This window comes from Vicia villosa, linkage group LG1, assembly GCF_029867415.1.
Source record: "Vicia villosa cultivar HV-30 ecotype Madison, WI linkage group LG1, Vvil1.0, whole genome shotgun sequence".
NCBI classification, from domain to species: Eukaryota; Viridiplantae; Streptophyta; class Magnoliopsida; order Fabales; family Fabaceae; genus Vicia; species Vicia villosa.
Window position 1 is genome coordinate 211,873,535 of NC_081180.1, and position 72,089 is coordinate 211,945,623.

Consider the following 72,089-nt stretch of genomic DNA (forward strand, 5'->3'; position numbering starts at 1 on the left):
GAAATCGATTTCCTACAGAGGTAAATCGATTTCCAGTGAGGCAGAATGCTTTTTTTGCCTTTTTTATGCTTGTTTTGGCTTCCTTCTTCCTCCACTTCATTAATATCATTGGATCTAGGATGTTGATAGGTTTGAAATGACCTAATCCATAATATTAGATGAATGATATTAATGATAGCGTGAGTTGATTATCTTTTGTGCATTTTATTCTTCTTCCTCTACTTCATTAATATCATTGGATCTAGGATGTTAATAGGTTTGAAATGACCAAATCCATAATATTAGATGAATGATATTAATGATAGTGTGAGTTGATTATCTTTTATGACTTTATTCTTCTTCCTCTACTTCATTAATATCATTGGATCTAGGATGTTGATAGGTTTGAAATGACCAAATCCATAATATTAGATGAATGATATTAATGATAGTGTGAGTTGATTTTACTTTATGCATTTTCATTCTTCTTCTTCTCTTTTTCCTTTTGATCGATGAAAGTCTTAACACCTTGAGAATTCTTATAGATTCTTGGTAAAGACTAGATCGCTCCTTATTTTCTTTTCGTGCGGTATTGCTTTCGGAGAATGATCTATATATTGCTTCTCTCGCATGCATTAGCACATAAAGTTTTGACCGGCCTCGTTGTAGGGTGATTTCTACATAAATCACTTGGCGATCTGCTTAACATAGCGCAATATTTCGTGTCCCGAATCAAAAAAGATCAAATATGGAAGAGAATTGTATGCAGTTGATTTAAGACTTATGGAGGTTTATCGTGTAGTCGCTATGATTTTATCAAGCTTCTGATAAATGTCCATTGAATTTAAATCCGAGAACATCCTTCACTCACCATCGATCTTTATTACTAACTTTGATAACATACTTGACAAGTTTCAAGATGGTTATCTTTAACATCTAACAATTGACTTTAATTTCCGCAATTTATCATACCGCTCTTTACTTCTCGCTTTATTGCTTTATTTTATCATTTCATCATGTTTATGTTTCCGCTATTTTCTCTTTGTCCATTTGGACGTTTATATTCCGCTATTTTTTCTTTGTCCATTTGGACGTATTGTTTATGTTTCCGCTATTTTCTTTTTGTCCGCTTGGACCATACTTTACTTTTATGCTAAAACACTAATAAATAACTAAAATCTAAAAAAACACTTAAAGCTCTCTTTCGGACTATTGGTTATTATCCCTAGCATTTTGGAGATTCGCACTTATGGACTTAGTACCTCTGGACCCTTATGATATTGTTACTCTGTTGTTATTCTGTCTGTCTGGCATTGGATTGTTGTCTATTTGTATGTGCAGGTATTTCCTTGAAAGCCCTTGATAGTTAATTCCAAGGCATTGACATAAGGATTTTACCCAAAAACAGCCGTTACTCTGCCCGATTTTCGTCAGAATTTTAATGTGCTTAATGCAAAATGGTGCTAAGATAATAAATTCATCTGGATCCCCGAGTGGTAATGTTGGCTTAGTATTGATATTCCAAAGGATGGGAAATCTACCTTGACTCACAATGTCAAGTGTTGGCTTCTTATTTCGGTTAGACCGTTCTTTCCTTAGCTTTTATTTTACGCAATAGGATAGCCTCTTCATATCCTCCCACTTCTTTAATTTTCAAAATCTTCTCCCTTTTTCAAAAACCTTCTTATGTTTGCAATCTTTTCAAAACCTTTCTTTAAAAAATATCTTTTGCCCTTAGTGGCCTTTTTCTTCAAAAGTTTAGACACGACTAATTGTAGAACCGAGTAGCGATACCCCTACGATTTTGAAATTGATTGATATAATGAGATCTTTTCCGCGTGAGAGAGCTAGTGGCATACTCGTTGATTTTATCCGAGTTGGAGCCCTTCTTTCATTTGCGATGCAAAGAACTCATTTATTCTCATGCTCAAAATCCACGGCTGAGTATTTCTCTCTGATGACGATAAAGTGTTTATTCGTTTTTTAAAACGTTTTCCCTTTAAGCGGAACTACATTAGCTCTGACTTCTCCATTGCACCGAGGAGGTATGTAGGCACAAGGCTTAATGCTTTGCCGAGCTTATTTTAAAAATAAAACAAACCTTTTTTTAGCACACACACAACACAAATTTTCAAAAAGGTTCCTGTGGAGTACCACAGATATGAGGGGTGCGTAAAACCTTCCCCTTGTATAATCAACACCCGTACCTTAGATCTCTTCTTTTTGTTTTAAAAACAAACTTTGGGTTTTTTCGTTCTTTTCCCTTTTCCCTTGGAAACAATAAAGCGCGGTGGCGACTTTCACTAAAATATTGAGTCGAGTCAATCCCATGGCTTTGATCTCAGATTTTCCCCGCTACAGTGATCGTCTCAACTGAAATGGAAAATACTCAGGGAAGTCCTTTATTTATAAATTTCTTCCAGTATTTATTTCAGGGGGAGATTATTTATCTCAGGGGGAGACATATTCACACACTATGTTTATATGCTTATGCTATAGCTGTGTAATTGTCTTTAGCCGTCTGATATTCTGATTGCAAATTCATATCATTTATATATGTTTTTGTCATCATCAAAAGGGGGAGATTGTTAGAACAAGATTTGTTCTGATCAATATTCTTAGTTTTGATGATAACAATGTATATGAATTTTGTATGAGATAATGTGGTACTCTAATACTATGCAATTTCCATTTCAGGAATTATATAAAGAGTATGCACAAAATCAGCGCAAGAAGCACTGACTCAGAAGGTTCATCATGCAACATCAGAACATGGTCTGGCAAGACATCAGAAGATGGTCAAGCAGAATCAGAACATGGTCTATGGAAGCATCAGAAGAACTTGAGATCAGAAGCAGAAGCACTGAAGTTCTCATCACGCTCAGAAGCACTTCAAGGTCAGAAGACAAGAAGATGCTCTGCACCAAGCTGTTTGACTCTGATGATATTCAAACGTTGTTTACACAAACGTCAGATCAGAAGCAAGTACTAGTTGGCAGGCTACGCTGACTGACAAAAGGAACGTTGAAAGCTATTAAAGGCAACGTCAGTAGACACGGCGAAAGCAAGGCTCGAGGTAGTTGATAAAAGAGTGAAACATTAAATGCAATGATGTACGGAATACGCAAAGCATTAAATGCTCCTAACGGTCATCTCCTCAAACGCCTATAAATATGAAGTTCTGATGAGAAGCAAGGTTACGAACTTTGAACATAACACTTGATCCAAAAACGCTGAAACGCTGTTCAAATCAAAAGCTCTCAAACTTCATCAAACTCACTACATTGCTGTTGTAATACATTAGTGAGATTAAGCTTAAACTTAAGAGAAAATCACAGTTGTGATAATAGCTTTATTAGAAGCATTGTAACTCTTAGAATCTGTTTACATTAAGTTGTAAGAACTAGAGTGATCAGGTTGTGGATCAGTATACTCTAGAAAGTCTTAGAGGGTATCTAAGCAGATTGTTCCTAGAGTGATCAGGTTGTGATCAGTATACTCTAGAAGACTTAGAAGTTGTCTAAGTGGAAAACCATTCTAATCTCGTGTGATTAGTGGATTAAATCCTCAGGTGAGGTAAATCACTCCAAGGGGGTGGACTGGAGTAGTTTAGTTAACAACGAACCAGGATAAAAATCATTGTGCAAATTGTTTTTATCTTACAAGTTTTAAAGCTACACTTATTCAACCCCCCCCCCCCTTTCTAAGTGTTTTTCTATCCTTCAATAATTTATTCTTAAGTTCTCACTGTTTGCTAAATCCCCTGCTTCAGTCAAATATCTGGCTATGTGTTCGACAGTGGACTCACTAGTGTCTCCTGAGAACTTTGTGAACTTAGGGACCTTGTGACCCCTTGGCAGCTCAGTTTGCAGAATATATTCTGCCAGAGGAGATGTATAATTTGGCCTTTTAAGCCTTGTATTTAGACCACTTTGGGCCATGATTCTTTCGATCATGGTAGTCAAGTTATTTTCTACCATCATATTATCTTGTTGTTAATGCGTGTACAGGGCAAGCAACAAAAGATTTGTAAATATTTATCCGAAATTTATCGTGTCCACAGAGATGGTGAGAATGCCATTCTACGGTTTCTATGGTTTCGAGCTCGGGTTTGAATGAACAAAAGTGTAAAAATGGACAAGTAAATATTAACACAAAACAATTCACTCTTCGGAAAGATAAGATTTATCAAGCATTGCATATAATCTACTTCTCACAAACTTAAACTTATCGACCACTTATACTCAACCTACGATACTCGTCTATGTCATCACGTATCTCTCACATCAGTGTCCATCTCTGGAGCACCTACGAGATCAACTCACAACCAAGGTTATATCTAACGCAAAGTCACGAGAACATCCATATTCTCGCGTCGGCGATCTCTCGCGCCACTCAAACACGAAAGCATTAAGAACGGATACACAAGTGATTGTTAGCTCTAAATCTATCACTAGAGTTCAGAAATTAACAGATAATCATCCTAGATAAGGATTCAAGAAGTTTATCTCTAAAGCAACCCAAATCCCGAGCATAGAGCAAAAATCAAAGATAACAATCAACACAGATTTATAAAGCAAGTTTTATATAATGCCATGGGCGATAAATATACATAAGATTCGAATAAATATACAAATAAAACCCAATACAAAAGACATACACATAGAAGAGAAGAGATAAACCAAACATCTCACGGATTGTCAGCTCCGATTAATGAGAAATCCACCTTTGATCATCCAAGTGCATGACCCAGTGTTGTTTTCTAAGATAATTCTCCCTAAGAATGAAGGTGATGAAGTTTGGGAGCAAAATCCCCAAAACCCCATAACCTAAAATGTCTCAAATGAAGAGAATATAAACAAAATTCTACGCAGGCTCGCTCACCAAGCTGCACTTATTACACAAAATATCTAGTATAGTAAAAGCATCTCGCTTAGCGAGCTAGCCTCGCTCAGCGGGCTCAGCTCGCTCAGCGAGCTCAAAAAATCTGCATCTTTCTATTTTTAGTTCATGGAAGCGCACTTGGAGTCCGCTTAGCGAGCTTTATGCATAATTTCCATTTTATTTCTCCAAAATTGCGAAATTGAAGCCGTAACTTCGACACTTTATTCCTCGAGGCTCTGATATGCATAAATACCTATAAAACAAAGGAAAAATTATCAAACGGTACATAAAATGAATCAAAACTCAATTATGTGAATATTTACATAAAAGTTTGGATTTTATTACAAATTCTTAATGAATAGAATCGATAAGTGCCACAATAATATACTCAAAATAACGATATTTTGGCACTTATCACTTATCTAATCCTATCAACTACTTCGTCTGCATCTTGATCTCTATCAACCATTATCACTCTCCTAGGTTGTTATTCATAGACATCACGTCGAATCCCCTTTTGTTGTACCCTTGCCCTTATGACTCTTTCATAAGCACCATGTCTAGGTGGTCGAACCTGGTTAATGGTTGGTTCTTCCTCTTGAATCACTAACTGGTTTTGCCTACATCAAATAAGTGCTTCAGGGGCACCAAAGAAATCTGCTATGCGTGCCATCTGCGCTGACATTTGCTAATAGGTTTGGGTATTTTCTTGATTGGTCCTATTAACATTTTGAATTAGGGGAGAGAAAATGATACTCATTTCTCAGGCTAGTACTCATACCATGTCATGATTACTAGCATCCATTTGCTTCCTAAATGCTACTTGATTGTTCGTTGTCAGTGTAGGCATTTGGGTTGACAATCCTTAATTTTGGGTATTTAGACCCACATTATTCATACCAGAACCAAATGTTTGAATAGGTGAAAAGGTTGTCATTGCAGGCTGCGTATATGTGGATGTATTATTATGCAACCCTGCCTAAAAGTGGTTGGTATTCCATATTGAGGCTGGTCCCTCCATGGCCTAAATGTTTCATACCCTGGAGGCCTAGAGGTCGAAGGCTGGGCTTGGGTTCCAACATATGACAAAATAGGCTCAGTGTGTGTATTCGACGGTATACTTGCTGCGCTCGAAAGAGGCATGGTTGTCGAATTATTTGTGGTCATGGAGCCTGTGGATGCAGGTGCCTGTGAACTACAGATTTCAGTTGATAAATTAGTCGAACTTGCAACGATTGTGCTTGATCCCTGTGAAGGATTTTGTTCCCTGCCATGGCTAGTTGTGTTAACCATCTTTCTTGTGTACTTTGTTTTGGGTATTGGTTGATTACTGCTGGCTATTCTACCACTTCTAAGGTTCATACAACAATAACAAAAGGTACATTACACTGGTTTTATAATGAAATATAGATATTCACAATCGAAGAAAATGTAAATTTACAAACCCTAACACTGTCCCACTGGGCATGCCAATTTATTTATAATGATTTCTGGCAAACAACTGCTAGTCTTCCAAATTAAATGTTTTGGTAACTTACAGGATCGACTAGATTGATCCTAGGACATGTATCTAGAATTTTACTCTTATAATGGGATTCATATTCCAACAAGAATACTTCGTTGATGAAGAGATTACAGCTTTATTAAATGTTATAACTAAGAAGAATGTAAACTAAAGCAGTTTCGACTAAAGGATTTAAATGACTAGAATAAAGGTTTCGATTGGAAATTAAAGAGACATAAAAATATGTAAATGATTTGAAAAGTAAAGACTTCAATTGCAAAGTAAAGGAATTCTAAAGGAATGTAAAGAGCTTTGTATTTGTAAAGTAAATGATGTTAAAAAGAAAACAATGATGTTTCTTATACGTACATTCTCTGCAACTCTTTTCTCTATGTTGGTACTTTGAGTATAGAGTGACTTGTACAAAATGAGCAAACAGAATCCTAACATTAAGACTCCTATTTATACTAATTTCGACCCTAATGGTCTTCCTCTAAAAATGTTCCACGTTCGACGTTTGCATGGCTTTTTTTAAATAAGCAGCTTCCACGCGTCTTCGACGAATAAATCATTTCGATTTAAATTCAAACTCTTTCCTCTTGTAAGCACCAAATATTCAACGTGTTGGACTCGAAAGACTTCAAATTTAAATCTGCCAACGAATACAACTCTATTTGACCCTGATAAATTGGGCTTTTGCCTAATCTTATCAAATTGAAAGCCCAGAGTACAAAAAATACTCTATTTTCTTTCGACCCAGCTACTGTCGAAATTATCAGCTAACAAACCCCTAATATGGCTTTTTCCTTTTTGCCCTCACTTAACCTCTTACAATTGACTACTTTACCCTTATCATCTCTAACACTAACGTTAATCTATTTTACTAATTAGAATAATTCTAACTAATTATCTAAATATTATTTAAATAATCATCTTAATTTGCTCTACCCCACAACACATCATCTTAACACATCATATTCACTAATACATCACATAATCACCAATACATCACAAATAATCACCAATACATCACAAATAATCACATGACTCATATATTCACACTAAATCCGTTAATTAATTAACTAATTAATTAATCAAGATTTTTGGGGGTGTTACACCACATGGACACTCAATTCTTGTATAGCAATTGGGTTGGGAATAGGCTGGGCAGAGCTAGGCTTTGCCAAGCCTGAGCCTGTCCTGTCAAAAATTTCAAATCCTAAGCTTGGCCTGTGGCCTATTAAAGGCTTATTTTTAGGCCTAAGCCTGGCCTTTTCGAAAGCCTGTTTGGGTTAAGAGCCTACATAAAAGCCTATTTTATTTGAGCATTATAAGAAATTTAACTAATGTTTAAATAGACTAACAAATTAAAAGATCAACAAGACTAAATGCTTATTTGCGTTTACTTATTCAAGTTTACCAATTAACATTATTTTTTATACTATTTGTTTGAGAGAACTTGAGAGAATAACTTACGGCATTGTTCATAAAGTTTTTGCAGTTAATTTTCATCCGTTCATCGAAATGACTAAGCTTGATTTTTGTATTTTAATTTAAAGTATGAATACAATATTATAATAATATTTAAATTATTCATATATATTTAAATAGGCTAGCCTACTAGGCTTAAAAGGCTTTTTGTATGGCCTAGCCTTTTTAGCTAAATAGGCTTTTAAAAAAGCCTAGGCCTTTTCTATTTGAAAAAAAGTCTGGCCTGGGCCTGTGTAGGCTAGGTTGTAGGTCCATGTTAGTCGGTCTGGCCTATTCCCACCCCTAATAGCAGGAACTAAGACCTAGCACATGTAATGTAAAATATCATTAATAATATAGAATGAATTACATTAACAAAATACAAAAGCCATTATGCATAAAGTCATATACCTTCTGTTGATCAGAAATGAAACCTTAAGCTCTTTGGTTGAATGCACTTAAATCTTATAGAAGTAGATGCAAGAACCACTCCATGAATCATTGGTCTCAACTTCAACCACTGCATATGCTATTAGATAGATTTGGTTGTTAGCATCTCTACCAACAACTGACATCAATTGACCACCACTTCCCCCTTTAAAAAGCAAGCATCTAAGCCAATCAGTGGCCTGCAACTGTTGGCAAATCCTAAATTACAAGCATCCAAACATATGTATATTCTCTCAAACACATGAAATCCATTATTTTCTACACGTTTTATAACCACAGTACTCTTGGGATTTGACTTCAATAATTTCTCTGCATAACTCTTCAAGTGATTAAATTGGTCAAGTCATGCACCTTGAATAAGATTCAATGCCTTCCTTTTTTCCCTGTATGCTTGATCAAATGATATATTTACTCCCCACCTCACAAGTGCTTCAACTACTAGACCAGATGGCTTGATATAAGGACTGTGCCTTAGCACATGTGCAAACCTTTTAGCAAGCCATCTTGTCATTGCATTTTTTTATCTGTAGTTCTGTAACATGTATGCTCATCTTCATAACTAACAATTTGCCAATATTGTTTCCCATTCCTCTTATTGATCCTTAGGTGAAACTTACAACCACCTATACACCTAACTACAACCCTCTTAGCATCATTCTTCTTAACCCATACATTTTTTTGATTTTCCATTCCATATTCTTTTATTGCATATATTAATGTTTCTTTGTTTGTAAACATCATTCCTAATTTGAAAGCATATCCCTCAACACTCTTATATGTTGGGTATTTTTCCACATCTTCTTCATCATCACTTCCAGGGGGTGTGTACAAATGATCCTCATATTCATCACCTACATCTTTATGTTGCAATTTGGTTCCACTAGATTCCTTACCTAATTTCTCAGGAGGTAGAACTTTGGTCCAATCCATATCCTCACATTCTTCACTATCCTCACAAAGGTCACTATCTTCACTGAGCTCATCATCACAGTTTTTGTCACTCACATCAGGTTGGACATTATCATCTTCGCAGTTTTTCTTAGTCACATCAGGTTGAACATTAAACATCTTCACAGGTAGGTTGGACATTAACATCTTCAAAGTTTCCATCACTCACATCAGGTTAGACATTAACATCTTCAAAGTTGTGTTCACTCAAATCATGAAGGTCATTAGGCAAATTCACACCAATAATCTCTACACCATCATCATCATCAATGACTTTATCTACTTCACTTGGATCCACAATCTCAAGGGGTACAAACACTTTGTACTCAACATAAACATCAATCAGCTCGTGTCTACAACATCTTGGGAAAACTGAAGCACATCATTATCATTGTTTAATGCCCTAAGACCATGATAAAATCTTAATACAAGGTTCCTATACCACATATTATTAATGTCTACATAACCTTGGCTTTTAATCAATGTCTCCATATCCATGTAAGACATGTAATCGACATCCCACTTCCAGTCCATTTCAGTTACCTCTCCACCAACATACAACTTTACAGGTTCAGTTACAAATCTACCCCTATGTTGGAGTTTTAACCTAACTTTGGTCTCTTGACTTGGCCTGAGAATGAATAAAAAATTTGCAAATACGATTTTAATAAGTTAACCTACATGGTGGACCTCATACATACAAAAAGAAACATGTTGGACCACAGACAACACATATAAATATGGTGGACCACACAGTTCAAGATATAACTCGCATTAAATAATACGTTCCAAAGGAGACAATAATGCATACCTTAAGCAAAATTTGACTTGCCCATTCGTCATCTTCAAATTCGTGTTGAGCGCTTTCCATGGAAAAGTTTCACTTTTTTCCCAGAACTGTCGTGCCCTAACAACGATGTTGAGAAGAGACTGGAGAGATTGAAACAAATGAGGAACGAATGAAGATTAGGGGTTCCCAATTTCTTATTTAAGTTAATAGGAAAATAAAAAAAAAAATGATTTTTAAAAAATGAAAATGATTTTTAATATTTAAAATTACTTTATGAAATAAAATTTAAAAAATGACCTAAAAGCACAGGTCTTATGCCACGTCATTAATAAAGCAGCCATGTGGAGGAGACCAGGAAAATCTCAAGTGAGATAAAGTTTAGGGACTTGAAACCTGAATTTTAAAATGGAGGCAAAAACTTCAAAAAATTAAAAATAGAAGGACCAAAAGTGTAATTAAGTCTCATTTTTATTTTTTATTAATACATTGGACAATTGTGATTGTCATTTAATATCAATAACTATTACTTTCTACTCTTTCAAACAAGTAAAAATAATCATCTCTTTCCTAAATATATACTACATTTAAAAAAAAATCTATTTTTCTTGGTGGATAAGTTCCATTAGAGTTACATCCAGGAGAAACATGTGCTTTTGAACAATAAGCTACATCACAATTTCTACTATAGTTACAACACAATATAAGAGATAAACATAAAATAAAATTACATCAATTAAAGTCTAACAAACATCTTTATAAATTGATCAATGACCATAAGTAAAACAAGTGGATCTTAAGTTCCTATATTTACTTCTCATTTATGTATTTCAAAGATACAATGATCATCTAAGTCATTTTTTATATGATCTAATCATAAAGTAGGTTTCATATGGGTTATCATCGTTGAACATTATGTATGGAAGCCAACCTTTGCGTAAACGCAATGGCCAACTTAACCTTACAACACAATAGTGACTTTCGTTTCTATGTAGATAGTCCTTTGGAGTTAAGTGCTCTTATAGCTTTTGATGCATAGGGGGTTCCACCCCTTGTTTAGTTTCTTTTTAGTTGTTTTTGCACTTGGGCTTTTTGAAGGATAGAAAAACACTTAGAAAGGGGGGTTTGAATAAGTGTGACTTTAAAAACTCTTAAGATAAAAACAATGAACACAATTATTTTTATCCTGGTTCGTTGTTAACGAAACTACTCTAGTCCACCCCCTTAGAGTGATTTACCTCAACTGAGGATTTAATCCACTAATTAATCTGATTACAATGGTTTTCCACTTAGATAACCTCTAAGTATTCTAGAGTATACTGATCACAACTTGATCACTCTAGGAAATCACCACTTAGATAACCTCTAAGTCTTCTAGAGTCTACTGATCTAACTGATCACTCTAGGAACCTTTTACAATCAATGTAAAATAAAGTTTACAATAGTTTGAATTGCTTCTTAGAAAGCTATAATCACAACAGTGATATTTATCTTAAGTTCTAAGCTTAACACTCACTAAATATTACAAGAGTTTGTGAGGTTGAAGATGAAGTTCGTGAGCTTTGAAGTTGACAGCGTTTAAGTATTTTTTGCAAGAGTTGGTTAGCTGCTTCTGATCAGAACTTCCATATTTATAGGCGTTTGAGAAGATGACCGTTGGGTTGCATTTAATACATTGCGTGAATAGTACAACGCTGCATTTAATGTTTCACACTTTTGTCAACTACCTCGAGCCATGCTTTTGCTGCTTTTACTGACTTTGCCTTTTATAGCTTCTAACGTTCCTTTTGTTAGTCAGAGATTAGACTTAATAGCCTGTCATCTTGTACTTGCTTCTGAACTCAGATTTGTGAATACAACGTTTGAATATCAGAGTCAATCAGCTTGGTGAGCATCTTCTTGTCTTTTGACTTTGAAGTGCTTGAGCGTGATACCATTCAGAACATCAGTGCTTCTGCTTCTGACTTCATGTTCTTCTGATGCTTCATAGTCCATGTTCTGACTCTGCTTGACCATCTTCTGATGTCTTGCCAGAGCATGTTCTGATGTAGCCATCCAGAACCTTCTGGGTCAGTGCTTCTGAGCGCTGAATTGTGCATACTCTTTATATATTTCCTGAAATGGAAAATGCAAAGGATTAGAGTACCACATTGTCTTATACAAAATTCATATATTGTTATCATCAAAACAAGAATATTGATCAGAACAAATCTTGTTCTAACACTTTTGCCCTCTCTTTTATCAAAAAAAGAAAAAGATAGGCAAAATACCCTTTTTGTCCCTTAACTTTGACTCGGGGTCCATTTTGGTTCCTCAATTTTTAAAAAGTTCAAATAACTCCTTTATCTTTTAAAATGGTCTCACATAAATCCTTTCCGTCTAATTCATGGAAACGGCCGTTTGGAGTTGCCAGCGTGGCATATGACGTGGAGCTTCTTCTCCTTCATTAAAAGGAATGTTATAGAGAGTAACGTAAACCAAATTGGGGGCTAGGGTTTCTAGATTAAGAACCATCGTGTGAAGAAATTAGGGGCTTCTAGGGTTTTCCAGAATTCCAGAACAATGAAATCGTCCACTTCTTCTTCATCTATGTTACAAGGAAGCCATGAAAGTTTGATCTCCCAGCTTTGTACGACGGCGAATCTGCCATGGAAACCGGTTTGCTATTGTGGAGATAAGGCCATTCTACGAAGGGCAAAGACGGCTAAGAGTTTTGGAAGACAATTTTGGGGGTGCCCTCATTTTAAGGTAAGTTATTTGTTCACAGAGTGTTGGTTTTTTAGATTTATGAAATTGAACATGAATGTGTGTGACATGTAGGGACCTGTGCATCCTGGGTATGGGTTTTTTGAGTGGTTCTGCGAAGAATCTGAAGATAACAAAGGGCAAATCATGATGGTTAGGTTGGAAAAGCTTGGAAAGAATATTGAACACATACAAGAGGAGGTTGTCAAAATGAGAATGTCAACTGAAGAAATAAGGAAAGAGACTGATCACATACAGAGTCAATTGAAGAAGATGATGAATTTTGGAAAATGATGTAGCTTGATGATTGTCATAATTTTGTTTGTAACCTGTTTTTTTAAGGATTAGGTTATGTGTTAGTGAAAGAGTATCAGTTTGTCTGGTTCTCAGTACCAGTTATGTACCAGTGTTATGAAGAAATTGAAAGCAGTATGGAATCAATAGATTTTGAACAAATTGAAAGAAGTTATGTACCAGTTTTATGAACCAATTATGTACCAATTAAGTCTTGTAATTTTGAACAAATGGAATCAATAGATTTTGAACAAATTGAAAGCAATTATGTACCAGTTTTATGAACTAGTTTGGTACCAATAAAGTCTTGTAATTCTGAACAAATGGAATCAATAGATTTTGTCTACTTATAATGCATCCAAAACAGTTCAAAACAGTTATGCATTAAACCAGTTATGCATTAAACCAGTTATGCATTATGTACCAATTAAGACTTGAAGATTACATAAGACTACTTAAGACTTGAAGATACATGTTCAAAATAGTGATGCATTAAACCAGTTTGGGTTCCAACATTACTTAAGACTAGCAGATTACATGTTCAAATAGACATGTTCATAAACAACATCTAAAGTGCTAGATAACCAAAACAGACAAATTACATAAACCCAAAAGTGGTTCCAAAAGTGCTAAATAACCAAAACAGACAAATTACATAAACCCAAAAGTGGTTCCAAAAGTGCTAATTAACCAAAACAAAATCTAAAGTGCTAGACATTCTTCTTGGATGTGGCTCTCTTTGTTAGTGTTGTCCTCCTAGTTGTTGGCCCAAGTTTTGATGCACCTAATCTTGTGGTTGGTCCTGGTGGTACCCAAGGAGTGTGTGGCCTTCTCACACCCAGCTTTTTGCCTTGCTTGTTGTTGCCTTATTTGCAGGCCCTTGTCTTGTTTTGGATGTCTGAGAAGCTGGTTGACTCTGTTGTGCAGCGTGTGAAGTAGCTTGACTTTGTTGAGTATCTGGCTGTGAAGTAACTTGTTGAGCAGCTGGCTGTGAAGTAGTTAGTTATGATGTTTGTTGAGTACTTGGATGTGCATGCCCTTGAGGAGTCTGTTGTGATGTTTGTTGACTAGTTGGCTGTGCAGGCCCTATCACCTTACATGTAGCTTTGTTGTGCACTGACTTCTTGCATCTACTGCATTTCACAATCAAACCTGTCCTCCTAATTTTTATGTCAGTCCCGTCAAGTTCTCCTTGTTCAAGATTCCTCTTCTTCTTTGGTCTTCCAGGCATCTTTCATCTTTCTGTACTTTGGAGGATGCATATTTGGGTATTGTGTCCTTGCCCATAAGTTTGAACCATTCACAGGAATATATAACTAGTTTGTAGACTGCAATGTACCTACTCTTACTATAGTACTCTGGAATGAAATCTTCAAATTTAAAGTTCCTACTCTTCATACATGACAATGCATGAACACATGGCAAACCAGACAACTCCCACTTCCTACATGAACATATGTGGTCTTTCAAGTTCACAGTGAACATGTCAGCTGGATCTTGCACATGCTTAACTTCAAAAATATGTTCATCAGACATCATACACAATAGAATAACCAATTGTCACATTACAGCTCATGCATAATGAAATACAAGAATTAGGCAAACATATTTATACCTTACAATCCATGTGTTGGTGTAGGTACTTGTTTTTTCACTTGTTTTCTGATGTTTGGCAGCACTGCATCATCAGGAAAATTTTCAAACCTCATCCTATTCCTAGCCCATCTCTCCATAAAATAAGTCCTGATCTCTTCCAGCATTGTTACTAAAGGCTTGGACCTTGACTCAAGGATCACACTATTGAATGCCTCAGACATGTTATTGAGTAGAGTATCACATTTGTTAGTTACCTGATCACAGCATATGTAAAGGTTCAAATTTCAAGTTATAGCAAGTTACATGTTCATATTATCAAACAGGTTCATATTTCAAGTTATAGCAAGTTACAAGTTCATATTACCTTAAAGTGTGATTTACTCCAGAATCTTGGAGATGTCTTCATCATATGTAAATATGCCTCATCACTAATAAGTCTCATAGACCTCATTTCTCTCTCCCAGGCTTGTACATATGTTGACCTTGCAGCCTTCCAGATAGCATCTTTCAACATTTTACCAGGATACTTCTTCCTAAAGTTATTATAAAGGTGCCTCACACAGAATCTTTGTTCAACACCTGGCAAAAGCTCATCCATTGCTAGTAGTAGACCCTGAAATTTCACATAACAATATAATGCATAACTAAACAACATAATTCAGGACCAAAGACATAATTCTGAACAAACAATATAAACCATAACCTTTTGTTGGTCTGGGATGAATGTGTATGTCAAACACCCTTCTTGACCACATAGGTCATCAATCAACAACCGCAAAAACCAGGTCCAGCTATCTCTGTTCTCTCCTTCTACAACTGCAAATGCAACTGGGAACATCTGGTCATTTGGATCCCTCCCTATTGCAGCCAAAATCTACCCACCACATAACCCCTTTAAAAAACAGCCATCTAGACCAATGATGTGTCTAGATAACTTAAAGCTTTCCTTACATGCTGCAAAGCAAACATACAACCTTTTGAAATATGGTATTTGGTCCTCATTACCTTCTGGGACTGGATCAACATTAATCTTGATAGTAGACCCTGGGTTACCTCTTAACAACTCACGACAATAATCATAAATCCTTGTATAATCCCCTAAGAAAGATCCATCAACCATATCTCTAGCTTTAAATCTTGCCCTTATAGCCTTAGTCTTGTTAACACCCACATTCCACTTCCTTTGATCCTTTGCCTTAATGTCCTTAATCTTCATCCTTGGGTTGTTTTTCAGAGAATTTTGAATTCTCTTGCTCACCCATTTAGTGGTCAACATTTTCACATTATACTCTCTACTACACTCATGCTTGTCAACCAATTTCCTTAATTGCCATGTTTCTTCATTTGGCAATTTAGCACAATAGGCTTCCCATTGACACCCATCCTTGCATTTAACCATCACCCTCACTTTGTCATTCTTTGTAAACCTCATATTTCTCCCACTTTGCACAGCATATGATGTTATAGCTTCCTTGAAGTCATCCTTTGACCTAAAGTACACTCCAACTTCCCATTTGTAATATGCCATGTCCTTCTTCACATTAAACATTGGGTAACTTTTCTTTCTAACACCACCTTCTTCACTATCACAACCACTTTCAAGTTCCTCACTGTCATTTACTATTTCCTCTTCCAAACCATCATTATCCAATTGTTGTTTGCTTTGTTCCCCCTCTAGATCTTCAAGAAGATCATCCAAATCTTCTTCCTCTAAATCATCAAAACCATCAGATGAATCATCAAATCCCACTTCCATAACACTCTCATAATTTTCATCAGCACTATCATCTCCACTATTAGTAGTAGACCCATCATTCACCTCTCCCACATTGTCCTCATCCCTCACAATGTTGACCTCTTCCCTCAAAATATTCTATTCATCCCTCACAACAATGCCCTCTTCCCTCACAATATTCATTTCATCCCTCACAACAGCGCCCTCTTCCCTCACAAGATTCTCTTCATCCATCAAAACATTTCCCTCTTCCCTCACAACATTCTCTTCATCCCTCACAACATTAGCTTCATCCTGACCAGCCACTTCCTCATACATTTTTTACATTAACTCTTCTTCATCATGTGTAATATCATCCTTATCCCTCACAACAATCTCTTCATCCTCACAACATTCATTTCTTCTGCTTCTATAGGCATATTACAAAATTCTGGCTCAGCTATTGTGTGTTGAATATATATGTCAACCCTTAAATGCACCCTGCAAAGATCAGCTATATCTAAGGCTCCTTTATCATCAACTAATTCAAGCATGCCTTCAGTAGGATCTCTGTACCAAATTCTCTCAAACTCTTTATAACCTAACTCCTTAAGAACACCAACAAATTCAAAATAACCCCACGTGTCTGCATCTGTTCTCAACTTTGCAATGTCTCCTCCTTCATAATGACCATTGTTAATATCAACGAATCCACCACTATGGTGAATGGTTAAATTCAGGAACTCGTCCATTACACCTGAAGCAAGGCAAACCCTAAATAAAGATCGTGTTTTAAAAACCCTGAATCAGAACAAACAAATCCTAAATAAAAATCGTGTTTTAAAAACCCTGAATCAGAACAAACAAACCCTAAAATAACATCCCTGATTTACGAACGAACCCTAAAAGCGAACCCTAAATACGAACCCTAAATACGAATCCTAAATACGAACCCTAAATGACATACCTGTTGTGATTCAGTGGCGTCAATCCTCACTCTTCCTTCAGATTGCAATGTACAGATGGTTTTTGTTCCCAGAGCTGGTTTTGTTCCCAGAGCTTCTTGAACCTTTTCGTCTTCTATGGAAAAGAGAAATGAGACTTTGTGGAAACGAGACTGTGCAAATGAGACTTGTATAATATAAACATGTAATACTGTATTATCCACATCAGCATTCATAAAGGCCACGTAGATAATAAAATAATGAGACAACTAACGGAACCAAACGAAAGGATAAACGTGAGACCATTTTAAAAGATAAAGGAGTTATTTGAACTTTTTAAAAATTGAGGGACCAAAATGGACCCCGAGTCAAAGTTAAGGGATGAAAAAGGGTATTTTGCCAAAAAGATATTATAATTTTGGCTAAATTACAGTTTTGGTCCCCCTGTTTTGGTATTCTCAGGGTTTTGGTCCCTCCATTTTCTTTTTAAACAGTTTTGGTCCCCCATCCCAATTTTGTTCATGAACAGTGCATGATCCGTACATGAACAGTACATGAACAGTTGGATCAAAATTGGGATGAGGGACCAAAACTGTTTAAAAAGAAAATGGAGGGACTAAAACCGTAAAAATACCAAAACTGAGGGACATAAACTGTAATTTAGCCTATAATTTTTTAACCTTTCTAGTTCAACTACCTAACTGTCAAAAACTCGTATTGATAATTAATCAATGTTTTGAAATTTCAATACGAATCTAAACAAATGTTCAAACATTTTTCTTGATAATAAAACATAATAGTCGAGACAGACATGATTGCAAAATATGAGCAATCATGTAACATTGTCCTATTTATTGAAAGTCATTCAACGAACCCCATTAATGAAGATACATATATCAAACCCAATGAAAAAAAAAACTCCATCAAAAACTAAATGGGCCAAAATATTTTTTTATTATATTTGTAAGTTTCTTATTCATTTTTGAATATTTTACTATTACAAATAAACATTAAATTATTAAATATGAAAATAAGGCATTCAAATTTTTTTATAATAAGAAATAAAATTATTTTTAATTATTTTTTATTATTAAAATTATTATTTAATTATTATATTATTAAATAAAAAAGAAAAAGAAAAAAATTCAACAAGTAAATGGACGAAATTCTAAAGATAAATACGTCTTTTACTTATTCATGATAAACTTCAATAATAAAAAAGTAAAATAAAAAATTATTTTTTAAAATAGGAAATTTTAAGATTTTATTTTTATTTTAAAAACATTTGCATAAAAAAAAAAGTTAGACAGTAATAATTAAGACAGTTTTTTATTTGAAACAGGTATTAGACAGTAAAAAAGTTACAGTAATAATTAATGATGCAACACGTATTTTCAGTATTAATCTACGGTATTATAACTAAAAACTTACTGAAAATACCAACAAAAAAAAGTAAGTAAAAACTAAAAAAGTTGTCTAACAGAAAAGATAAGTAGGAGAAAAAACAAACAAAACAGCAATAATATAAATTAACCAATCAAAACTCACACAAATATGCTTCGGTTCCGAGCCTGCTTATGACCGTTACACCAAACCTACATTTAAATTTCCCCTCAACTCAAACACAAACACAAACCCAATTTTCTCTCTCTCTTTCTCTTTCTACTTTCTCTCTCTTCTTCATTTTCTGATATCAAATCTTTGAAACCAAAATGGTGTCAAAGACTAAGAAGAAAGCTCCAACCAAATCCATCAAAGACCTTAACAAACGCCGCTGGCGCCGAAAATCCCCGATAAAAAATGTCGTTGCCGCCTCCTCCGCCGTCCTCTCCTCCATCCACCGCCGCATCTCAAAACTCCTCTCGAAACTAGGCCTAACCCGCCTCAGTTCAAATCGCAAACGAAATAGCTACAAACTCCTCAAGAAAACTAACAACCTTTTCCATTTCCCAAACGAAACCTCCCTAGACACCGTTTGCAAAACGCTCCTCTTCGACGATAACGAACAACCGTCGATTCTTCCACCTACTCTCTCGAATCGGAAAACCGTTATCCTCGATCTCGATGAAACCCTAGTCCATTCCACAACAACTCTCCCTCCTCAGAGTTTCGATTTTGTCGTCCGGCCGATCATCGACGGTGAACCGTTGGATTTCTACGTCACGAAGCGGCCCGGAGTCGACGAGTTGTTGGAATCGTTAGCGTCGAAATATGAAATAGTGATTTTCACCGCCGCGCTTAAAGAGTACGCGTCTTTGGTTCTTGATCGGCTCGACCGGAACCGGTTTATTTCGCACCGGCTGTACCGTGACTCGTGTGTTAACGTTGATGGGAAGCTGGTGAAGGATTTGGCTCATGTGGGGAGAGATTTGAAGCGGGTTGTGATTGTGGATGATAATCCGGTGTCGTTTTCGAATCAACCCGAAAACGCGATTTTGATTCGGCCATTTGTGGATGATGTTTGTGATCGGGAGCTTTGGAAATTGAGGAGCTTTTTGAATGGGTCGGATTGTTATGATGATATGAGGGAGGCTATTAAGCAGTTTGTTGCTGAGAGAGACCGACGCTAGTAGTTTTTTTTCTTCTTTGAATTTTTTTTAATTGAGTTTGTGTTGGTTAAAGAATGAAGTTGGTTGAACAGTGAATTGTTCAACTTCAATTGTCTAGTGATGATAAGATAGTGAAAAGAAAAGAAAAAAAAATAGGGATATTGTAATGTGATGTATGTTGTGGATTAGTATCTTTTACTGTTTGTTAATCAATTATACAGAGGTGGCTCCTCTGTTTCACAAAACTATTTTAAACCTTACCCTACTAAGTATATAATTATGAAGATGTGAGAATTATTATCTTATCCATGAATGTTAAGTGATAGTGATAACCACAATATCGTTTGATCAACCATCGAGTCAATGATTCTTTTTTGGAACCTAACAACCGATCTTATTGGATTCCCTAACATAGTATATAACTTAAGTAAGGCCAACAAAAAAAAAAAGCACACGTCAGCAAAATACAAATAGATTAGAAGGGAGAATGTCTTCTAATCATTCACCCGTTCAATATTAGAAATAAATTAACCCCATGAGCTAACCTAGTGGTTGGATTTGGATCTTAAGAGTTGACTCTTTTTAAGGTTTTAGGTCTGAATTCGACTAAGTGCAAATAATTCATTTGTCGAGTAAGTCAATATAGAACTATGCTTTGATTTCAAACAGGGGATGGTGAGATTGGTTTTCTTAAATTAGTCGATTGTAATAATGTGATCGCTTAGTGTGTTACCATTAAAAAAAGATAATCAAAGTTTCTTTACAATTGTTTGAGTTGGTATTCGAATTGAAAGTAAATTTTCATAACAACATCATATTAGAGGGTGTATTTTAAGTTGCAAAATTGAATATCTCACTTTTAAATATTTGAGATTTTTCTGTTGGAGGTAATATGCTAAGAGAAGCCCTTTAGAACATGGTTTAAGATGTTGTATGAAATACATTGTGCGGAAGGATGCATATTTATCTATCGGAGGAAGAATTATCTTGTTGAAATTATTATTATAAGTAATACATGTTTATTTCCTTTTCTTTTTTAAGATTCCGCTAAGTATCATATCAAAGCTCAAATCTCTTTACAAAAAATTCTTACGTGGAAGGGGAGTGGAAAATAGGAGAATAAATTGGGTTCAATGAGAAGACATTTGTAGTGAGAAAGAGAAATGAGGTTTGGGAATTAAAAACTTATTCGAAAAATGAGTTTGCAGAATTAAAAATGAAAAGTACAGTCGTTGGTAAAAGTGATGTCTTGCAAGCATGACGAGTCTTATGGAAGATTAGACTTGAATGATAATAAAGGTTCAGAGTGTTGGAGAGATATGCAAAATCTTGAAAAGGGATATGGGGATTTATAAGGTACTAGTTTTCAAATAGATTAGTAAGAAGAGTAACAAAGGGGACAATACTTTTTTTAAAGTTAGATCCATGGACTGAGGGAAAATTTTGAAAGGTCCTTTTTCTAGAGCTATTTATTTTAGCAAAAGATATGCTCATACCTTTAAAAGAAGTCGTGTTTGTGAAGGAGGAAAAGAAATGGAACGTTCAAGTCATGCGGAGGAAGTCGTTAGCTCAAGAAAAAAGAGTAGATGAAGAGATTCTTAAAGAGTATATTAGAAATGTTTCTTTGATGATCAATAGGGAAGATAGTTGGGGCTAGTGCATGGATGTTTATTTTGTTAAAAAAGCATACAATGTGATCATGAACGAAATGAATACGAGCTTGGATAGTGAGGTTAAAGTCGCTTGGAATAATTTTGTGCCATCAAAATTTACAACTTTAGTATGGATAATATTTCTAAACAGGATATCCATAAGATATAATTTGATTAAAATAGTGAAGGATAGAAAAACACTTAGAAAGGGGGGGTTTGAATAAGTGTAGCTTTAAAAACTTGACAGATAAAAATAAATTGCACAGTTATTTTTATCCTGGTTCGTTGTTAACTAAACTACTCCAGTCCACCCCCGCAGAGATGATTTACCTCAACTGAGGATTTAATCCACTAATCGCACGGATTACAATGGTTCTCCACTTAGTCAGCAACTAAGTCTTCCAGAGTCTACTGATCACACACTGATCACTCCAGGAACAACTGCTTAGATACCCTCTAAGACTTTTCTAGAGTATACTGATCCACACGATCACTCTAGTTACAACCTGCTTAGATAACCTCTAAGACTTCCTAGAGTATTCTGATCCACACGATCACTCTAGTTCCTTACAACTTAATGTAATCAATTCTAAGAGTTTACAATTGCTTCTTAAAAGCTATAATCACAACTGTGATATTTCTCTTAATCGTTTAAGCTTAATCTCACTAAAATATTACAAAAGCAATGTAGTGAGCTTTGATGAAGATGAAGATTCTGAGTTTAGATTTGAACAGCGTTTCAGCAAGTTTGATATGAGTTGTTTTGGTGCAGAATCGTTAACCTTGCTTCTCATCAGAACTTCATATTTATAGGCGTTGGAGAAGATGACCGTTGAGTGCATTTAATGCTTTGCGTGTTCCGTACAGCATCGCATTTAATGTTATACGCTTTTGTCAACTACCTCGAGCCTTGTTCACGCTGTGTCTACTGACGTAGCCTAGAATAGCTTTCAACGTTCCTTTTGTCAGTCAGCGTAGCTTGCCACTTGTACTTCCTTCTGATCTGATGTTTGTGAATACAACGTTTGAATATCATCAGAGTCAAACAGCTTGGTGCATAGCATCTTCTGATCTTCTGACCTTGAAGTGCTTCTGAGCGTGATACCATCAGAACTTCAGTGCTTCTGTTCTCTTGTTCTTCTGATGCTTCCATAGACCCATGTTCTGATTCTGCTTCGACCATCTTCTGATGTCTTGCCAGACCATGTTCTGATGTTGCATGCTGAACCCTTTGAGACAAAGCTTCTGAGCGCTGAATTATGCGTACTCTTTTATATATTTCCTGAAAGGGAAATTGCATTGGATTAGAGTACCATATTATCTTAAGCAAAATTCATATTATTGTTATCATCAAAACTAAGATAATTGATCAGAACAAATCTTGTTCTAACAATCTCCCCCTTTTTGATGATGACAAAAACATATATAAATGATATGAATTTGCGATCAGAAAGAATAGACGGCAAAAGACAAATTACACAGCTATAGCATAAGCATATGAATATGTCTCCCCCTGAGATTAACAATCTCCCCCTGAGATAAATAATCTCCCCCTGAAATAAATACTCGAAGAACTTTAATAAAAGACTTCCCTGATTATTTCGGTAGAGACGATCATATAAGCTTCTGCCTTTAGAGAATTCATAGCTTCTGACTTCTGCTTCCATAGGACAGCTTCAGAACTAGAATTTCTTTAGATCCCTAGAACACTCACAGCTTCTGATTCCTGCTTCCATCTAGGACAGCTTCAGAACTTGAATTTCTTTGATCTTCTAAACATTCACAGCTTCTGATTTCTGCTTCCATTTAGGACAGCTTCAGAACTTGAATTTCTTTGATCTTCTGAACATTCACAGCTTCTGATTTCTGCTTCCATTTAGGACAGCTTCAGAACTTGAGTTTTCTGGATCTTTAGAACATTCACAGCTTTGAATTTCTGCTTCCCTCGGATAGCTTCAGAGCTTGAATTTCTACCAACATCACTTCATGCTAGATTTGTATCAGAACATTGTTGAATGTACCAGAGCATCATCAGAGCATCTCTACATCCTGAAATGTTACAGAACAAAAAAAACTAAACGACAAAAGTCAGCATGAACGAGTTAGAACATAGAATATATGTTTGAACACATTATATGTATCAGAGCCATATAGGCTAAAATAATGTATCAGAGCAAATAGAATTTTGTCAGAACAAATAGACAAATATGGATCAAATTCTATTATCAGTGCTTCTGATTCATTTTTCTTTCTTGCTTCTGATCTCTGAAGCTTGACAGCACTCAGCTTGCTTCAGTTTCCATGGTTTTGCTTCTGTGTTTGCTTTGAAGATTCTCTTCACTTCTTTATACCTGCAAAACACTTAAACCATATAGAACTTGCAGTTCTTGTTAGTGAATGTGTGGGAGCTTTACCCAGCAACTGATAGATTAATCAAATCATTTATCATTTATCTTTCTCCCCCTTTTTGTCATATCATCAAAAAGCAAAAAAAGATTCAGAGACAAACAAAACGAAACACATGGAGGAAGAAGATGATTTCATTGAAGTTCAAACAGCAGGTACAGAAGTACATGAAGATAAGAAAGATTAGATGCACAAAGACAGATGCAACGAGAAGAAAGAAACAACACAGACTCAATCTAAGATGGCCCTAGTCTTGACAAGATCTTGGTCAGCATCTCTTGAACCATATTGTTGTGTCCTTCTTGCCTCACCATGAAAGCGCTATACTCAGCATTGAGTGAGCTTTGCTCATCCTGTCTCCTCTGAATTTCTTCCAGGGTCCTTGCAAGACGAGAAGATTCACCAGAAGAAGTTTCAACGCTTTCAACCACAGGAATAGCAACTTGATCTGTAGCTTCCATGGATAGATCATTTGCAGGGATTTCCTCAACAGGAACAGTTTTAGCAACATGATCTTCAGCATCTGCTTCTTGCATAGAAGCATCTCCATATTCTGCAGCAGGAATTTCCGAGTCTCCATTCTCAAGTGCCTGAAGAATGGCAGCTAGATTCCTGGGAGCAGAAGTACCTTCAACTACTGGTGGGTCAACAACTTCTGGAATGACCAAGGTTGGGTCTTTCTCAGACGGGTTTTCCCTCAGATAGTCAAAAAGAGTCTTGAAATCTCCGAGCAGAACAGGATAATCAGGAACAAAGATGACAATATCCCTGCATGGATTTGCTTCCATTTCAGCAGCCAGTCTTAGTTGTTCCATCTCATCCAAGAAGGGCTTCTCTTCCAAAAGATATCTTCCTTTGAGACGAGCAAACCAGAAGTCTTCATAATTCCTCAGAATTCCACGAGGCCGTGGGGCAGCAGCTACACAGGCTTCCTGAAGTTCTAAAAACAGAGCATCTGATTCTCTGCGAAAGATCCTCCAGAAGTTCCGCATAGCAACATCATTCAATCCAGAACTTTCAGCAATTCTGAGAGTATCAAAGGTACTTCTGAGGTTCCTCTTTATGTTTTCAAAAACTACACCAATAGGATATACGGGGCGGGATTTTATTTGGGTTTTTGAAAAGGCAGGGTTGGAAGTGAAGTACGGATGAGGTTCTCTATCCAACCTATAAGAAGATTCTGCTTCAGTATCAGAATCTAACACTACCACTTCAGCTTCAGGACGAGGCTTGGGAGTGTAGTTGCAATCACGGAGCAGCTGCTCATGTGATGCAGAGGTTGGAAAAGGAGAATCACAAGGATTGTTTTGAGAGGTGGAGGGAGTATGTTCAAGAGTGGCATTGAGAGAAGGTTGAGATGGAAAGAGAGTTTGAAGGGGTGGTATATCCAGAACAGGATTTATGGTAGGTGGAGAGGAAGGAATGGTTAAAGGAGAAGATGGAAGTGTAAGAACATGGACAAAAACAGGTGATTCTGATGTGGCTTTTTCTGGTTCAGGTGTAGGGACAATCTCTATTGGTGCAGCTTCTGAACAAACAGCAGGAACAGAATTAGGTTCAGAAATGCATATACCTTTGGAACCTCTCAGAAAGGCTTTGGCCACATCCTCAGTCTTCTTCTGCTTCTTACTCTTCGGCTCTTCAATAATCTTTGTTTTGCCGCTAGCGATTTCTTTACTTCTGACATATGCCAGAACTTCTGGTTGATTCTCAGCCTCTTGAGAGATATTTTCTTCATCAGATTCTTGAATAATCATCTTTCTTTTTCTGATTTTCTTCTTCTCAACAACTTCAACAATCTCAGCATCGTTATTTGACTTCTTCTTCTTTTTCTCAGCTTCCTTCTTTTTCTTCTCAAAATCAGCAGAGACAGCCTTAGCAACCTTTGCAATGACTTCTTCTGGGATCACTTCTTTATTGGTGGTAGCAGCAGGATGATCAAACTTTCTTTTGGTCCTTTCTTCCTTCTTACGATTCACTTTAATAGGAGCACCTTTGTCTTGATCTTTAAGACTCTTATCCTCTTTTTGTGACTTCAGATACTTAGTTCTGACTTCAGGTACCTCACTATTGAAGAAGGTTTCAAAGTCAGCTAGTACTGGTTTTCTTCTGATTCTTGTTCCAGCTAGAGGTTGAGGAACTTTGAGGATAGTGTCAATTATTTTCATCTTCTTTAGAGAAAACGCATTCAGACAAGCTCCAGAGGTGACAGCAAGGTCTTTGATAATACCTTCAGACTCCAGACTCTCAACAATCTTAGAATGCACCAGAAGGTTTGTAATAATTCTACCAAAAGGAATGATTGTTCCACCATTTTCTTTTCTGAAAGCGTTTCTGGAATCCTTTACTGCTTTCCACATATGGTTGAAGATAATGTAAATCGCATCAACCTTTTTCTGAGTGGCAATGCAATAAAGAATATACCTTTGATCATTACTGATGAAATCCGAGGCATGTGTTGATTTCCTATGGTAGAAACACCCAAGAAGGATCTTTGTCCAGATTCTGTAGACATCTCTCAATTCCTTGACATATTTTGTTTTCTTGACATTTGGATAAAGAGTGGATAGAACATCTCCCATATCTGCCCTTTGATCCAACTCAAAAACCCCTTCAGGGTTTTTCAGGTCAAACATCATTCTTAGGATGTTTTCAGTAATAACGACAAACTTTCCATGAACGAAAGAAATTATAGATTTTGGAGCAACCACAGCATGTACCCAGAACTCCTTGACAAGATCCGGATAGACTGGACCAACAAACTCAGCGAACAACGAGGTCCATCCTTGAAAGATGATGTCTTCTTTAAGGTGAAATTGGTTTTCTTCAAGGTTGTCAAAGTCAACCATGAGTTCACACAGAACTTCCAATTCATCTTTAGGAATGGAGCATGCAACAACAGGAGTGAGTTGCAAGGTTTCTTCTTGGAGATGATGAGGAACAGATGACTCAGCATTTTGGGATGAGAAGGCAGCCATGGATGCAGAATGAACAAAAACGAACAAGAAAAGCGAACTGGGTTTTCGATTAGGGTTTTTAGAAAACGGCTAAGAACTTTTCAAACGAGAGAATGCAAGGAGAGAGAGAGACAAGGGAGCGAAAAAAAAATGTAAGATATGATTTGAAAAGAATATATAGAGACGGATTTGAAAAGGAAAATAATAAGAAATATAAATTGAACAGTTCCAGAATCAAAGGAAATCAATTTTATTAAATGATGAGTGACGTGAGGAGAGAGAACGTGGTAAATGAAATGATTTAAAACAGTTACCTAGGTTGGCGTCTTTTCAACTGCACGCTTTGTACAAACCGTACAGACACGTGTTCACCATCAGATAATAGATGACAGTTGTAAATTTCAGAATAGACTTTACGCCTTCAGATTCTGATCACTGCTTCTGATCTGATCTACTTTCTCTTCTGGAAACACTCCTTCTGAAGTGTGCTGATATAAATCTGACTGATCTTTTGATCCATTACTTCTGATATGCACAGCTTCTGGAGGTTCACTTCTTTGCTCTGCAGCTTCTGATACGACAAAATTGTATCTGCAGAAATTCTTAAGCTGCTTCGTTTCATCAGAAACAAGTTTATCATCAAACCAGATATTTATTGATTCGTCCACAATCAATGTTTCAATATTGTATATTCTGTAGCATTTAGAGCATTCAGAATAACCAAGAATGAAACATCATTGCTTTAGAGACAAACAAAACAGATGGTTCCAAGACTAATAAACTTTCTTTTCTGATTTCCTACGAACATAGATTCTTCAACATATTTAGGTACCAGAACTTGGAAGACTATCCTTCTTCCCTTCAAGTGTTGAGACCAACTTGAGTCCAGGTGACATGTCATGTTGATTTTTATCTTCTTTGTCCCCAAGAGAATCTGCAAAAGAAATAGTCTTTTTCTTTGGTACCCACATTTTCTTGGGTCCTTTCTTGTTAGTTCTCCTCAAGTTCTGATTGAACTTAGGTTTAACATTGTAAGCAGAAGGAGGAACAGCATGATAATTCTTAATGTGAGTTTCATGATATTTCCTAGGTTGTGTCACATGCTTTTTGGTGTGTGTTATGTGAAAGCTTTGAGCATGTGAAGTGTGCCTAATATCATGGGAGTGGCCATACTTGAACTGATCATACAATGGCTTGTATGTGATTTTCATTTCATCAACAGGTTCAAGTTTGTATGGGGTTTCACCCTCAAAACCAATGCCAACTCTTTTGTTTCCAGACACAGCATATATCATAGAAGCTAGCTGACTTCTGCCAATACTTCTAGATAAGAACTTCCTGAAACTTAAATCATATTCTTTCAGAATATGGTTTAGACTGGGAGTGGATTTTTCTGAATCAGAAGGAGATCCAACATTATTGGATAATTTTAAAAGTTTTTCTTTTAATTCAGAATTCTCCAACTCAAGCTTCTTTGTTTCAAATTCAAATAGCTTTTTCAGCTTTTTGTATTTGAGACTAATCTGAGACTTGAGTTCCAGTAGTTCAGTTAGACCGGAAACTAACTCATCTCTAGTAAGTTCAGAAAATACCTCTTCAGAATCTGATTCTGATGTAGATTCTGATCCGTCATCTTCTGTCGCCATCAGCGCACAGTTAGCCTGCTCATCTTCAGAGTCTGAATCATCTTCTGACTCATCCCAGGTTGCCATAAGACCTTTCTTCTTATGAAACTTCTTCTTGGGATTTTCCTTCTGAAGATTTGGACATTCATTCTTGAAGTGTCCAGGCTCATTGCATTCATAGCACATGACCTTCTTCTTGTCAGATCTTCTGTCATCAGAAGATTCTCCACGTTCAAATTTCTTTGAACTTCTGAAGCCTCTGAACTTCCTTTGCTTGGTCTTCCAGAGTTGATTTAGCCTTCTGGAAATCAGGGACAGTTCATCTTCTTCTTCAGATTCTGATTCTTCAGGATCTTCTTCTCTAGCCTGAAAAGCGTTAGTGCATTTCTTGATATTGGATTTTAATGCAATAGACTTACCTTTCTTTTGAGGCTCATTTGCGTCCAGCTCTATTTCATGACTTCTCAAGGCACTGATGAGCTCTTCCAGAGAAACTTCATTCAGATTCTTTGCAATCTTGAATGCAGTCACCATAGGACCCCATCTTCTGGGTAAGCTTCTGGTGATCTTCTTTACATGATCAGCCTTGGTGTATCCCTTGTCAAGAACTCTCAATCCAGGAGTAAGAGTTTGAAATCTTGAAAACATCTTTTCAATGTCTTCATCATCCTCCATCTTGAAGGCTTCATACTTCTGGATTAAAGCTAGAGCTTTAGTCTCCTTGACTTGAGCGTTTCCTTCATGAGTCATTTTCAAGGACTCATATATGTCATAGGCCGTTTGCGTGTTAGATATCTTCTCATACTCAGCATGAGAGATAGCATTCAGCAAAACAGTTCTGCATTTATGATGATTCCTGAAAAGCTTTTTCTGATCATCATTCATTTCTTGCCTTGTCAGCTTTACGCCTCTGGCATTTACTGGATGTTTGTAACCATCCATCAGAAGATCCCATAGATCACCATCTAGACCAAGAAAGTAACTTTCCAGTTTATCTTTCCAGTATTCAAAGTTTTCACCATCAAATACCGGCGGTCTAGTATAACCATTGTTACCGTTGTATTGCTCAGCAGAGCCAGATGTAGATGCTGGTGTAGACTTTTCACTTTCATCAACCATCTTTTACTGAAGCGTTTTTCTCTTCCTGAATCTTTTCTAAACACGGTTAAGTGCTTGCACCTTAGAACCGGCGCTCTGATGCCAATTGAAGGATAGAAAAACACTTAGAAAGGGGGGGTTTGAATAAGTGTAGCTTTAAAAACTTGACAGATAAAAATAAATTGCACAGTTATTTTTATCCTGGTTCGTTGTTAACTAAACTACTCCAGTCCACCCCCGCAGAGATGATTTACCTCAACTGAGGATTTAATCCACTAATCGCACGGATTACAATGGTTCTCCACTTAGTCAGCAACTAAGTCTTCCAGAGTCTACTGATCACACACTGATCACTCCAGGAACAACTGCTTAGATACCCTCTAAGACTTTTCTAGAGTATACTGATCCACACGATCACTCTAGTTACAACCTGCTTAGATAACCTCTAAGACTTCCTAGAGTATTCTGATCCACACGATCACTCTAGTTCCTTACAACTTAATGTAATCAATTCTAAGAGTTTACAATTGCTTCTTAAAAGCTATAATCACAACTGTGATATTTCTCTTAATCGTTTAAGCTTAATCTCACTAAAATATTACAAAAGCAATGTAGTGAGCTTTGATGAAGATGAAGATTCTGAGTTTAGATTTGAACAGCGTTTCAGCAAGTTTGATATGAGTTGTTTTGGTGCAGAATCGTTAACCTTGCTTCTCATCAGAACTTCATATTTATAGGCGTTGGAGAAGATGACCGTTGAGTGCATTTAATGCTTTGCGTGTTCCGTACAGCATCGCATTTAATGTTATACGCTTTTGTCAACTACCTCGAGCCTTGTTCACGCTGTGTCTACTGACGTAGCCTAGAATAGCTTTCAACGTTCCTTTTGTCAGTCAGCGTAGCTTGCCACTTGTACTTCCTTCTGATCTGATGTTTGTGAATACAACGTTTGAATATCATCAGAGTCAAACAGCTTGGTGCATAGCATCTTCTGATCTTCTGACCTTGAAGTGCTTCTGAGCGTGATACCATCAGAACTTCAGTGCTTCTGTTCTCTTGTTCTTCTGATGCTTCCATAGACCCATGTTCTGATTCTGCTTCGACCATCTTCTGATGTCTTGCCAGACCATGTTCTGATGTTGCATGCTGAACCCTTTGAGACAAAGCTTCTGAGCGCTGAATTATGCGTACTCTTTTATATATTTCCTGAAAGGGAAATTGCATTGGATTAGAGTACCATATTATCTTAAGCAAAATTCATATTATTGTTATCATCAAAACTAAGATAATTGATCAGAACAAATCTTGTTCTAACAAATAGGGGCTTGGAGGCAAATCAATCAGACTATCCATTTGAATGCGATGACAAAGAGAAAATTCGCACATATTTTTACAAGTGTATGGTGGTATCAGATCTTTAGAAAATGATTATGTCTTGTCTGGAAATAATTATTGTTATGCATAATTTTATTTTGATACATTTTCATCAATTTGCAGGTTTGATTGGCGATGGAAGAGTAAAGATGGAAAGATTTATCGTCATTTGATTTGTTTGCATCTAGACCATTTCGAAAAGGCACAATAAAAAGATTTTTAATAACAAGATTGAAGTGATAGATCATTCGATGAACAAAGTTCAAATGATCTCTTCGATTTGGTTAAAATGCATTTAACTCCATTAATCAATGGATTTGAATTTTCTAGGCTGTTTGGGAGACAATAGTACTAATTTGCCAATTTTGTATTTTATCCATTATTATATTGGTTGAGGCTGGTAGTAATTGAGGCAAGGTGACATGATGTTTAGTTGACAGATGCAAAGAAATGCATCAATGAATTTTAAATTAGTTGTTGTGCTATGCATTTAAATTTTTCTAACAAGAGTCGATTTTAGTGTGAATTTGGTTCTGTAACTTTTCATCCTTTTATTTTTGCTCTAGATTTTGTTATCTTTTTAACATATTCGTGTAATGCGTTTAAATTTTGGATAGCTTGGTTAATAAGTGGGTACTCGTGGTATTGTATTGGAGGGAATGCTCTGCTATGTAGTTTTTCTTTTTTGTGTAGTTGACTTTTTGGTGTTGCTTTGTATTTGGCGGTAATATATTGTATTGAACAAGCATGACTTATGCTTACTATTGATTGTTTGATATTTAATAATGCTTATTTTGGTCTATCGAAAAAATTACGCTTGGCATGAGAAAAAGATAGAGTATTTTCTTCTTCTCCAACCTTGGGATAAGTTCTTGATAGTCCCTCTCTAAGATGAAGAATGAGAGCAGATCTCATATCTAGATTCATCATGAGACGAACAATTTAAAAAGAGTTTGACATGTCTCGTCAGATTCAAGCAAATGTAGGAATAGACTCTTAACTCTTTTATGGATTGTTTTAAGGACGATATATCTCAAATAAAATATATAAACGCGGTTGCGACATTACATGTGTTGGTGGAAAATCTCTAACCAAATTCGTTTTTTGATTCGATAGATGCAAGCTCTCAGAGACTTTCGACGATCTTAGAAAAGGGCATAAGATATAACAATGAAAGAAATAGTTGCAGCAAAAAGAGAAGATTAAAAAAATCTCAACACGAGGTTTGGGATTGAGGCAAAGGATAAAACGGTAAAGGAAAAGATAGAAATACAGAGTATTTCGCTTACTACATCACACTAGCGGAAGCACAAAAAGAATCTTCTGAGATGCATACAACTCCAACTCAATAAACTTACCTCATATTGAGAGTATCACATAATACAACCCCATTTTTGTGGCATTTACTTCTACTTCATATTTTGCATCGTTTATGTGTTTGTATGGAAAAACTTATGAGATATCATGTTCTAACATGCGTTCATTCCTTTATCTCTACCAAACTAAAAGAGATTATAGTATATTGTATTTTCTGAACACCAAAGTTTTAGGATTCATCAAAGCTTACTCCTTTTTTATGAAATAAAATTTGCAAAGAAAAAAATAACACCCACCACACTTTGTTATCTATCAAAGTGTCAATTTAGAATAATAATGTTCTATTTATAATGTCAACTTAGAATTACTGTAATTGTAAATTATTATATTCATGTAATAATTATAATTTTAAGTAGTATAAATACTTGCATTTGATTTATGTAAAAATAGAAATATTTATTTTTAAATACTTGGTTTTCTCAATATAATTTTTTTATTGAGATTTTTTAATATTTTTAATAATTTTAAACCAAACAAATTTATTAGTTATTATATATGAAAAAACACATGAATAAACATAAATATTTATTTATTTTATTGTCAAAAAGAAAACAAACATTAAAAAAAAAAATTTATATACGAAATAAAAAATAGTAATGATGAGAGAAAAAGAAAGCAAAATGATAAGGTCCAGGGTGGGCACGCAAGCGAAACGTACAGAGAAACTCCTTAACAAAGACACGCCATTGAAGCTGTAATTCCAATTTCTATCCCCAACCCTTTTCCTCTCTATTTCTAAAGTTTCGTTCTTTATCCCCAAAATCGAAATTCACTATTAAACTTTATTGTCCCTATATGCATGTTTAAACCCTAATTTGGTGTTTTAGGTTTACCAATGGAGGACAAAAATTTCGATTCTAAGAATCAGGTGCAAGTTGTAGAAGATTTATCTGCTAGGGTTTCTCGTTTATCCTCTTGTGATCATATATCCAATTCGAATTCTTCTATGGTAATTTTCTCCTGTTTTTGAATTTCTGCAATTTTTTGGTTTGATATTTTGTGGTTGTTGATGTTAATTATCTTTATATACTACTGTTTTTATTTTTCTGTTTTTTTAAGTATTTTTAAAATTTGATTATTTATTTGATTTTTCCTTTTAAAGATTGGTGTTTGATGTTTTCTGTTTGTTCCTTATTTGGTTGATTTAATATTATATGATGTTATTGACAGGGTGATGAAGTGGATGGTGATTTGAGGAATCATAATCATGTTACTAAAGAGAATTGTGATTCTTTGTCTTCTGTTAGCACTGAGGAGAATAGTATGAATTTATCTAGATTATATCCTGAATTACCTGAGGAATCGTTGGAAAGGACGGAAGAGGATATGGAGGCTTTAGCTGGTATTCAGAATCAGAGGAAGTATTTTTATTATGATGCTCCGCTGAATGAAGATACTGGAGTTTGGATACCGGTTTCGGTTCCACCTATGTTGGAAGACGATCATAAAGAGTGGACCAAAGGTTTTCACTCGAGTGGGGGGTTTTTTCCGGAGGATGATATGGGATGGAATCAATATGTTGGAGGAGATAAGGAGTTGACTATGTGGGAAGTGTTGGTAGAGATTTTACTTGTGGCGAGAGGAAAGGTATCGTCTTTGGCGTCAGGTGATATTCATACATACAGCTTTTCGTGGCTATCGAGTCATGTACTTGAACAAGCTTGGAGAGAGATGGCGCAAACGCTCACTGAGACTAGTTTTGGTAATGTGAAGGAGTTGATAGAAGCAGAACCTCCTAAATGGTTGGCGGATAGTGCTGCTGCTTCTTGTATGCTTTGTGGTGTGAGGTTTCACCCAATTATGTGCTCAAGGCATCATTGTCGGTTTTGTGGAGGAATATTTTGTGGCGAATGTTCTAAAGGACGGAGCTTGATGCCATCAAAGTTCAGAGTTTCTGACCCCCAAAGAGTCTGCGATGTATGCTTTGTCCGAGTTGAGTCTATACAGCCTTATTTGATGGATCATGTAAGTAATGCTTCTCAGTTACCAACCCACGATCTTACAGATCTAAGCACTTTGAGATCATGGGTTAATTTTCCCTGGGGGCAGACCATGGAATATGAAATTTACAAGGCAACTAACACTATCAAGTCTTATAATCAGGTATGCATTTAATATTATTTTTTCATGCATAACCATTAAGCAGGCAAACAACATATAAATCTGTTGTCAATCGTGGATCGCGGAAAATAGCGGTTTGTTCAAATTCCGCTATGCTACAGTGCTATAGCGCTGTCAGAGCAACTATTTGACAACATTTTATACTAAATAGCATATTGCGGAACAATAGTGTTTGTTCAAATTTCGCTATGCAATAGCGCCACTATATCTGCTCTTTGACAACACTGATTTAAGAATCATCTCTGCCACAAAGCAGAATCCCTCTAATAATCTAGATATGTGTTTTGAATTATTAGAATTGAATAACGAACATTGGTTGCTTCATATTTTCATGGCCTTTTGAAATTTTGACTACAAATTGACAGTGGTATTACCATATATCCTTCTTCCTGACCTTTCACCTGCATTAAGTTCTATCCCCTCCCCTAAACGAACCAAAAAGTTTCAAATTGTGAAACGTCAATCCCAGATAGCAGCGCGGAGGGTCCCACTCCAAAAACGGGACAGCCTATAGAGGGATGACCGTTATTTGATCATTTTTTGGGCACATATGATATCATAGAATAATTGTCAATGTATATTGAATGTTATATTAAACAAATAGTTCAAATCCCATAAAATATTCATCATCAAAGCACAAAACTTAATAATAAAACACTCAAAAACCAACAAGTTTTAATCGAAACTCTTAATCAACGTCAACAAGTCTTAATCGAAACATTAGATCCCAAAATTCAAACTTAAGTACTAAATATTAAAGGATAATTTAGATTTTCAAGAGGGAAAAAGGATAGCAGGTCAGAAACCACTCCGGGCTGGAATTGCTCTGCTTCACTGTCCCGCTATTTACGCTATTAGTGGCCGCTAGTGTTCTGCACAGATTTTCCGTAGCGGTCGGCCTCTGCTCCGCTATTGACTAACCAGTCACGGCATGATTTAAATTTTTTGCTGATGTTAGTCTGGGTAACTCCTTAGATTCCTTGATGTTATCATCGTTTTATAATTTTTTGATGTTAGAAGTTTTAATTTATTGTTGGTATTACTTATGCCAATATGTCATGGTTGTGGAAGTCTACACCATATTTTTTAGCTTCCTTGTTGCTGTCATTATTTTGTAATTTTTTATGTTATGAGTTTAAGTTCTCGATGGTATTACTTATGCCAACATGTCATGGTGGTGAAGGTTTACATTTACACCATATTTTACTGCCATCAATGTGTTTTTTTTTTTACTTCATGAAGAATTTCATTTTATGCAGATAGGTTTAGTAAAGCCCGATAAGACAATTCCAGACGTCATTCTTAGGCAAGCAAAAGGTCTAGCAATTATCACCGTGGCCAAAGTTGGAGTGATGGTTACTTATAATATTGGAACAGGAATTGTGGTTGCGCGTAGGGAAGATGGTTCATGGTCTCCACCATCTGCTGTTTCGACATTCGGAATGGGGTGGGGGGCTCAGGTGAAGTAACTAACCTATTACAAACTATCTTATTGGCCAAACAATTTAATTAACTACGACTTTGCTTGTGAATATGGATTGAAAACGAAAATTTTATCTCTATATGCTGCACATTTCTTTCCAGTCAATTCATAGTATGAGGAGATTTCATTTAGTAAATTTTATAGTAACTTCTGATGAGACGTGCAGAAACTATTTAATCCTATTTATCTTCTATTTAATCCTTCACTGCTCCCAAGTCCCAACACTGATTCTAGCTTCCTACTCCACATCTATGCAGCCTGTCTCAAGGTTTTTGTGATACCTATTTATTTCCTTGTCATCTTCAATTGCTAACTTATTTTTTCCACCATAGGCTGGAGGGGAGTTAACAGACTTCATTATTGTTCTGAGAACAAATGACGCTGTCAAGACATTTAGTGGCAATGCACATCTTTCACTTGGAGCTGGTTTAAGTGCTGCTGTTGGCATTGTTGGAAGGGCAGCTGAAGCTGATATTCGAGCTGGTGATGGTGGCTGTGCTGCTTGTTATACATACAGCTGCAGTAAAGGTATGCTTGTTATTTGTGTTCACATAGTATACTGAAATCTGTCTTATTTTTTGCCTAATATCCTACTTGGACTTTTCTTTTCAACATAGATATATGCATGTTACAATACCACTTTTACTAGTATGCATAGCTCAGTAGAAGGCTTCTTGAGAGTGCAGTGCATTGGAATAACTCCTCTAGAGTAGTGTCTGACCTGTTCTATATTACTCGCAGGTGCATTTGTTGGTTGTTCACTTGAAGGAAGTATTGTCACCACTCGCACACAAGAAAATTCTCGTTTTTATGGCAGCCAGTCTTTATCTGCAACAGATATACTTCTTGGCTCCTTGCCTAGGCCACCTGCTGCTGCTATTCTCTACCGTGCTCTTGCAGATTTGTATTTGAAGATTGATGGTTATTGAGTTTTTCAGCATCACGTTTCATATTCTTTTCTCCTCATGGACATCGGCATAAAGGAAAAGAACCATTGGAAAGTGATTAATTTGTACAGCTGCTACACATTCCATTCAGATTGTAAAGTTTCCGGATGTCATTATTTGTCGTGTAAATAAGTACATGAAGATGTAGATATCAAAATCGTTAAATTTTAAGTTGACTTTTATTTGAATAATGGTGTGCTGTTGACTTTATTTTGCTACACAGTCGACTAAAATTTGCATTGCATAACTGGTGTGTCAAATGTTTTCTATAGCACATCACAAGAAATGCATAATCATATAAGGAAAAAAAGTATGCTCTTATTTATTCAAGTTCATGTCCAATAATAGAAAAAGCACAGTATTATAGCCAAAATGCACATCATTTTTCGTTGAAGAAAAAGGGTCAAAAAAATCAAATATCCCATAGTCTATTTCTCTTGCTCTTTTTGACCAAATTGAGTAAGAAACGAGGAACAAGCTTCTTAAGTCTCCTAAGAGATGCTGCAAAACATCCTTTCATGGCAACATATAAAGGGAACTGCATCATTGCAAAAATGCTGACAGGAAAAAATGCTGCACAATATGTCAAGCTTGAAGTCCATTTGCTCTTATCTAACTTGATGTTCACCAAAATTGTTGCACTAAACACCAACATGGTTGTGGCCATTGAAAAGAACAAGAATGCAAAACCTGCCATTAGTTTCCTAGGTAGAGACCTCCTAAAATCCCACAACTCACAAGGTGATGTAAGGATGGAGAGAAACATAACCACCGAGGCCAATGAACTTGCAAGTGCCACAACATCCATCACTGTGAACACTACAAATATAGGATGATGAAGTAATCTCGGGAATCCGAGATCGTCTGTGCCTCCCGGGACAGTGTAAGCCGCCGCAAAGACTACTGTTGCAACAAGAACGGCTACTGCAGAACATGATTGAGCTGTCTCTTTAATCCATTCACGAGCATCCTTCAACAGCTGTCCATGCTTTTCCTCAAAGAGATCCCTCGCTGTTTGGTCGTCGTTGTTCTTGTGAATGATATAATGATAAGGTAGTCGTTTCTCGATGCGCTGTTTACGTATGTATTATAGACATATTGTAATGAGGATTGGATTAGTGTTACTACTAAAAATAACTATACATTAACGATACTTACTTCAAACCAACGCAACTCCTCTTGCAATTGCAGGGCATAACCAGGTTGAGACCCTCCCTTAAAATCAGCAGTGTAGTGAAGTACAGTGTTACTTTCCTTGTCGATTTTTCCAGCGAGATGGCCAACCATATTCAGTTTCTTCAACATTAGAAAAATTCCTAACTGACGATGTTTGACAGCCATGTACAATATGTTCTGCTCATCTTCACTCACATGCTCAATCGACTGCGGATGAAAATGGATTATCACTTCTACAATCTCTATGATTCCATTGCAAGCTGCCATAAGCAAAGGTGTATAAATAATAGGCGTATCGCTTGTAACATCTTGTTCTTCTTGTTTCTCTTTTTGCTTTCCTTCTACAATGCTAAGTGCTCTTCCCAAAGAAACGACTCTGTTCTGATGTGTTGAACTAAGTTTCCATGACTCGTCATTCTTTGCTAACAAGTGCACAAGTTCTTGAACCAAGGTATGCTTTTCTTTCTTCCTCCAAAGTTTATCAATACCCTTCCATTCTAAACAAGGATAGAACAAAATGTCAAAACATTCTAACAAGATATATTTCATTTGGAGAAATGTATCATGAGCATTGATTACAGCTTGCACCTTTGGAAAGAACCTTCCACATAGTATACCACATCCATGAAAAACCTGAAATTTTGGTTCACAGTTTATGGTTGAGTATTGAATATGTGAATCAAAACGAATACATAAAATGTGTGTTTAGATTATAACCAAATCCGTCTCAAGTTTTAGGAAGTTCCGGTGTAGGTTAACAGCAGTTTAACCATGACAAAGCAAATAGAAGTCTTATTTAACCATGATTTAACCGTGAAAATATTTTATGAGAGCCTATTTTGGCATGGGTTAACTGTGACAAATTTTGAGTCCTGTGCGGTAGTCCACCTTATATGCCCCTCAGAGACAGCCCTGTATATAACATCACCTGTAATGAACATGCGTACCTGAGAGTTTTGTTTGATGAATTTGGGGTGGTGGCTTCCATTGAGTTTGATATGACTCATTTAAGCTCTTTTGGCCAGTTTCCAAATCTTGTACTTCTATAGTATCAGTCCCATCAGAAAGGTAATATGCATAATCTTGATAATCAGGAAGCACTGAACACAGTTTTCCAACTTTTAGTTTAAGTTGCATGCATGTTTATTACTTAGAGATAAAGTTTCAGAGATTTACAAGGATATATGAAACTTTTGAAGGCTCCCATTTGAGTTTGACTCTTGAATGCAGATGGCATTTTTGCTAGCAGTTGTAGCACTGTCAAGCCATTATCTTCCCTCTTATTAGCGAGTTCGAACTCATACCGTTTCAATAACCATAAAGCTGTGCCTGCATGCTTTGAAAATCAACACCTATCCAACCTCATTTTCCTTCCCAAAGAGAAAGAAATTAGAAAAAAAAAAATCAATAAAGCATAACAGCTATAAATTCAGGATTTTCCAAAGATAGCGACACCTCTAAACAAAGGTGTGTCACTGACAGACGTGTCCAATATCTGACACGACAGTGACACATGTGATTACGTGCAATTTATTCATTTCTTAAAATTATTATCAGTGCGAACATGTCGGTGCTTGAAAAAGACAGAAAGTGTGAGAGAGGGAGAGAGAGAAAAACCAAAGAATTGATCAATAACAGCAGTGTGAAGAATGGACATCCTATCACCACTTCTATGAAAATGATCCCTTAAATTCACACCCAACTCTTCAACAAAACACTTGATCAAACTTGTCTTCCCAAGTGCAGCAGCCCTATACACAGGCGTTTCTCCAAGGTTATTTCTCACTTCTAACAATGGCAAAGGAAACTGTTTTGATATTACTGCCTTCTCCTTATTCAATATACTTTTTGTCATTTCAACTTCTCCTGTGAAAGCCACTTCATGTAGTGGCGTGTTTCCCATGTCATCTTGCATCCTCAATGTACGTTGCATTTCATATGGATCCACCTCTGCTAGCATTTGGTTGTACATCTCTGAGCTACCACAGTGTGCTGCATAGTGAAAAGGAGTGCATTGATGCAAGTCAATATGTTTGTTTAATAACTGTGGGTGTTTAAGGAAAAACTTTAGAAATCCATCCCAATCATATCTCTTTGCTAATATATAAGGTTCTTTCATTGTTTCAATTGGACCTACGGACTTCATCACCATCACTAGCTAGTTTTCTCAAATTAACTCACACCACTAGTGATAGAACTTATATAGTTGAAAGAACTTATACAGTTATTTACCATTATAGTTATTTATGTATTAATGTCATGCATGCATGGAAAGGAATCACATATAACACAAGATACAATTGTGTTTTTTTTAGCATATGCTTTGCTTAATTAATCAATAGAGTGCATAAGCAAGGCTAGAATAATTAAAGCTAGGTGTTTCCTTTTACTTTGGAACATTATTTGTTCCTATGTAGTGCTTGTAGTTGTGTTGGTGGGATCGACCTTTATAATGTATGACTCCTAGGTATGAGAATTGTAGTAAATAGTAATACTTTTGTTGTTTAACATGCTGTGCTTTCAATATTTCAGACAAAAAGAATCCTTTTTGAGTTAAAAAAAAGACAAGAATTCTATCGCTATCGTATTTTAATGGATTAAAATCTTCGTATTTCTTTTTACTCTTCTTTGACGAAATAATGCAACATATTTGTATTGGGCCGCCTTCGAGGTTCAAGTCCTCTTACTGACGTGAGCGTCAAAATGCTAACCTTGCATGTCATACCCCTCTCCACTGTACCAGAAGCTTAATTTTTCTGTAGAAAGTTCTACTTCATCACTCAACTAACAATTTTGCTTCCATCAAGGAACACTAGCGCCGTCTATGGGAACTGAAATCTGATTCTCGCGTACTTCCACAATTGGATTTCGTCTTATCTAATGATTCGAGTCTCCTTTGTTAGAAATTTAGATCCTTGTTTCTTGATCTTCTTTCTCGAATCTCAACTTCCTTTTCAACAAATCCTTCTTCAGATTTATCAACCATGGTGGATCCAAAGCCACCCGCTTCCCCGTCTAACGACAAGTCGTCGTCACCCCTGATGCTGTTAAAGACCCGCTTCATCCTCCTTAAGGAAGAGACGATTCAGTCTTGGTAGCGTCTCCATCCAATCCTTCGCGGCAATATCTTGTTAAATAGATAACTATGAATTTGCTGAATAATGTGTATAATCTGGTGCAACAAAATTTTTTTGCAATTCCTAGTTGAACGGCTATTTAGGATTGAAAAGAGCCTACAACATATCAATTCGAAAAATAACATTGTGCGGTAGGCAACCTCCCAAAGAAATCCAACCGCCGTTACTGAGTCGCCCTTCATTAAAGGAGCAACACCGCAGAGAGAAGTATCGATGTAGCCGAGTCATCCTTGTCACTTAAGACACATGACTTCTAACCTTGACCCTGAATGGGGAAGTAATAGCCACACTCCCTCGGAGGTCTGTCACCCTTGAAGAAGGGAAGGGTGTGATGAAGACGCTCTGATCTTGAAACAAAAATAAATCCTCTGTCCCATCGCATCCAAAATCATTAGAAAAAGCTAAGAAACTTCAAATATATGATGAAATTGGGGACCCAAATGAACACATCGAGCACGTGGACAGCCTATTAGCTTATTGTCATGCATACAAGGCCATAAAGAGCAAACTCTTTGCACTAACCTTGACTAGATCCGCTATGATTTGGTTGAAGACCCTCTCGAATGGGAGCATAGATTCTTGTCAAGATTTTTGTGAGACCTTCATCACCCATTTCAACCCCAAAAGAGGCAACCCATAACAGTGGTTGTGCTTAGTGGGATCACTTATGAGAAGAAAGAAACCCTACACGGGTACATCGACCACTTTACTAAAGTGGTAGTAGTTGTGAGAGGCATAAATGACAAGCTGAATTGATGGATATTCAAGAAGGGGTTCAGGAGAGACTGCATGTTTTGAGAGAAGATAAAAGTCAAAGAGGACCATAACTTGAAAGATTTTCTAAGTAGGGCACAACCTTATATTATTTATGAAACAAAACTCTAGGATAACAGAGAAGGATGAGGAGAAGGAAATCCTAGACTCAAACGAGCACTTGGGAAAGACCGTGGTTGTCACAAAGAAGAAGATGAACGCAACCCCCGATCCAGGTTCTGTAGATCTATGTGCTTGCAAATATAAAGCTGAAAATCCCACAGAAAATCCATCTGAAGTTCTGATGACGACAAAAATGATTAAAGTCGGTAGCAAAAATGTTTAACTTTGATGATGGTGATCTAACCAGAGAAACATCTCATGCCTTGTCAACAAAAAGAGACTCAAGATTAAAGTTCTTATACGATCAAGAGCAATCCAACAAAGAATCTTAAAGTCTCAGATAAAGTGTGAAAGCTCGCCAGGTTGTGTCCGTCTGTCTGTTTGAGTGAACCGAGTTTTGTAAAAGTAAGGAATAATTTTAAGTAATAAGGCAACTCACTCACACACACACACACACCTTAAAACATCTTTTTCAAAAATTTTATCTCAAAAATTGTTTTCTAGACCAAGTCAAGTTGTTAAGAAGCTGTCAAATCCCTTTCCAAATATTTTTTGATTTGACTAATCAATTGGTAACTTGAGCCAATCAATTGGCAACACTTTTTTGAGTCAGCTAACCAATTTGGAGCATTAAGCAAATCGGTTGGATAAGGGATAAGCCGTTGAGACAACACCTTAATAACCTGCAACAAATCTAATATCTAATATTTCTTATTTGAGCATGGGAACCGATTTAAAATAACTTGGCCAATCGATTGGAGCATTATGCCAATCGATTGACTTATCAATTCTACTCACGAATTATTTCCTTTACTGATTCTTCCAACTCCTATACAATGGAGGACCGTCTCTTATTCATTTCATGTCACTTTCCAAAGCTTTACATTTTCTTTAGAATTTATCTCTTTATTTTCTCTCTTTCTTTCACTAGAAACATTTTTTCTTTTACTTAAAGTGTCCATAGCGCTTTTGAGTGAAACCTTGCATGTGAGGAAGATTTTGTAAGTAGTTGTGCTATTTGTTTAATTTTTAAAATGCGATTCTCTCGATAAGATTTAGTTTGGGGCGTGAGATAAACCAGTAATAAAATATCTCTTGTGGTTTATTGAGCTTTGCCAAAAAAAGTTTTGTTTTTGGTTATAGAGCTCAACTAGAAAATCTCTGAGAAGGTTTGTTAGCTTATCCTGGGGTAAAAGCTATCTTTGGTTAGAGATAAGCCTGTGAAAATCTCAAAGATCTGATTATAGAAAAGGTTCGTCGGCATAACCTTCAAAAGCGCAAAGTTTATAGTCAAACTCTCAAGAAGATCTCTTGTGGACAAGACAAAGCCAAAGTTCGACCAAACCTGTATAAATCTCAGGAGCAATTTTTCTAACCATATCCTTTTAACTTCTGCTATTTACTTTACTATTTTAATCTTTCTGATGCTAAGAAACTACTAATATAATCTTAATTAAGAAAAGTATAAAAAGTTATCGCAAATTTTGAATACCACAATTCACCCCGTCTTGTGCTTGAAGTCACTTGGTCCACAGGTTCAACGCACACACTCCCTTAAATACTTCAAGGGAGGAAAATTGGAAGAAAAATTGCGAACACATAGTTCAAGGAAGTCGGTGTCAGGAATTCATACCCTCTCTAAAAATCTACCCGAATATGCAAGTCCAAGTACTCTCGTTTCCATAAGAGTCACGACCATAACACGAATGATTGTACCCATCTAAAGGATTCAATACAAGGTTTGATCAAGAAAGGGCGACTAACTGAATACACAAGATAATAAAAGGGGCCTTGGAAGTTGTGAAGGTTCACTGAAGAAGAAGTGCTCCCCACGGGAGGGAGAAATCTCTAAGAAAAACATTGAAGTTGTTTTCAAATCCAAAGGGAAAGATACCAATTATGAAGAATAAGAAAGTCATAAAGGGAAGTGCCAATGTATTGCTTCCATCGTTGATGGCGTGCAAAGAGCAAGAAATCCCTCCAAAGGGACTATGAAGAGGAAGATCGCCTAAGATAATGGCCATTATCAAGAAGGAGGGTAGCAATTAATCGAAATTCCAAGGAGTCCAATCCTTGGATTTAGTGATGGCGAGAAAGTAGGGGGGATCCCGAATGAAATCTTTTCTCTAGTGATAACAATCATAATTGTTGTCACCTATAATTTACCTAAAGCAGGTAGTTCTCCCTGACCAACAACTGTTAGGGTCATTAAATAAGCATCATGGAACATGTGATAGGTAGTCTCTGCTATCAACTACAATTTACCAGTGTTAGAGAGGCTTTGGATGTAGGCAGCATCCTGCTGAGTGAAATAGGCATGTGCTTCTTGAGAAGTATAAGGTACCCCAAAAGGAAGAGTAGTTGAAAATTTGGGAGGAGTCACTTCTGGGGCAGTAAGAAATCCTCACGATAGGATTCTTATCCCAACCCTATTTTTTATTACCACTAGCTACCATAGATTTCCAGTCGTTGGATTTGTTACTCTGTCTTTTACCTTTATTGGAGGAAGTCGACTGGTCCTTAGTGGTGGAAAAAGCCTTAGTAGTCGTAGAAGGCTGGTCTACCATTGCCTCCAATAAAGTAAAAGATGGAGTGGGTAGAGGGGCCCAGAGTGCATCAACCATCATCGTGGCCTTTCTCCTATTCATAAGACTCTTGATAAACACCATGGTATCTACAAAAAGATAGAAGTAGTTAGTAGACATCCAGGAAATATCAAAAGCAAGTATAAAGTAAATTTCCTCTCATAACCAAAGAGTTTTTTTCCTCTCATTGACATCAGTCGTATCTACTATAGCCCAACTATTGATAAGTCACCTCTCATACATAGAAGGTCCAACATTTTAGAGACATTTACCTTCTAGGTAACTTAGATTTTCCCAAAAGGTTACCAAATATTTCTTCATTGACATCTCTTATGGGGTCAAATTTTCACAAGGAACGATGTAGTCATACAACTTCGGACTAAAATGATTCTAGACCCAATACTTTTGGATATTCCTTTTGCACTTGGCTGACAAAAAGAAAGGGATGTTTGTTAGAATAGGTTCCCCTTTAGGAAACCCCATAAAAGACTGGGTGGGCCTATGAACTTTGAAGAGTTATCGGTAGGAAGCAATCTTTTAAGTTCTTATAGTTATCCATATAAACACCCAACATCTTGGATTGCTGACAAAATGAAAGCATTATTTTCCCATAGTGGGGGTTCTTAGAAGTTTGTGACAAAAAAGAGAGACCAAGGGACGACTCATTACCCTGATACTCACACATTATTGAAACACTTTCGAAAATGCCTAGGTGGATAGGTGCAACTGGGAAGGAACAATATTCATATGCCTCATCAACTCCTCCTTAAATCCAGTGAAGGGAAACTCAAACTTTAATCAAGTAAAAACACACTCCTATAAAGGGAAGGGACATTTGTTAAAGTTGTTGAAAATCCTCTTGCCAACATCAACATGCGATAATAACCATTCAGAGGAAGAACCTACTTCTATGTGAGCTTTCTCCATTTTCTTAGCGTTATCAAAGTAAGAAACTATTCCCATCAATCAAGGATCCACCTATCGGTACATATGGGTGTCTGATGGCTTCACTAAGCTTGTGCATCCCTATTTAACTATTTCTTCTCGACTTTCATGAAGAAAGAGTTCCCAAAGGAATGTAAGGTTCGATTAGGAGAGAAAATGGAAATTGTTTAAAAGGTCAAGGCAGCCTATCTATAATAGAGCCAGATGAAGCGAATCGACACAGCATAACAAAAGAAAGTGAAAGATGTAAAATCAACGGTCCACTCCTTAACCTATAAACCTAGGGTCACATGTGAAGAAAACATGCGAAACATAGCATGGATGAGATTGACATTTAATGAAACTGTTCCTAAATCTTTTCTACTTTTCAACTCAAGATCCCAACCACGAGTACCTAGCATAGTTTCTTGAAAGACTTTCCATGCATCACACCACATCAAATCTTGGGGTCGAAAATTTTAGACCGACCACATGCCCAATACATTATAGGTCCAATAACATCTCATTACACATATACCACAACGTGAACAACAAATAGTTACAAACTAATTTAACCTTTAGAATATTAACCTTACAAATCCACCTCGTGCAACCACAACTCACCAGCGCTCACCACCGCATCGAAGACATGCACCAACTATCCTAATTTCGGATCAGAACAAATACTATAAATATAAAGGGTTAAATATGTTTTTGGTCCTCCAAAATATGTCAAATTTCGTTTTTAGTCCCTTAAAATATTTCTTTCAAAGAATGGTCTTCTAAAAATTTGAATTTTAGCTTTTGGCCCCTCATGTCAAAACTATCGCTAATTTAGTCGTTAAGTAAAAAATCGTCGCTAAAGTTGTAAAAATCTCGCTAAATTGCAAAAGGAACTAAAAATTAAAATTTTTAAAAAACACTATTCTTTACCGAAAATATTTTGAAAGAAAAAAATAAAAATTGAAATATGTAGAAATATCAAAAACATATTTAACCGAAATATAATATAAAAAAGTAGAAGAAAATTTTATTTATTTTTATTTTTTAGCAAATAAAGACAAAACTCCAACACAGAAAAAAAAAAATTCATGACTTCGTCAACAACAACAACGACTAATCTCATCATCTCCTTGAGATAACAAAAAAACCGGAATTCAGGCGACGCCACTTTGTGCTTGTATCAGAAATCAGAAACCTATCGGAGTCGCAGCAGTGGCCTGAAAATTCAGCCGGAGTTGATCATCGGCCGCCAAAAACCTTGACAAAGTCCGTCCAGGTTTTCCTTTTCTTCTTTCAATACTTCACCGCTTCCGATTCGGCTATTACACGCTATTATAAAGAACTCTGATTCACAATATTTCAGTAATTTAGGGTTTTATATATGCAGATCTTTGTTTTGCTCATAATATACCACTATTCATCGCATGAACTAAGATGTATCAGATTAGGTTTCGGATATAGCATATAAAATCAATAACAGAATATCATTTTGAATATTCTAACATAACTGTTTTTATTTGGGTTGAGGGTTTCAGATTGTTTTGGGTTGAAAATCTTAAGAGCAAGGAATTCAGGAAGATTGGATATGACGACTAGACGCGCTCGTTATACCCCTCTTGCTACGGATGAGGATGATTATACTGGTGACCAGACTAGACCGTTTGATCCTCGATTTGATTACGCGCCGAAAGCCTTGGATAGAGTTCCCTGGAAATCTATTGCACTTGCACTCTTTCTGTTGTTTCTTGGTACTGGACTTTTGTTTCTTTCGTACTTTATTTTCACCGGTCATATGGGGGGAGAACGGTCTCAAGCTTATGGACTTTTGGCGTTGGGATTTCTGAGCTTTCTTCCAGGTATGTTGAAGTCTTTGAAAGTTTATGGATTGTTTATGTGTCCTTTTTGTATGCAGCATCGTCTTTTCAATGAATCACAAAAAACTGTTCCAATGTTATGAGAGAAACACACTGATTCAAACTAAGAACTTAGCGTAGATTGTTACATGGAAATGTTTCTGCTTTATTAAGTGAATTGCATACTCTTTCCTTTTGAAGTAGAATTTCACATGATAGGCATACAATTATAGATCTCTGATCACGTTTCCTCGTTTCATGTCCCACCACTTAAAATATGCCCACTAGGATTGAAGCGATATTTATAGCAACACAGCTTTTTAGTTTGTTTGTAGTACAGACATTAGCAAGGGGGGAGCAGATACTCTTACTTTGGATTGTCTAACTTCTCTTAACTTTAGGCATTTTCCATGAAAGTAGGGAAACAAGACGAGAGAGATTGCATTTTTAGAGAGATATAGAGAGAACGTCAGAGTGTAATTTCCACACTAAAGTTAGAGATCCTCTTCCATAGGGGAGTGAGGAAAATGGAGTGTACTCAGGTTTGAGCATGTGCTCCCGGTGTCTGCCGGACTTATAGTAACACAATTTATTCATCACTATGATTCATTTATGGTCACTACTATAACGAATTAATAATGATATATTTCAGTCATATTTAAATGTGAAACGATGTTGCTTGACATGATTTGTTACCTGTTTTATTTGTTCTTTAGCTTTAATAGAGAAATGTCGTCTTGCTACTTTTTTGTCAAAGGATGCACCAGCATTGATAGAGAATAAATTTTGACTTATTTGTCATGTGGACTTTTTGTTGGCTAAATATGCATCATACCCTATATGGATTTCTTGAACAGGCTTTTATGAGACTCGTCTTGCATATTATGCATGGAGGGGTGCCAAAGGATTTCGCTTTTCCGCCATCCCTGATTACTAGAACAGTTGAGTTATACCCTCCAAACTCTCAGTCAAGTTCTGATCTCAGTGCTACTTATTTGTATGTTATACATAGATTAAATTAAACTGTACAATGGGGTTAGAAGGACAATCTTAAAATATAGTTTGAAATTGTTGCATTATGCGTTATATTTTGTTCCTTAAACTGTGCCTATTTTAATTATGTGGAACCATTGGTGCCTTTCTCATTTTTTAAACAATCTTAAAAGATGTTCCCCAAACAAACATCTAACTGAAGTTTGTTATGACATGTGTTGTCAATGATGTTCACTGTTGGAATTTCCGCCGTAAGCGTGGTCTGCCCTTGCCGCCTTAACTGTGGCACTTTGGTTTGTCTTTATTGCAGCCCTAACACCTTCATTGTGTGGGTTTGAAGGGATAAATTTAGTCTGACATTGCTTAGAGGCATGACAACGAGGCAGGTCGGGGACGGTTATTACCTCCTCAAACCCAAATCCCCAAACAATTTTCGTTTCCCGCCCCAAACCCAAACGCGGATGGAGAATTAAAACCCAAATCCGACCCAAACGGGTTTGGATTGAGTTCAGGTATCCCCGCCCCGCAATCTTCCACTTTTTTAAATAAAAATATGTATCTCTTTCAAAATTAAATTATATTATAAATAATAAAATAAAACAATTTCCAAAAATTTCATACATATATTTTAAAAATTTTAAAAAATAAATTCAAATCAAAATATCAAAATATTGGCCACATATTTAATATTCTAAGTTATCAAAAATAAATAATAATATACATAATGAAATAAACGAGGCGGGTTCGGGGAAGGGTTTGGGGTGGGTACTAGCGTCCCCATTATCCAACCCGTATTTTGTAATCGGGGAAAATTCCAACTCGAACCCAAACCCAGTCAAAGCGGGTTTTCTCCGTCAACTCCAGGTCATGTTCGGGTGGGTATCTGTGGTGGTACGAGTTTTTTTGTCATGTGTACTTAGAGATATGACCTTTGTTGTGTTTATAAGTAGGAGCATTTCTCACCCTACAAGTCGGTTTTGTAGGGTTGAGCGAGGCCCAATCCAAGTTCTGAGATGGTATCAGAGCCTATCATAGATTCATTATAGGACTTCCTGTATCGTCCACGTTTTGGCTCATTGAGGCCCAAGCGCGAGGTTGGAATTTCTGCATTAATTGCGGTCTACCTTTAATGCGGTCTACCTCTTGTTGCCTTAATTGTGGCTCTTTGGCTTGCCTACATTGCAGTCCCCTAACACTCTGCGTGGGTTTGAAGGGATGAATTTTTTGTCCCTTATTATTTAGTGATATGACATGTGTTTATAAGTGGGATCAATCCTTACCTTATAAGCTGGTTTTATAGGGCTGAGTTAAGTCACACTTAATTTTGAGATACACATTTAGTAATTTGTCTGAACATAAAAGGATTTGTTTTAGCTAAAAAATAATGCTGTCGTTTAAGAAACATATATTTCTTAAAGTATAATATGATGAAAGTGAAGAAATTACAAAACCATGATTCATGAATACTGTTCACTCATGGAATAAATAAGAAAAAAAAGTTATGGTTACCGTTCTCTTGCAAAAGAAATTGATATTATAAATTGATTATGTAAAATTAATTATTATTAAAAGTGAATTCAAAATGTAAATTGATTTATGTTTGGAAAATTTAATGTAAAGTTAGTTTAACAATAAATTTCAATTGAAAAATCATGTTTAAATTCAAATCAAATTCAATTTCAAGTAGAAATAATTATGTGGTAGAATCAATTTTATTTTGTAAGAATCACTCTTCAAAATCATTTCAAAGTCAATCCTATATTTTTAAAATTCACTTCAAAATTATTTCAAAATCAACTTTATATATTAAAATTTTTTTTTTACTCTTCCAAAAACTAAACTAAAATACACTTAGTTCCATTGATATATTCACATGTACAGGTGGACAACCGGCTGGACTAGACGAGTTTGGGTCCAAAAGAGACACCCAAACCAAATTGCGGTTTGAATAGTTAGACCCATTTTTGCTCAATATTAAACTCGGTTTTAACATGTTGGGTCTATGCGGGTTACATGTTCATTTGATTGGTTTGTTCGAATTATTGCCCTAGAAGAGTATTTGAGCTCAATAGTATTTAAAATCAAACATTAAATACCAATTACTTATATTTAAAGGGTCCTGCTAACCAGTGTCCCGGGGGCACTGGATAAGGAGTATTAAATGATGTTTAATTAAATTATTATTGTTTTGCAATAAATGATAATTACACATATTTAAATATTAAATTGACTTAAATTAATTTATTCTCTATCTCTTTCATGACTTTATTTCAATATTATTATATTTTAATATTAGAACATGATTTACTAGAAACAAAATTAAAAACTCTTACAATATTGCAAAAAAAGTAAAATAATAACTAAAAAATCAAATAAAAATTCAAATTCAATTTAACGATTCAAATATTTTGATGAAATATAAAAAAAATAAGACAAAACTTTATCCATAATATCTTTTTTTAAATATGAAAAGGAAAAGTAGTGTTTTTTGAAATTAAAAAATATTAGGCATTGAAAATGAAATATGCAAAAGCAGCCGTAAATAAAAATGAAAAGTAATTAATACAGAGTAATATATAATATGTAGCGTCTTAATTTTTTCCTTTATGGCTCAATTTTATTTAATTTTTAGTCTTAAATAACGCTATTAATAAGCTCTTTTTTAAATAATATTAATGAATCTATAATGTAATTAATGATCCTTATCCAGTGCCCCCGGGGCACTGGTTAGCATTGCCCATATTTAAATTAGAAGTTAACAAATCAAACTCATAAATATACTCACAATTTTGAATCATCTCAAATTTAGAGATATTAATAGACAATACAAATTAAAAGCTTAATCAATAATACAAAATATAAACATTAATAATGGACTATTTAAACATATTAATATAAGAAAAAAAGAATATGAATCCCAATTAGATGACAATGTAAAATTGTTTTATATTATCAGTGCACTACCTTTAATCTCTTAATATAATACAAATTGAAAACTAAATAAGCTAATTGTTAAAAGGAAAATTGACTACACATTTAATTCTAACAATTTTGGATCAATGACTTTAGCAAGCATCATGTTAAAAATATTGAAGGTAAAAGCAGTTTTTATATTGGCTAAACATTTAAAATGGATCTTAACTCAAATTATCAAGGAATTTGATCATATTCATGCCGCATGGTTAACTTCACATTTTTCACTGCTTGCTATTGTATCACCACCTGCCGCTATAAACAAGAATTTGTTCAGTTTTTCATAATTCAACAACTAAAAACTTCATACTAACTAATATTTAGCAGCAATAAAATGCCAATATGTTTTTTAGTTGTTCTATAGGCCTGTATTTTCTGTGCTTAACAAAAATGCCAATCCTTTTCAAATGAAAAAAACTTGTCTTTTGTAAGATGAACAATAAGAAAAGCACTTACAGCATGTGTAATTCTAATCCTTTTACCCATTTCCATGAAGTATTGAGTTAACAAATCCTTCCATGAAGTATTGACTTAACAATCCTGCACAAATAGAAAACTAACAATTCTTAATAACTCCATTACTCAATATTAGGTAGAATTAGAATGTCTACTAGTTCAATGTAGTTGCCAAAATAAATAGATCAAAATATAATTGGTTACATCATATATACACCGATTTGACAGTCTACACGATAATAATGTCAATCATCACTATCACATTTGAAAAATATCAAATGATTAATATCTCAACTTTGACTTTCCTAGTTTTGCTACCTGATTTTTTCGAAACCAATTCAAAGTGCAGGTGGTCTCGGAGTGAACTGTGATAATGAATCAACTTGTTTCTTTGAGCAACTTTGTGCTCTTGTGTTTGATTGGACTTTAATCTCACTATTAACAGATCTTGATGTAACATCTGAGTTTGAAGAGCTGTTAAATTTGTCAATGCCATTAAAATCTGAAAAGTATTTATTAATTATACTAGAGACTGATATTACTTGTGTCGACATCTTACTGGGAGTTTCTTGCACTGAGCTAGCACACATATCAACTTGAAATTCAATATTAGTCTCTGACATTGCAAGTCGGCTCTTACTGGCTGTGCTAGATTTGTCTCCAAATCTGCAGGAGCCTCTTTCTAACATTTGCTCGGAATTTTCGCATCACATGGTAAACATGAAACTCGCAAACATGTTAAAGGCCTTACTTCTTTACGGGAAAGGAATCAGGCAAGTAATAGAAGCATGAATTACGCCTCACCTAGCAGAATATGGAGCAAATAATAGTTAATATTTTTTTGAAAAAGCCAAATTTATTAAGAAACAAAGCTCAAAGTGCCAGATAAACAAGAGACCACAAATTAACACTATCAAGTGCAGATAAACACATTACACCCTATGCTGAATGAGCCAACAACAACAACAATTTGTGTTAAAAGGTGAAAATAATGTGATATAAATGTTTACCTAAACTGAATAACAACTTTGTTTTAGTTACGTGTCAGAAACAAAGAAACAAAAGGACCATACATAATAAATCATAACAACAATGTCAACAGAACAAAAATTAAGAACTATTACAAAAGAATTTATAAACTATATTGTCAACAAATCTTTACACCTTCAGCTCACAGATTTGAAAATATGTATCCAAATAAATCACAAGGCAATAAGGTCAGAAAACAAATTAACCCTAAAGCTTAGAAAATAATAAGTCTCACTGAATCAAAAGATCCAACCTTGCAAACGTGAGAAATGAATGAGAACGAGACAAAATTGATGGATTGGAGGTTTGATTCATCAGAGAGAGAGCGTCAATAATGAATGAATGGATGTGAGTTATGATGGTGAGCAACGGTGGTGGTGGGTGCTGAAACGGTGGCGGTGGTGAAAAATGACTTGAGGGGTGGAAGATATGGTGACGACTAGGGTTTCACCAAATCAGAGAGAGTGTGAGAAACGTGTAGTAAGGGAGTGAGAACGTGAGGCTGCTTAGTATTACCCGCAACCCAACCTAAACGATGTCATTCTCTATTAAACAAACGAGCGGGTTTGGGTACCCGAGGTCCAACATTTCCTACACGGCCCGCCTGTGACAAACTATGCAAACCCGCTTTTTTCATCTGTGGGGCCTGTTAGGCCAACTGTAACCGCCCATTTTCATTTTTTTTTGATTTTGAGTGGGTGTTAGCTGGAGATTTCGATGGACGAAGGGAGGTTTGTTGAAGGAGAGATGTTTCGAAGAGAGACATAAAAAATGTCTTTTTGAAGGATGTTCGAAGTACCATTTGACGTAAAGTGGATTTTACCTTATCGAAAGGTATTAAAAGTAAATATCCTCGGAAGGGTAAAGGACTTATCATATTTTCGGAGAATTTGGAGAGCAAGCTTCGACAGCCACGTTGGTTGGATTTTGGCGCCTCGAACGGAAGAAGGATTCAAATTCAAATGATTTATCTTATCTAAAAAGGACGTGTGGAGGTCTTAGAAGATCGAGGAACATGCAAGAGAAAACGTGACATCCCGTTAGGGAAAGACCGTTAAGGTCGAATTAGTATAAATTAGAGTCTTAGCATTAGATTTTAGTGTGTTCAAATCTGTACAAAACTCAATCATACTCAAAGTATCAAAACGTATCGAGAAACGAGTGCTGAGAATGTACGTATGAACAACCAATTTATGTTAATCGAATTACATCACATTTTACCTGTTTATATTTATTTCTGACAAAGTCCTTTATCTTCAAATAGAGTCTTTTTATCTTTCTTTATAGCTTTCGAGTAAAAACCTTTTATCATTCGTGTATTTCGTTTTACCTTTCAACTTATCCTCCTTTCATTTACAAATTAAACACAAAACCAAACCAAGTATGAACACAATCCATATATTAAAATCTCAAAATTTAGACCATGTCCTAGGATCAATCTAGTCGATCCTGCGAGCAACCAAGATATTTTTTTATTTTGGAGTACTAGCGGTTTTTTATTATTTTTCACGGTAAACAAATTGGCATGCCCAGTGAGACTTGTGTCTAAATTCCGAGTCACAAATTGGCACGCCCGCTATTTGTGTTGTTTCTATTTTATACATTATCTATTTGTTTAATATTGTTGTATGATATCGAGGAGCGGAAAGTTAGCCAACGAACAACACACACCTAAAAGAAGATACAATAGGAAGATGGTTAACCCTCTAAACAAAAATGAAGAACAAGTCCCTCCCCCGATAGGAGGAAGCACGGTTGCGGCGAAAACAACTGATTCCATACCAGTTAGCGAAGAGAAATTCCCTATGAAAACATACACTTTTAATGTAATGAAATGTGATGAAATTTTTGACCTATTGGTAAAAGACGGTCAAATGATAGTTCCGTCTGGCGCTAAAATTCATCTGTTGGATCAACAGAAGAAAAGAGGCTTTTGCAAATATCATAATTTTTGGGCCATAAAACCTCACAATGCTTTCTTTTCAGGGATCTAATTCAAAATGCAATCAAGGACGGGTGCCTCAAGTTCGGTGACAAGGCTAGAGCTCAAATGAAGGTGTACAATAATCCCATGCCTGTTGCTGACACCAACAATGTTGAGCCTGCGGATATCAACATGGTGGAGATAGCCGAAGACGAAATTGCTGAGGATTTTACCGTCATCAATGCAAAGGAGGCTACTGAGAGCCTCATCAACAAAGAGGACAAGGGAGAAGCCTCTAACGATTCCCTTGCAGGTGTAGAGATGGAAAAGGCTAATGAAGGCCTTCGAGTCAAGTTTCAGGAGGACATGATTGTTGAAAATCCCAACCTCAAAGTTAACATGGTAGATATGAATCAAAATGCTGAGAAAGAAAAAGTTGAAGGACGAATCAAGAAAAAGGAGGACTGAATGCTGTTTATTTACCCCAAAGCAGGAAAAAGTCTCCTAGACTTTCTTGTTCGCTGCCACAAAAAGAATTCTGAAGCCCTCATGTGCCTTAGGTGTAGCTCCATTCATGATCGGAAGGCCTCTGAAGATTTCGAGAGGATCCAGTTCGCTTGAAGCAAGGGCAGCTAGAGGGATGCAAGGAGCACTTTTGTGTTCCATAAGAGAGGGGTTCCCAGACGACCTGATAGTCCCTATCCAAAAGAAAATCGAAGAGTCACATTCAAGCCACCATCCAACGCCCCAACTGATAGGTGGACAAGGCCAAGCAAAAATAGAGGTTGAGGGCAGGAAAAATGGAGAAGTTTTGAATTTGAAATGTGGTCATCCATAGCATACCGAAAGGAGTTCCAGGTATCGAAACAACAAGCATACAAATCAGAAAATTATAAGGGGAAAAATCCCATGACTAGGTCTCAATGGAGGAGACATCAAAGAATCAAGAAGGCCCAGTGAGAGATGTTGGGAAAATAAATTGGCGAGTCTAGCAGTAATCAGAATCCTCCACTTGCCAAGATGGATGTGTACTACGGTGGGAGAACTGACTTTTTAGAAATGTTGCGGATAGCAAGAGTCGTCACCGACTTTTATTTTATCCAATATATAGAAAGGCATAAAAGAACAGGAAAAGACCTTAAAAAGATTTTGAGTTCGGGGGGTAGGTTATACAAAGGGAAGGTGTAAGCACCCTTTGTATCCATGGTTATCCATGGGCTCTTAATTGCTTAGCTCACTTTGTTTGTTTTTAAAATGTTTGAAGTGTAGTGTGTGAATAAGAAAATGTTTGAATAAGAACTTTAGCTTGTAAATAAGCGTAGTATTTTTGAAAAGATTCTTTGAAAAGAAGTAGGAAAAGATTTTGAATTTTGAATTTAAATTTGAATAGAGCAAGCAATCAGGAGCACCTACCCTAAGTTTAAAATTTCTGTTCTTTCAGACTTTAGTGAGAAAGTGCTATCCATACCATAAAGAGGGCAGGTAGTCCTTTCATTGGATGTAAAGGGTCATCGAGAAAAGTATCGTTCGCCATAAAACTGTCCCTACCATATAGAGGGCAGGTAGTCTTTAGGGAAGGATATAATAGTCATTTTAAGGCAACAGGCGAGGATACCTTAGCAATGGGACAATCATCTTATTTCCGAGGCAACATCGAGGGACAAGATCATTTGATGATGAACTGAGAGTAAAATTTGTTTTACTTAGGTATCCTCGGAATCGAGGGACTTGACTATTTCAAAATCGTAATTAAAAGGCAACAGGCAACAAGGCAACAAGAGGGGTTACCCCAAAGGTGTGTGTGCCACAATCAAGTGATTCAGTTCGAATATTTTATCTGGTATAAGTTAGTGATCCTATTTAAAAAATTAATTTTAATTATTTAACCTAAAAATTAAACTAATCCTGATTAAATTAATCCTAATTATTTAACTTATTTTTAATTAATTAACCCTAATTTAAATTAACTATCCTAATTTGGTTAATTAACCTAAATTAAATAATAAAAAACCTAAATTAAGTTATTAATCTAAATTGAATTATTAACCTAATTTAATCTTAAAAAACTAACTTAAAATAATTGTGAAAAGGTTTAATCAACAAAAAATAAAAAAATAAAAGACCACAAAACAACAAACAGCAAAAAGGAGTATTAGGAAAAAAACCAGGCGTTGATTCTATGTTGTTGGCCTTTGAGAGTCCATGGTAGGTCTGTGCATTCAGAGGCGTTGGATTGGTTTTAGATGAGATCCGATGGTTGTTGCATAAGAGTGCAGGACGGTCGTGCATGCAGTTGAGGGTACTGGATCTTACAGCAAATTGATTCAAGCAAAATGATGAAAAAAAATCCACAAACACCAGGGATCGAACCTCCGCTCCGTTAGCTAATGGTCTCTTCGTGTTACCACCTGCGCTACCTTCATTACTTGCAAATTAGATAAACGAAAAATAATAAAAGGGAGAAACAAACTCAGTGGGTGGCGCGCATGGATCCCATATCCATGTTGACTGGCCAATGAAAATAGAAGGAGAAGTCAGCCTTGTTGACCCGCGAACCATCACATTACATGCGTACCCGTTGGCCACCATTCCTGTTCATCATCTTCAACGCATCCTTTTGCTACGGATTAGCTAGGAAATTGCTGCGTTTTTAATCACGATAACTCGTAGCTAAAACTGGAAATCAAGAAGCTCAAAAGTAACTTTAATCAATAAACCAGAAACACCCAGATTTTCTAATTGGCACCTTGCGAATTCAATGGTGCAATCGTATTAGCCTGAAAACACCTGGAGACACGAGAACGAAGAGACACCTCCGCTTTGCCCTAGCCATGGTGGAATCTGTTTCATACTTTAAAGCTCCAACCCAATGATTCCAATACCTTCTAAATAATCTCAGGAACTTATACATATAAACACATCACATTAAAACGCAATGGATCTTGAGATATAAGAATCATAACATATGCATGAGTATGTTAGTTATGAACATAAATTTTACGTACTTTTAACCATGGTTCATGGTTCAAGCTTACCTTATGATGCCTCTGGGGACTAATGGGAAGAAAATTTGGCTTTGATAATGGATGTATGAACCAATACGAAACCCTCAATTTTCTTGGAAGATTTTCACATTTCTTGGGGTTTTCTTGGAGGCTCCCTTTGTGAATCCTTGTACTGCTTATATTGTAGTATATATAGAGAACACATTAGGTCAATTAAACTTGGAAAGTATTATGTGATTGAATATTTGGAAATATTGAAAAATATTTGATTGAAAATCTCATAATAACTTGCTATTTCCATCCAAATCTTCTTCCAATCAAATATGAATGATTTTCTTGAGCTCCAAGAATGCCTTTTGATTGGAGAAATCTAATCATGCATCAATTAGATATTTACTTTATTTTTTTATTGATTTAAATTGAATAAGATCAAATAGTAAATAAAATAAATATTAAAACCATGCACCACGAAATTTTATGTCCCTCAAGGAGTTTCTTGGGCCTCTATATGATCCAAAACAAAGCCCCACAATTTAATTCATTATTTTTGGTATTTTACCTTATTTATTTTGCATTTAAATGAACAAAATTCAAATGAATAAAAATAAATAAACATAAAAATGTCAAAAATATGAGAAAGGTTTTATAGGTCCTTATTTGGGTCATATGTATGTTTGAAATCCAAAACCTAGGCCCATTAGTCCAAAAACACCAAATTATTCAATTAAGGTTTCATGCACTTCTTGAAATTTGACCAACTTGTACCAAGCATATCTGTCTCATTTTTTATTGTATAGAAGTTTTCTAGGACTTTTTGGAAAGCCCAAGATGTCCTCTAAAAGCCACTTTGGAATGGTTTTTCCATTTGAGAATTTTATCTTGAAGATATGGCTCATGACAAAAAACAGCTTTTTGCGAGCTTCTAGAAGGACCTATAATGTTTCGACCTATATCTCTCAGGCGGAAGCATTTCTTGACCTTGGTCCCAACATCAAAGTTGTAGAGAATTTAATTTCCTTGAGAATAAGCTTTGGTTGGGGAATTTCTGATAAAGCATGTGGGAGATATGATCAGTCAAAGTTCAGTTGACTTTCTCCTACAAAAACCCTAATTTAGAAATTTAGGTTTTATTGATTTTTGAGCTTTCCTTGATGAATCATGATCAACCCTTGATCAAATTATGAATGTAACTTCAAAATGTTGATGTTGACCAAAAATCAGAAGTTTTGACTATATTTTGACCACAGTTGACTTTTTGGTCAAACTAGTCGACTGTTGACCATTTGAGCAATTGACTGAGCAATCTTGTGAATCAGAGCTTGAAACTTGATGTGAGGATTCTTTGAGGCATATGAGATTCCATGAAGTCCATTTGAGGTGTTAGAACCTAATTTTACTTCGAGAGGAGCAAAACCCTAGTTCAGGAGGTCTTTGATTAGGAGAGAGATAGTCAGGCTTATTTCTCAGTGCTTGAGCCAAAATATTTTGAAATATGATGGGAAAATTTTGGGGTATGACAGCTGCCCCTGTTCAGTCTTCTTAAATCTGAAGATGTAGATTGGCCTGTGTGCCTGTCGGAATCTGAAGGTGGAAGAGGATTGAACACTAGAATACCAAGAAATTTGCCCTTGCTGATGTAGGGACCTTTTCCGGAGATGGGCTTAAAGATGCCATCAGTTGATGTATTGACGTGTGTTAGAATGAGTCGTACGTTAGACTGTATCTGTGGTGTCAGAATTAAATTGTTGGCTCGATTGCCCTGAGCGTCGGGATCATATAAGTGAATTGATTGAGATGGGCTTAAAAGATGCCATCTGGATGTTGGGAGTATGAAGTGGGCTTAAAGATGCCACCTGACTTGATAGGTTAAAAGTTAGAATGAGTCGTACGTTAGACTGTATCTGAAAGGATATACTTAGGATGAGTCGTACGTTAGACTGAATCCACTGTATTGATGAATGTCAAAGTAAGCCGTACGTTAGGATGTACTTTAGGACGAGTCATACGTTAGACTAGGTCCAATTGCATCGATAGATGTTTGGATAAGCCGTATATTGGGCTGAAGGACGGGTCGTACGTTAGACCAGGTCTGATTGCATCGATAGATGTCTGGAGAGTCACACGTTAGGCTGAAAGATGGGTCGTACGTTAGACCGGATCCAATTGCATTGATAAATGTCTGGAAAGCCGTACGTTAGGCTGAACTTTAGGATGAGTCATACATTAGACTGGGTCCGATTGCATTGATAAATGTCTGGAAAGTCGTACGTTAGGTTGTATCTGAGCTCAGATGTATTGAGAATTGTTTGTTGGAGGTTGATCGTATCAGCACCGTTCGTAGTAACTGAATTAGATCTTGGAAAGATGATCGTGTCTACACCGTTCATGGTGATAGAATTAGATCTTTGAATGTTGGTTGTGTCAGCACCGTTCGTAGTAACTGAATTAGATCTTGGAAAGATGATCGTGTCTACAGCGTTCGTGATGATAGAATCAGATCTTTGAATGTTGATCGTGTCAGCACCGTTCGTAGTAACTGAATTAGACCTTGAGAAGATGATTGTGTCTACACCGTTCGTGGTGATAGAATTAGATCTTTGAAGAATGACTGTGTCTACACCGTTCGCGATGATAGAATTAGATCTTTGAATATTGATTTCAATGTTGATAGGTCAGCATCACTCGTAGTAACTGAATTAGATCTTGGAAGGTCTGTTGATTATCTCTGAACTATCTCTGGAGAATATCCAAAACTAAGTATCAGAACTAAATCATTGTCTTGATTATCTCTAAACTATCTCTAGAAGATATCCAAAATTAAGTATTAGAACTAAATCTCTGTCTTGATTATCTCTGAACTATCTCTGGAGAATACCCGGAACTAAGTATCAGAACTTAATCATTGTCTTGATTATTTCTGAACTATCTCTGGAGAATACCCGAAACTAAGTATTAGAACTAAATCATTGTCTTGATTATTTCTGAACTATCTCTGGAGAATACCCGGAACTAAGTATCAGAACTAAATCATTGTCTTGATTATTTTTGAACTATCTCTGGAGAATACCCAGAACTAAGTATCAGAACTAAATCATTGTCTTGATTATCTCTGAACTATCTCTGGAAGATATCCAAAATTAAGTATCAGAACTAAATCTCTGTCTTGATTATCTCTGAACTATCTCTAGAGAATACCCGAAACTAAGTATCAGAACTAAATCATTGTCTTGATTATTTCTGAACTATCTCTGGAGAATACCCGAAACTAAGTATTAGAACTAAATCATTGTCTTGATTATTTCTGAACTATCTCTGGAGAATACCCGGAACTAAGTATCAGAACTAAATCATTGCCTTGATTATCTCTGAACTATCTTTGGAAGATATCCAAAATTAAGTATCAGAACTAAATCTCTGTCTTGATTATCTCTGAACTATCTCTGGAAGATATCCAAAATTAAGTATCAGAACTAAATCTCTGTCTTGATTATCTCTGAACTATCTCTGGAAGATATCCAAAATTAAGTATCAGAACTAAATCTCCATCTAGAATGAGTGTCAGAATTAAATCGTTGACTTGATTATCTCTGCACTATATCTAGAAGATAATGTTCATTTGATTGTAGAAATAGGCTGAAAAAGAAACATTAGTTTTATGCAATGTCGTGATGCATGTATTGTAATATTTTTTGAAATGAATGAGAGTGTTATGCATATGCCATGAGGCGTATGCATGTCATGAATGCAAAAATGTTATGATGATAGTAGATTGTAGTAGCGTCTGGCGGGGAAAATAAATCCCTGACGGTTGTGGATAATACAGAGTATAAGTCTTCTTTTTAGTAGGAACTCCCGCTTGATGCTCGAGGATGCTCAGCTGGGGATTTTTGACTTCTTCTTGGGGATGAGAGCCGTTTGAATGATTGATCCTTGATGCACCCTGACTGGGGATAAGAGAGATGAATAGACCCTGTTGGAGGGGGGATTGAAGATAGCTACTTGAATATTACTCTGTGGGGATATGATCCTGTGACACTGGCTTTGTGGGAGGACGCGGATGCCTTGAACATTGCCCCCAGTGGTTATAGTAACTGCCATTCCTGGACTTGTGTTTATTAGGACACACCGATGCTTGTTGGTCGAAGTGTTAAACATGCCTTGCATAGCTTTGCCCCAGCTAGTAGGGACTTAGAAGAGATTCGCCTCGCGAGGAATTTATGAGATGTGTATTATGGATGACATGCCCCCAGTAATCATAGACTCAGGACAATGCCCCATGTATATTGGGAAGTAGCTTCATACATATTTGGATACATGCCCCTGATTTTTCGGCGTTCCTGAGAGATTCTTTGAATCTTGACCTGATAGCCTCAGATTGATTGGCATTCTTTGAGAGATTATCGGAATCTTGACCTGATTGCCCCAAATCGATCGGATAAACCATGCCATGCCCCCTTGTATACGTAGGAGACATCGGTTTTTGAAGTGATTTTGTTTGTCGAGATAAATTTTGGTCATTAGTTGTACCCTGTGAAACTTTTTCTTGATGCTAACATTTGAAATTATGTAGCAGAATATGTTTAATAATGAAATCATGAGATGCAATGCATATGTCTGTCTTATTTTTAGAAAAGCATTAAAACATGAGATGTAAAAGCGTGATGTTTAAAAACGTGACGTTTGTTAAACGAGATATCAACTCAGCAATTATGGCAAACCTTAAGGAGCCAGGATACCTTTTTGGCGATAGTATGCTTTCGAACTAACCATGCTTCAGTTAGGACTTTCAAGGGTTGTAACGTGTCTTGGTTCGCGGTTTAAGAAACAAAGGATAATGGCTCAAAGTTTATTTATACACATCCCAATCTTCGTGATGTTCTTCAATCCTATGCTCAATTAACTTTGCATTTAAGTTCTAGCAGGTCTTGAAGCCGTAACATTGACATTTGATGATTGTTGAAGCACCAGAAGTTTATTTGGACAGGCGGTCATCCCTTTTTGTAATATTTTCTTTTTGTAATATCTTCTTTTGTCGAGGATTTTTAGCAACCTCTTTTTGACTTTGTTATCCCTAACTTTTGCCTGAACTGTTTATTTTGAGGTTACAGTTAGCGGGATGTTTCAATTTTTGATAAGTCTCCTTCATAGGTTTTGACTTAACATTTTTCTTTTTTCCTTTTGATAGATGTTGACTGCCTGACTTAATGGTTACAGGAACCCATTATTTGGTGTAAACAACGGCTGGTATAATTGAGTTAACTGAGTAACTACCCTGCCCCAGGTTATGATTAAGGGTTTTAATCTGTATGAGAAAGAAAACTCCTACTTCTTAGGCTCAAAGGGGTTGAAGAGGGATTAACATCCTTATATCTCCACTTTTTAGGAATTGAAACAATGCCTGTACATCGTCAGCATAGTCTGTTCGAAAGCATATTGTATTAGGTTGCGGTATCATTTTCGTCATCCTCCCTCAAAAAGCATACAACTTTGCAAGAGTTGAATATCACAAAACAAAGATAAAGTAAAGACACATTTTAAATGAGTGACATCGAAATAATTTATTCAAGATAAACATATTTAATGCACTGATGATGATTATTAAAACAGATAATGTCTATCATAAGTCGAATGTTTAAACAAACAGGATAGAAATTGCAAATAAAAGTAAAGCTAATGAGCCAATAGTCCATCCTTCTAGACATTAATCAGCCTTGTCATGATTATGCATGGGAGTAGTGATCACCATAGAGGTCTTAGGGGGATTGAACTCAATTTCACCAGCATCGATCATGTCTTGGATCTTGATCTTTAATGCCTAGCAGCTACTGGTATCGTGCCCGAGACTATTGGAATGGTAGGCACATCACACGTTTGGATTGTGTTTAGCAAAGTATGTGTTGGTGTGTTAAGGAGGATCCCTCACAGTAATCATTCCCGCCTTCAACAAATGTTGCAACGCCTGATCTAATGACATGTTAATTTTGGTGAATTGACGCTTAGGTGCATCTGACTTGCGTCGTTATTGTGGAACTGGTGTAGAGATCAGAACTGCCCCAACAGATTGGTTGCGTTCATTACGACTCTTCTGGGGTTACACAACATCAGCTATATGAGGTTCCTCAGGTGAATTGAAATTAATGATCTTGTCATCGATTAAGTTTTGAATCCCGTGCTTCAATGGTCCACAATCCTCAGTATCATGACCAAGACGATTCTAATGATAAGCACATCTTGCATTATACTTGTACCCAGGAGCAGGACTGTCAGGAACTGAATATGGAGGAAATAGGGTTATCAAGTTCTGATTGAGCAGTTGTTGCAGAACTTGAGACAGCGGCATGTGCAATGGAGTAAATGATCACTTAGGTTTGGATCTCCGATTATCTTGACTACCTTGATGCCTATGTTGATTCTTCTCCTTCTTGATCAGAAGTGCCTTCAACTCTTCTTGCCCCTTGGCCAAGTTAAGGATCATCTCTTGGAACTGGTTGTTCTGAGCCTGAAGATTTTTGACAGATTGCTCGAGATCCATTTGTGCTGAAATAAACAGCGAGAGAGGATGAGAGACCTATGGCGGGAACCTGTTATGCAATGTTATGAATGCAAATGCAATGTTTTCAAGGATCTTTAAGGAATTTAGTTAGCAACATTAGAAAGCGATTTGGTCGCATCTTCGTTTGAAGAGCCCTGATTCTCAGATGTTCTTCTATGGGAATCAAGCTCACCATATCGAGTGGGTCATAGCCTCTGATTCGGGATACTTGTACTTTTAAATTTGAAAGCATATGGCTAGAGGAAAATAAATTCTCTTGCCCCTTGATAGGTACCGTGTCTTTGAACTGGAAGGTATATGGCCAGAGGAAAATAAATCCTCTTGCCCCTTGATGAGAATTTAGTCCTTGGTAATGGCACCTGCAATTGTGCGCCCTAAATTCTTAAGATCCTTGAAAGGGTTAGTCAATATGCTATGTTATGATGTTATGATGTCATGATGATGTAATGCTTTAGGCAAAGCGTAAGGTAATAAGGACGAGTGAGTCCCACAAGAAAAACCTGCAAGGAAACCAAAGGGTTAGTAGCACACACAAGCAAGTCACACAAGTGTCCTTAGGTTTAAAGGCTTGCGTGAAGTCCATAGGTAAGTACCCTCCCCACTGAAGTTTATTTGGTTCAACCTGTGCTAGATAAAGACCGGGTTCTAGGGAGCTCATATCATTGACCTTTCTCGAAGGCACTATTTCAGTCCAGCAATCGAATCACCGACCGAAAATGTCCTGAAAGTCCAGTCCATATGAGTGTAGCATCGAGTATCAACCAACTTCAGTCGAAACCAAAGCCAGCCATCTCGCTACTTTCTAATAGGCCAAAGTCAAGTTCAACTAGAGTTCTAAGGGCATATTAGTGCTTAATGACACCACGCAGGAGCCAAGTGTTTCCTCAAGTCGGATCCCAAGGAACACCAGGACAAACCAATGCGTCACACTAACGATGGCCACCATATCAACCACAGCAGTATACGTCGTGCAGTCTCCTTGGTCTCATGCCATTTACTTAAGGTACTCAGATCCGAGCTAGGATCTTTCACACAAGTAAACCCAAACAGGCCCACAAATATACAACAAATAATACAAACAATTGAAAACATTTAAAGTGAATCCGAAACTTTAAGGTAACCCCTCTTTTTATTCGAATATATCCCCAACAGAGTCGCCAGTTCTGTAATACGATGGGAGAACTGACTTTTTAGAAATGTTGCGGATAGCAAGAGTCGCCACCGACTTTTATTTTATCCAATATATAGAAAGGCATAAAAGAACAGGAAAAGACCTTAAAAAGATTTTGAGTTCGGGGGGTAGGTTACACAAAGGGAAGGTGTAAGCACCCTTTGTATCCATGGTTATCCATGGGCTCTTAATTGCTTAGCTCACTTTGTTTGTTTTCAAAATGTTTGAAGTGTAGTGTGTGAATAAGAAAATGTTTGAATAAGAACTTTAGCTTGTAAATAAGCGTAGTCTTTTTGAAAAGATTCTTTGAAAAGAAGTTGGAAAAGATTTTGAATTTTGAATTTGAATTTGAATAGAGCAAGCAATCAGGAGCACCTACCCTAAGTTTAAAATTTCTGTTCTTTCAGGCTTTAGTGGGAAAGGGCTATCCATACCATATAGAGGGCAGGTAGTCCTTTCAATGGATGTAAAGGGTCATCGAGAAAAGTATCGTTCGCCATAAAACTGTCCCTACCATATAGAGGACAGGTAATCTTTAGGGAAGGATATAATAGTCATTTTAAGGCAACAGGCGAGGATACCTTAGCAATGGGACAATCATCTTATTTCTGAGGCAACATCGAGGGACAAGATCATTTAATGATGAATTGGGAGTAATATTTGTTTTGCTTAGGTATCCTCGGAATCGAGGGACTTGACTATTTCAAAATCGTAATTAAAAGGCAACAGGCAACAAGGCAACAAGAGGGGTTACCCTAAAAGTGTGTGTGCGCCACAATCAAGTGATTCAGTTAAGATATTTTATCTTGTATAAGTTAGTGATTCTAAATTCAATTCAACAAGGCTTGCACTCCCTAGGATTACTAACCACAGCAAAAAATAAAACAGAATTAAATGTCCTACGCTATTACAATAAATACCTGTGGGACAGAAAAATAAATGCAGGAAAGTAAACCTAAACTATTACATAAAAACCTTTTGCAAGCCTATACACATTTTTTAGAATTTAAAATAAATAATAAAATGAAATTTAAAAATAAATAATTAAATATAAAGGCAAAAATTTAAATAAATAAAAAAAGAGAAATTTAAATAAAAATAGACAATTAAAATTAAAGGCATGCGACAATCAAGGGAGTATGAGGTGAGAAGAGAATCGCGCTTGAAGAAATTCCATGTTTGATTACAAAAGGGTAAATCTATACCTACGGTTAATGGGCAATACCTACTTTAAGGTTTCTAGGGTTATCTATGGTTTGTGAAGTTGAAGACTAAACCTAATTGCAAACCTAAAATTAAAATCTAATCCTATTTAAAAAATTAATTTTAATTATTTAACCTAAAAATTAAATTAATCCTAATTATTTAACTTATTTTTAATTAATTAACCCTAATTTAAATTAACTATCCTAATTTGATTAATTAACCCAAATGAAATAATAAAAAAAAACCTAAATTAAGTTATTAATCTAAATTGAATTATTAACCTAATTTAATCTTAAAAAACTAACTTAAAATAATTGTGAAAAGGTTTAATCAACAAAAAAGAAAAAAAATAAAAGACCACAAAACAACAAACAGCAAAAAGGAGGATTAGGAAAAAAACCAGGCGCTGATTCTATGTTGTTGGTCTTTGAGAGTCCATGGTACGTCTGTGCATTCAGAGGCGTTGGATTGGTTTTAGATGAGATCCGATGGTTGCTGCATAAGGGTGCAGGACGGTCGTGCATGAAGTTGAGGGTACCGGATCTTACAGCAAATTGATTCAACCAAAATGATGAAAAAAAATCCACAGACACCAGGGATCGAACCTCCGCTCCGTTAGCTAATGGTCTTATCGTGTTACCACCTGCGCTACCTTCATTACTTGCAAATTAGATAAACGAAAAATAATAAAAGGGAGAAACAAACTTAGTGGGTGGGGCGCGTGGATCCCATATCCATGTTGACTGGCCAATGAAAATAGAGGGATAAGTTAGCCTTGTTGACCCACGAACCATCACATTACACGCGTACCTGTTGGCCTCCATTCCTATTCATCATCTTCAACGCATCCTTTTGCTACGGATTAGCTAGGAAATTGCTGCGTTTTTAATCATGATAACTCGTAGCTAAAACTGAAAATCAAGAAGCTCAAAAGTAACGTTAATCAATAAACCATAAACACCCAGATTTACTAATTGGCACCTTGCGAATTCAATGGTGCAATCGTATTAGCCTGAAAACGCCTGGAGACACGAGAACGAAGAGACACCTCCGCTTTGCCCTAGCCATGGTGGAATTTGTTTCATACGTTAAAGCTCCAACCCAATGATTCCAATACCTTCTAAATGATCTCAGGAACTTATACATATAAACACATCAAATTAAAATGCAAGGGATCTTGAGATATAAGAATCATAACATATGCATGAGTATGTTAGTTATGAACATAAATTTTACGTACTTTTAACCATGATTCATGGTTCAAGCTTACCTTATGATGCCTCTGGGGACTAATGGGAATAAAATTTGGCTTTGATAATGGATGTATGAACTAATACGAAACCCTCAATTTTCTTGGAAGATTTTCACGTTTCTTGGGGTTTTCTTGGAGGCTCCCTTCGTGAATCCTTATGCTGATTATATTGTAGTATATATAGAGAACACATTAGGTCAATTAAACTTGGAAAGTATTATGTGATTGAATATTTGGAAATATTGAAAAATATTTGATTGAAAATCTCATAATAACTTGCTTTTCCATCCAAATCTTCTTCCAATCAAATATGAATGATTTTCTTGAGCTCCAAGAATGCCTTTTGATTGGAGAAATCTAATCATGCATCAATTAGATATTTACTTTATTTTTTTATTGATTTAAATTGAATAAGATCAAATAGTAAATAAAATAAATATTAAAACCATGCACCACGAAATTTTATATCCCTCAAGGAGTTTCTTGGGCCTCTATATGATCCAAAACAAAGCCCCACAATTTAATTCATTATTTTTGGTATTTTACCTTATTTATTTTGCATTTAAATGAACAAAATTCAAATAAATAAAAATAAATAAACATAAAAATGCAAAAAATTTGAGAATGGTTTTATAGTTCCTTATTTGGGTCATATGTATGTTCGAAATCCAAAACCTAGGCCCATTAGTTCAAAAACACCAAATTATTCAATTAAGGTTTCATGCACTTCTTGAAATTTGACCAACTTGTACCAAGCATATCTCTCTCATTTTTTATTGTATGGAAGTGTTCTAGGTCTTTTTGGAAATCCCAAGATGTCCTCTACAAGCCACTTTGGAACCTTTTTGGAATTTGAGAATTTTATTTTGAAGATATGGCTTATGACAAAAAACAGCTTTTCGCGAGCTTCTAGAAGGACCTGTAATGTTTCGACCTATATCTCTCAGGCAGAAGCATTTTTGACCTTGGTCCCTACATAAAAGTTGTAGAGAATTTAATTTCCTTGAGAATGAGATTTGGTTGGGGAATTTCTGATAAAGCATGTGGGAGATATGATCAGTCAAAGTTCAGTTGACTTTCTCCTACAAAACCCTAATTTAGAAACTTTAGGTTTTGTTGATTTCTGAGCTTTCCTTGATGAATCATGATCAACCCTTGATCAAATGATGAATGTAACTTCAAAATGTTGATGTTGACCAAAAATCAGAATTTTTGACTGTATTTTGACCAGAGTTGACTTTTAGGTCAAACTAGTCGACTGTTGACCATTTGAGCAATTGACTGAGCAATCTTGTGAATCAGAGTTTGAAACTTGATGTGAAGATTCTTTGAGGCATATGAGAGGCCATGAATTCTATTCGAGTTGTCATAACCTGATTTTACTTTGAGAGGAGCAAAACCCTAGTTCACGAGGTCTTTGATTAGGAGAGAGATAGTCAGGCTTATTTCTCAGTGCTTGAGCCAAAATATTTTGGAATATGATGGGCAAATTTTGGGGTATGACAGGATGGAAAAACACCAGTTGGAAGAAAGCTTTTCTCACCAAAGAAAGAGAAAGTAATTGGAAGCAAGATGGAGAAGGAAATTGAAGATGACTGTCGCGGGCGAAAAATCGTTGTCTTTTTTCGGGATGAGACACCTGATGCCTTCTTTGGGCTCGAGTGCTCAAAAAATGATTTTTCTTTTGTACCGACCAAACTTTTTATTATTTCCAAAGTAGGAAAAGGAAAAAAGCTGCAATAACCTAAAAGTGGGGGGAGAGATCTTTGGGTAAGAGGGTTGGTTATACGAAGGGAAGGTATTAGCACCCAACGTATCTATAGTACTCTATAGGTTTCTTTGCTTTGTTTTTCATTCCATGTTATTGAGAGGTTCTTGTGAAATAGGTGGGACCTAAGGAGTTTGTTTGATTATGCTCGCAAAGATCATCGCGATCCTCTGCATACATATCCCCTAGAGGGAATCAGAGCATCTGTAGCTCGGGGTCTACGGGTGCTAAGGTTTGAATGGTTTGAGGGAGAAGTTTTGCTCGCCAAGGATACGACCTTGTGCCTACGTATTCTCAAAGGGATGTTGAGAAAGTCAGAGCAATCGTAGTTCCCACTTATGCTAGTGGAAGCAAAGGAAAAGAGACAAATGTCATCTAAATGTTCGATGTATCTAATCTATATCATCACATACATCTGTTTGTTTTTGTTTGAAAATCTTTTCATTATAAGCCCTGGGCCATGCCGCTTATGGCGCTTAGAATGATAAAGATGTTTTTGTGTTTAACCAGCCTTGTGGCAAAAAACTTTCAATGAAGTCAGCCTTGTGACAAAAAGTTTTGATTAATCAGCCAGCCTCGTGGCAAAAGTTTCAATGAAGTCAGCCTTGTGACAAAAAACTTTGATTAATCAGCCAGTATGGTGGCAAACGGTTTGATTGAGTAGCCAGCCTTGTGGCGAAAAGAAGTTTGATTGATTAGCCAGCCTTGTGGCAAAAAAAGAAATTTGATTGATTGATTGATTGATTGTTTGTGATGATATAGAAGAGATACTCCTATCATAGAGATGAAAAATGTCTAATCTCCTAGGGTATTTGATTTGGATATTGGGGATGCTTATAAGAAGCCCGTGGGTCCTTGTACGAAGCCCAAGAGGAGGCTATCCGAGGGTCCTTGCATTGTAAGCCCAAGAGGAGGCTATGGGAGGGACAATCCAGGGTCCTTGCATTGTAAGCCCAAGAGGAGGCTATGGGAGGGTCACTCGTTTGTACAAAGCCCAAGGGGAGGCATGGTATAGTTGGTCTGAGCTCTTAGAGCGATTTCACCGGGAAACCATACTCTATGTCCTAACCTAAGCTAGGGAGATTCTTTGCACGAAGCCCAATAGGAGGCTATGGGGAACCTAGTGTTGTACTAAGTTGAACAAGCACACATATCACACATATGAACAAACATGAACAAGTATGAACAAACATGAACAAACATGAACAAGTTATGAATAATTATATATATGACAAAAGTGTGTGTATACAATGGAGTTTATGAAGGAAATATACCTGTAAGCATGATCATTTGTATACACGGGGGCTCGGGACTCATACTCGGGGAGAAGTCCACTTGAATTTATTCAAAACTATGTAACCAGGTATTCACAAAAGGGCTTGGGACTTATACCTACATGGAGGCCCATGGTATTTTTGGGAAGATTTAAAGAAAACCTTCATTTTTGGTTTGTTATTCAAAGTTAAATATCAAACTGATCGAGATATATACAGAAAGGTGTGTGTACAATGAAATACCTAATTTCATGTACAGGAATGGGTATGTACAAAAGGGCTTGGGACTTATACCTACATGGAGGCCCATGTTTTATTTTATAAAACATGGTTGATTGTTTTATTAACAGAACGCGAGATTTCGCTTTTGAAAAACTGTTTGAAGATTTGTTTTGAAAAATAGTTTATTTGTTTTGAACAAAAAAGACTGTATAAAAAGAAAAAGGAGTGGGTCTTATACTCTCTAATATTCGAGAGGCCCCACTGTTTTGAAAAACAATGGATGATTTGAAAGTGAATTGATTACTGTTGTGAAAACAGTTGATTGAGTTTTAGGCTTACCTCGAAGAATGAGAAAATTGGATTTCTGAGCTTGAGGCGTTATCTTGATCTTCAAGTGATATGCTTGGAATAAATTATTTCATGATCATCCTCTGTAGCAAATGGAAGACAGAAAAATAGACAAAGCCAGAAGACGACAAAGAAACAGATCTCGAAACCTTAAATGAATTGTAATTATTCAAGTGATCTGCAACAGTAATAAAAAATCAGAACATGAAAATTCAAATGATTAATTACACGGAGGTTATATGATGATATCAAATTCAAAAGAAATTAATCTAAGAGAGAACACGTTTTTTTATAATTTTGAATGAAATTAAGTTAATTAATAAGATAATTAAACAAATAATTATACAAATAATTAAACATAACAAGAAAAATAATTCTTTTTTATGTTACAAATTAGATTATACAAATGTAAACCTAAATATAAAAAGAAAATATTTTTTTGGAGTTTTTGATTGGT

At 36.1% G+C, this 72,089-nt stretch overlaps 5 protein-coding genes and 1 long non-coding RNA gene across 7 annotated transcripts; 3 read left to right on the forward strand and 3 right to left on the reverse strand.

The window, feature by feature from the left end:
* Positions 1-14,677: 14,677 nt before the first annotated feature.
* On the reverse strand, positions 14,678-16,710 carry LOC131594449 (uncharacterized). Its single transcript, XM_058866590.1, has 5 exons — positions 16,567-16,710; positions 15,625-16,512; positions 15,361-15,531; positions 15,022-15,270; positions 14,678-14,911 (listed from the first exon to the last, which is right to left on the reverse strand). Exons 1-5 carry the CDS (start codon positions 16,708-16,710, stop codon positions 14,678-14,680), a joined length of 1,686 nt encoding a protein of 561 aa, XP_058722573.1.
* A 2,226-nt stretch (positions 16,711-18,936) lies between these two features.
* LOC131622264 (uncharacterized) lies at positions 18,937-20,109 on the forward strand. The gene has a single exon (XM_058893293.1). It carries the CDS (start codon positions 19,028-19,030, stop codon positions 19,883-19,885), a length of 858 nt encoding a protein of 285 aa, XP_058749276.1. The 5' UTR covers positions 18,937-19,027; the 3' UTR covers positions 19,886-20,109.
* A 12,847-nt stretch (positions 20,110-32,956) lies between these two features.
* On the forward strand, positions 32,957-37,114 carry LOC131644849 (uncharacterized). Its single transcript, XM_058915459.1, has 6 exons — positions 32,957-33,047; positions 33,181-33,302; positions 33,524-34,456; positions 35,734-35,934; positions 36,290-36,485; positions 36,699-37,114. The coding sequence occupies exons 2-6, from the start codon at positions 33,189-33,191 to the stop codon at positions 36,884-36,886; spliced, it is 1,632 nt and encodes a 543-aa protein (XP_058771442.1). The 5' UTR covers positions 32,957-33,047; positions 33,181-33,188; the 3' UTR covers positions 36,887-37,114.
* Positions 37,115-37,224: 110 nt separating this feature from the next.
* On the reverse strand, positions 37,225-40,282 carry LOC131644848 (uncharacterized). Its single transcript, XM_058915458.1, has 6 exons — positions 39,698-40,282; positions 39,257-39,409; positions 39,028-39,180; positions 38,669-38,713; positions 38,063-38,577; positions 37,225-37,976 (listed from the first exon to the last, which is right to left on the reverse strand). Exons 1-6 carry the CDS (start codon positions 40,230-40,232, stop codon positions 37,317-37,319), a joined length of 2,061 nt encoding a protein of 686 aa, XP_058771441.1. The 5' UTR covers positions 40,233-40,282; the 3' UTR covers positions 37,225-37,316.
* A 6,396-nt stretch (positions 40,283-46,678) lies between these two features.
* LOC131644850 (uncharacterized) lies at positions 46,679-48,585 on the forward strand. 2 transcript variants are annotated; one of them, XM_058915460.1, is made up of 3 exons: positions 46,679-46,881; positions 47,141-47,461; positions 48,316-48,585. In XM_058915460.1, the coding sequence occupies exons 2-3, from the start codon at positions 47,191-47,193 to the stop codon at positions 48,393-48,395; spliced, it is 351 nt and encodes a 116-aa protein (XP_058771443.1). In that variant the 5' UTR covers positions 46,679-46,881; positions 47,141-47,190; the 3' UTR covers positions 48,396-48,585. The 2 variants fall into 2 exon arrangements, with proteins under 2 accessions (XP_058771443.1, XP_058771444.1); XM_058915461.1 differs by having other exon boundaries at positions 46,679-46,871.
* Positions 48,586-50,938: 2,353 nt separating this feature from the next.
* On the reverse strand, positions 50,939-53,443 carry LOC131644851 (uncharacterized). Its single transcript, XR_009296729.1, has 5 exons — positions 53,163-53,443; positions 52,440-52,684; positions 52,199-52,354; positions 51,881-51,964; positions 50,939-51,679 (listed from the first exon to the last, which is right to left on the reverse strand). It is a non-coding gene; the product is annotated as an uncharacterized LOC131644851 (long non-coding RNA).
* Between the last annotated feature and the right edge of the window lie 18,646 nt (positions 53,444-72,089).

Excerpts from the sequence above, each read along its gene's own strand:
- LOC131594449 (XM_058866590.1), bottom strand. The coding sequence starts at position 16,710 with ATGTATGAGGAAGTGGCTGGTCAGGATGAAGCTAATGTTGTGAGGGAT. Across the intron at positions 15,532-15,624 it reads CATATTTCAAAAGGTTGTAT|ATTTTGGCTGCAATAGGGAG; the intron begins GTTTGCTTTGCA and ends TGTGGTGGGTAG. Across the intron at positions 14,912-15,021 it reads GGAGTAAATCACACTTTAAG|GTAACTAACAAATGTGATAC; the intron begins GTAATATGAACT and ends TGCTGTGATCAG.
- LOC131644848 (XM_058915458.1), bottom strand. The coding sequence starts at position 40,232 with ATGGTGATGAAGTCCGTAGGTCCAATTGAAACAATGAAAGAACCTTAT. Across the intron at positions 39,181-39,256 it reads CAAAAGTTTCATATATCCTT|TGCTTCCTGATTATCAAGAT; the intron begins GTAAATCTCTGA and ends AACTGTGTTCAG. Across the intron at positions 37,977-38,062 it reads AGGAGTTGCGTTGGTTTGAA|CGCATCGAGAAACGACTACC; the intron begins GTAAGTATCGTT and ends ATACGTAAACAG.
- LOC131644850 (XM_058915460.1), top strand. The coding sequence starts at position 47,191 with ATGACGACTAGACGCGCTCGTTATACCCCTCTTGCTACGGATGAGGAT. Across the intron at positions 47,462-48,315 it reads ATTTCTGAGCTTTCTTCCAG|GCTTTTATGAGACTCGTCTT; the intron begins GTATGTTGAAGT and ends TTTCTTGAACAG.
- LOC131644849 (XM_058915459.1), top strand. The coding sequence starts at position 33,189 with ATGGAGGACAAAAATTTCGATTCTAAGAATCAGGTGCAAGTTGTAGAA. Across the intron at positions 34,457-35,733 it reads CTATCAAGTCTTATAATCAG|ATAGGTTTAGTAAAGCCCGA; the intron begins GTATGCATTTAA and ends CATTTTATGCAG. Across the intron at positions 35,935-36,289 it reads GAATGGGGTGGGGGGCTCAG|GCTGGAGGGGAGTTAACAGA; the intron begins GTGAAGTAACTA and ends TTTCCACCATAG.
- LOC131622264 (XM_058893293.1), top strand. The coding sequence starts at position 19,028 with ATGGTGTCAAAGACTAAGAAGAAAGCTCCAACCAAATCCATCAAAGAC.